Here is a 71,318-nt window from a genome sequence, read left to right as displayed (position 1 = left end):
GAAGCCTAGTCACTCTTTTCCGTATCTTCTTCTTTGTGTTTCTTTTTCTAGCTATGTACTAAACCAGGTGCCATTTATGGCCAACTTATGTGTTTTTTTATAGTTGTACTTTGATCCCCTGCATACAATGAAGCAAACGTCTTGTCGATGTGTATTATTTCTCTTCTGTCGTTCTGCCCCCAAACAAATACCACTTTTTTATGCATGTTCTTGGGTAATCATGGGCCACGTTATGAACATGTTTTATTTCGAAAATGTATAGATTTGGGCTTATAGATAGTCATACATCAGTCCCTTGTGATTTGTGTGCACCACGCCATCCCGAGGACCAAATCCTTCCGCCAGTTGGAGCCGCTGGTGAAACGTCGCTCACTCTCCTTGCTGCATATGTATAGAAGCTATCTGCACCCTGCTCGTGTTATTGTTCGGCCGTGTTCTGGACATCTTCGTGTTGATGTTCCGCACAGGCAAACCTTTTTGACAAACTTCAGCAAACACCTAAGCTGCTGTTGACAGAGAACTGCTTCTCTGGGTTAAGTTACATAGCGGATGGAATTGCTGAAGTAGACTGAGAACAACATTCTAGGCCATGCTTCGTTGGCGTCCGGCGGCATGATTGCGATCTGCTAACTGATTCTGCATCTTATGTGGATTGTTTTAAAGAGGCAACTTATGTGCATTTGGTGTGTACCCTCCAATCAGCCTAGCTAGTGTGGCGGGTTAATTATTTGAAATGTGGAATTACTGCTTACCAACTTACTCCCAAATCTCTGAAGTTGTGCTTGTTGCTGTCGGTTATTGCTGTTGTAGTATTGGTGTGTGTTGTGTTGCCGCACCCCAGCCGTGCTGCTACTGCTGTCCTAACCTCTAACCTTGCTAGGTGTTGTGTTGTGATTGTCTTAGCTTTGCTAGGGGTAGTACGGTTTTCAAACTCGGTTTCCCTCATAAACCGGACCTATCTTTTTATATTGATCAATAAAATGCAGCGTCACCTGTCATTGCGTTAAAGGAAATGCGGTTAAGCAGCAAAATCTCCTTTTCTGATGTAAGCTTACTCCTCTTGGAGGTGCCAAATCTTCTTTCTCGTGCAAGTTTATTAGCTGTATATTTTTTTTTCGATAAAGGATGCTTTATTACTTTAATAAGCAATTACATCCAGCCTCTGCATAACCAGGATGCACACAGCCGTTTTGTTGTCTCAAGTCCAAAAGGATAAATAATAAAAACTAGGCGAGATACATATCGGAACGATGAATCATATAACGCCTAAAGTGTAGGTGGGGCATCTATCCGTAGACTATGCTGCCACCCATGTAGGGAAAAAGTATCCCTCGCCGTAGCCTCCAACCGTGTACAGACCTCCGTAAATAGCTGTCGGTTCTCCACTCGCTGTAGAGGTAACCATGAACGGAGAATACATGTACATCTGTAGATGACCTGCAACAAAGAACAATTTTTGTCATTAAAGATCTTGTCATTTCTACATAGCCAAAGCGCCCAGATAACTGCTAGTGCCCCCACCCTAAGAAGCAACTTAAACCTTGAATCTATACCATGAAGCCAATTGCCAAAGACATTGGCGACACTAGTCGGAGGATATAAGGTAGACGCTACTTGGATGACAGACCATATAGATCTCGCGAACTGGCACTGGAAGAATAAGTGTTTGATTGTTTCGTCCTGATGACAAAAAACACACAGTGTACTTCCATGCCAATTCCGCTTAACAAGATTGTCTTTGGTGAGAATAACCCCACGACGAAGATACCATCCAAAATTTTTAATTTTTAATGGTATCTTCATCTTCCAAATCTTCTTATTGTTGTCAACTGGTAAGTCAGAAAGAAGGATCGCATTGTAGAAAGATTTTACGGAAAAGGTACCATGCATCTACATGAAGGTTCCATCTAAATTCGTCTGGTTCAGGTGATAAATGAATATCTCCGAGCCGTTGAATTAGGGTATTCCATGCCACAAGTCTTTGTCCAAGTAAAACCCGTCTGAACGTCACATTTGGAGGTGAGGTAGCCATTACAGTAGCAATGGTATCACCTTGGCGACGAGCAATCCTATACAGAGCAGAATACTGTTCACTTAAGGGTGCATTGTCTAGCCAAGCATCTTCCCAGAGCCGTATCTGTGCTCCATTCCTGATTGAGAAAGTACCATGGCGAAAGAATACATTTTTTTCGCCATAAGACCAGCCCAGAAGTGAGAATCCCCAGGTTTCCAAACCACTTGGGATAATGTCTTTGAACCGATATACTTTCTCCGAAGAATAGTTTGCCAAGTCCCATCCTCAGTAAGTAGCTTAAACGGCCATTTACCCAGAAGAGCTGAATTCTTGACCTCCAGGTCATGAACTCCAAGCCCTCCTTGATCTTTGGACTACAAACTATACTCCACTTAACCAGTCGATATTTCTTTTTCTCGTTGTCCCCTTGCCAAAAGAATCTGGATCGATAGTAATCGAGTTTATGCAGAATTCCTTTCGGTAGGATGAAGAATGATAACATATACACTACCATATTTGTGAGTACCGAATTAATGAGTACCAATCTTCCTCCCAGGGACAACAATTTACCTTTCCAACTACTAAGGCGTTTTTGTAATCTTTCTTCCACTAATTTCCATTTCGCGATTGTATGTCTCCGATAATGAATCGGAATACCCAAATAACGAATAGGAAATTGGCCTTGCCCGCAACCAAACAACTCTGTATACAGAGCCGTATCGTTTTGGGCATCACCGAAACAGAACAATTCGCTTTTATGGAAATTTATTTTCAATCCTGACAACTGCTCAAAAGCCGCCAAAATTAATTTCAGATTTTGAGCTTTTTCAAGATCATGATCTATAAACAGAATTGTATCGTCGGCATATTGAAGTATAGATAAACCACCATCAACCAGATGTGGAATCACTCCTTCAATCTGGCCATCAGCCTTGGCCCGCTCTATAAGTATAGCCAGCATATCCGCTACAATGTTAAACAACATCGGTGATAACGGATCCCCTTGGCGTAACCCTTTTCGTGTTTGGAAATAGTGGCCGGTGTCATCATTAACCCGGATTGCGACACTACCTTCATACATAAAATCATTTATTAGAGCGCGCCACTCTGGAGAAAAACCTTTCATCCTGAGTGTCTGCTGTAGGAAAGACCACTTAACTTTATCATACGCCTTTTCAAAATCTAGTTTTAAAATAGCCCCATGTAATTTCTTAGAATGCATCTCATGTACCGTCTCATGCAAGACCGCCACTCCATCAAGGATGTTCCTTCCTTGCATAAAGGCTGTCTGTGATGGCTGAACAACATGATCCGCAACCGTATTAAGTCTAATGGTGGCCACTTTCGTGAAAATCTTGAAACTTACATTTAAGAGGCAAATAGGTCTATATTGTTGAATCCTTTCTGCCTCATTAACTTTCGGTAACAAGATTACTTCACCAAAATTTAGACGAAATAATTCTAGTTGTCCAATATGTAGGTCACTGAACAAATCTAGAAGGTCCGATTTAATCGTATCCCAGAAAGTTTGATAAAACTCCGCTGGAAAACCATCAGGACCCGGTGCTTTGTTGCATTCCATTTGGAAAATTGCCTTCTGAACCTCTTCCTCAGTATAAGGTGCGGTTAGTAGACCATTTTCTTCCATAGAAACTTGTAGGATAACGTTGCATAGAAAACAAAAAATTTCCTACCGCGAACACGCAATCCAAGCCAAGATGCAATCTAGAAGACGGTAGCAACGAGGGGATTATCGAGTCTCACCCTTGAAGAGATTCTAAAGCCTACAAGATGAGGCTCTTGTTGCTGCGGTAGACGTTCACTTGCCGCTTGCAAAAGCGCGTAGAAGATCTTGATCACGGCGCCACGAACGGGCAGCACCTCCGTACTCGGTCACACGTTCGGTTGTTGATGAAGACGACGTCCACCTCCCCGTTCCAGCGGGCAGCGGAAGTAGTAGCTCCTCTTGAATCCGACAGCACGACGGCGTGGTGTCGGTGGCGGTGGAGAATCCCGGTGGAGCTTCGCTAAGCGTGCGGGATGTGATGGAGGAGAGAGGGCCGCTAGGGTTTGGGAGAGGGGGGCGCCGGCCACTAGGGGGTGCGGCCACCTTGTGGTCTTGGGGTGGCCGGCCCCCTCCCCTTGGCCCCTCATTATATAGGTGGAAGCCCCAAGTGTTGGACTACAAGTCTTCGAATAAGACCCGAACCAAAAGCCTTCCATGTGATAGGGAAACCTACCCAAGGTGGGAATCCCACTTGGGGTGGGATTCCCCCCTTCCATGTGGGGGGGTGGCCGGCCCCCTTGGTGGAGACCAAGGTGGACTCCACCCTCCTAGGGTTGGCCGGCCATGGGAGGTGGAGTCCCTCCGGGACTCCGCCTTCCTTAGTGGTTTCTTCCGGACTTTTCTAGAACCTTCTAGAACCTTCCGGATCATTTTAAATCTTATAAAATGACTTCCTATATATGAATCTTATTCTCCGGACCATTCCGGGACTCCTCGTGATGTCCGGGATCTCATCCGGGACTCCGAACAAATATTCGAACTCCATTCCATATTCAAGTTCTACCATTTCAACATCCAACTTTAAGTGTGTCACCCTACGGTTCGCGAACTATGCGGACATGGTTGAGTACTCACTCCGACCAATAACCAATAGCGGGATCTGGAGATCCATAATGGCTCCCACATATTCAACGATGACTTTAGTGATCGAATGAACCATTCACATACGATACCAATTCCCTTTGTCACGCGATATTTTACTTGTCCGAGGTTTGATCATCGGTATCACTCTATACCTTGTTCAACCTCGTCTCCTGACAAGTACTCTTTACTCGTACCGTGGTATGTGGTCTCTTATGAACTTATTCATATGCTTGCAAGACATTAGACGACATTCCACCGAGAGGGCCCAGAGTATATCTATCCGTCATCGGGATGGACAAATCCCACTGTTGATCCATATGCCTCAACTCATACTTTCCGGATACTTAATCCCACCTTTATAACCACCCATTTACGCAGTGGCGTTTGGTGTAATCAAAGTACCTTTCCGGTATAAGTGATTTACATGATCTCATGGTCATAAGGACTAGGTAACTATGTATCGAAAGCTTATAGCAAATAACTTAATGACATGATCTTATGCTACGCTTAATTGGGTGTGTCCATTACATCATTCATATAATGATATAACCTTGTTATTAATAACATCCAATGTTCATGATTATGAAACTAATCATCCATTAATCAACAAGCTAGTTAAGAGGCATACTAGGGACTCTTTGTTGTTTACATATCACACATGTATCAATGTTTCGGTTAATACAATTATAGCATGGTATATAAACATTTATCACAAACATAAAGATATATAATAATAGCCACTTTATTATTGCCTCTAGGGCATATCTCCTTCAAAACTTGGGGTATATCGTCCGTTAAGTCCTCATTAAGAGAGAATGTGCTTTCCTCCAGAGGACCAAACGGACCTTTATAATAATTAGTAATGTAAGATTTGAGTTGCTCATGGCCTTCAATCAACCATTCATCTTGAATAAGAGAATGAATACGTTTTTTCCGATGTCCCCAATTGGCTAAGCCATGGAAATATCGCGTATTTGAATCTCCTTCCAATATGAATTGAGCTTTGGAACGTTGATACCATTTGAGTTCCTCCTCGCGAAGAAGACTCGCCATCTGCGCATTTGATTGATTTTTAAGTTCAATCTCTTGCGTAGACAACGATCTAACCTCCGCAACAGCCTCAAGCTCATCAATTACATTTGATAAGCGAGCCTTTTCTTTTTTAAGGATACCGGCCGTATGGGCAGCCCAACCAGAGAGATGTTTGCGCATTGTCCGCATCTTATTATTCCATCTCAAAATTGGAGTGCTGCCCCCGACCGGTCTCTCCCAAACCTTCTTAACCATATCATGAAATCCCTCTCGATGTAGCCAGCCAAGTTCAAATTTGAACGGCCGTTTACAAACAGGACGGGGATTCCCAGTAGTTAGGAGGATGGGAGCATGGTCAGACAGTTTTTCAATACGTTCTAGTGCACGGACTGACACCATAGGGTATTTATTTTCCCATTCGGTATCCATCAACACCCGATCTAGTTTCTCATATGTGGGTTCAGGCAAGTTGTTGGCCCAAGTAAACTGTCGACCGGACATAAACACTTCTCTTAAATCAAGGCTATCAATGACAGCATTGAACAAGAAAGGCCAATGTCCATCGAAACGGCCTTTACTTTTCTCGTGAGGAAATCTCAACAAATTAAAATCGCCTTCGATTAAAATGGATAAGGATTATCTTTTGTAAGATTTACTAACTCACGTAAAAAGTCAGCCTTAAAAGCATTCTGGGCGGCACCATACACAGCAACCAGACTCCACGTGAAACCGTCTGCTTTATTCTGAATGTCGAGCTTAATGTGATACTCTCCATCAGAACTAGCTAAGACAGTCATGGTGTCTATACGGACGCCAAGTAAAATGCCACCGGACCTACCACGAGGCGGGCGAGAAAACCACTGAAAGTTAATCCCGCCTGACAGTCGGTCGAGAAAACTTTGTGTGAAATTTCGCCTACCCGTCCCCGATATAGCAATGAAATCTAAATCATAATCTCTACAACCATCGGAAATGTGGGAATGTTTAGCCAAGTCACCAAGACCTCTGCTATTCCGAAACATGCCATTCATCGAGAAACTATTTTAGATTTAGTATTCTTGCTATATCTACGAGATTTCTTTCCAGCCGACGATCGAGAACCACGTTCAGAAGCTTGTAGATCAGAACTAAGCTCCACGTATTCTAAATCGACTTCTGAAATATTACCAATAATAGCCGAGAGAAGCTGACCATCTAGGATGTCATCCTCTTCCTCATCGTCTACTACTGTTGTTTCATGCCCAGTGGAAACATTCGGAACAACCGTTAGACGGTCAAGCTCCGTCTGTCTCAACACATTGGCCGAAACTGAAATCTCAACAGACCTACTACCCATATTAACTCCTATGCTACTCAAATTTGAAGAAATATGAGTATCTGAAAACGAATTAAACGACTTGGATGGTTGCTTAGTACCTGCCGTGTCGAGGTTCTTCTCAGCCTTACGCCGCATGGCTCTCTGCATGGCGTCCTCATCCGTCGGCCCCGCCCCATCCACCGCAAGAGCGTACCTCCCACTCCTCCTCACCGTCGGTTGAACAACGGGAGGAGGGACCGTGGGTGGCGGCTGCTGCAGGGTGGATACCGGCGATGGAGTAGTCGAGGGCGGTGGAGACCAAGCCGGTGAGGGAGAAGAGGTCATCGATACAGGGGTAGAAGGTGATGTAGCCCCCTGTATCACATCAGCCCCAGGCGAGTCCCCCTTCGCGGGAGAAGAGGGTGTCGAAGAAGAAGCGCCCTTCGTCCCATCAGCCTACCCCTCCGCCCATGGAGGCGGTATCAGAGGCTCAACGGGTGCGTCCGTGGGACACGACGAGACCCTCAAGGTCCGCTGGCCCGCATCCAGATGGCGCGGTAGCGTAGCGTCCTCCACCGCACCGTGCAGCTGCGTATCGACCTGCGAAGTCGGCTGCTGCGACGAAGGTGGCGACAAGGCCGGCTGCTGCATAGCCAGCCGGTGCATCGGCCCCAATGCCAGCATGCCCGTGGTCAGCTGCAGCGACGCTGGGATCACCGCGGCCGACTGCTGCATGTTGTCGATAGGGACGCAGCGAGGCGCCTTCTGCACAGCCATCACGGCCCGACCGAACCAGGCCCATCGACTTTGCGGCCCACTAGAGGAGGCCTCCAGTGCTGCATCCGCCGTTTTGAATCGCGGCTCGAGACCCGCCGCGATCAACGGCCGCACCGCCGGCTCCTCGGCCGTCACCGAAGGCGAAGCTGCCGGCGTCGCCTCCACCACCACACAAGGGCGAGCGGCGGCGGTGAAGATGACTCTGGAACGATACGGGACCTGGTCGATCTCCCGTGATCGTATGCTGTTGTCGATAGGGACGCAGCGAGGCGCCTTCTGCACAGCCATCACGGCCCGACCGAACCAGGCCCATCGACTTTGCGGCCCACTAGAGGAGGCCTCCAGTGCTGCATCCGCCGGTTTGAATCGTGGCTCGAGACCCGCCGCGATCAACGGCCGCACCGCCGGCTCCTCGGCCGTCACCGAAGGCGAAGCTGCCGGCGTCGCCTCCACCACCACGCGACTCAGCGTCGGAGACGCCCCAAGCACCACGGAGGTAGCAGACCCCAACGAAGGATCCACCGGCGCGATCGCCGCCGGCCGACGTGCCGTGACTGCAGCGAGGAAGTCCCCAAAGACAGGCGCCGGCGTGACTCGACGACGCGGAAGCGGGCCTCTCCAGGGCTTCATCCGCGGCATCCGGGAAAGCCGCAGGCCTACCGGCGACGAGGACGCCGCCCTCATCACAGACCTCTTGACCTTCTCCCTAGGCGGCGGCGACGCAGACCTTGCCCGCTCCGACAACCTGCACGACGAAAAACGTACCTCCGGCGACGCAGACCTTGACCATTCCCTGGACTCAGACATCGGGAATCCGATCTTTGTCCAGAAGTCTTCTCTCACCTCCTCTAGGGACAACTCCGGCAACCGCCCGATCTGCTGCACTGCTGGTTCAAACCCTAGCACCGACCACGCCGCCTCCTCCGCCGTCTCCCGCGTCTTCTCGTCAGAATCCTCGTCCTTCGCTAGGCAGCAGAATCTGGATCCAACGGTTGGCTGCGCCGGCGAGGGAGGAGCCGATGCGCCGGCGGCACGCGCAGGATCCGACCGAGCCGCCCCATCACGCGCAGGCCCCATCACGCGCCACAGAACTCCAGTTCTTCGATCCGATCGAATTGCGGGCGTGGGGAGGGGGCGGGTGCGCGTACCTCGGGGCCTCCGGGAGAGAGGAGCGGCGCCACGATCTACCTGTCCGTCGTCGGAGACGGCGGGCGCCGGTCGCGGGGAGAGATCCTGATCGCGGTTGGCTGGACGCGACCCGGAGGCCGCGCGTGTCCGGCTTCGGCGCCTCGGTCGTGGACGCCGTAGGGAACCGCACGGGCCGTTATGAAAATTTGTTTTATCATTCAGCTAATTCTAGTGATCTTGTCATTTGAGAATCTCAGGCTCTTGCAAATGATGATCTCTCTATGTGATGATGATGCAACATCTTAACTATGTCCTGTATCTAATGGCGCATCTGAATAAAATCTGGGCTAGCTTGCTACTATTCTCTAAAATGGTTTGTTCTTCTGACTAAAAAGATGATCTTGCAAATGATGATCTCAGGCTCTTGCAAATGATGATCTCTCTATGTGATGATGATGCAACATCTTAACTATGTCCTGTATCTAATGCCGCATCTGAATAAAATCTGAGCTAGCTTGCTACTATTCTGTAAAATGGTTTGTTCTTCTGACTAAAAAGGTTGTTTACTGTTATAACTTTTCCATTTATGCGCTATTTTTATTTCTCAAAGCAGACTAAGTACCCAGTAATTCATTGGATACTGCTGGGTTGCTACGGTGGCTACTTTCAATATGAATAATCAAATATCAACATTATATCTGCAGTTTTTTTTTTTGGTGGGGGACATTTAGGTTCAATATGAAGCATTTAGGTTCACTTTGCAGTAAACCCTGAGCCTTTTTTGAACCAACTGTGCAGTTACATGCTCAATTACCAATGGATGAACTAGTAGTTGCTCATTAACACTACCACACGCTCAATTACCAATATAATGGTGCATCGTATATATGTATAAAATCTGGGCTAGCTTGCTACTATTCTCTAAAACGGCTTATTCTTCTGACTAAAAAGTTTGTTTACTGTTATAGACTTTCCGTTTTTGTGCTCTTTTAATTTCTCAAAGCAGTGACTAATGTCCCAGTAAATCATTGAATAGTGCTAGTTTGCTAGACTGGCTGCTTTCATTGTGAATTGTCAAATAAGCAAATATCAACATTATGTCTGCATGTTTTTTTTTGTGTGGGGAACATTATATTAACAGCTTGAGCAACAAAATTTGTGTTAAATTTTGTTTTTGCCATTGTGCCAGTTATACTCTGTTTTTGTTCAGCACACCATATCTCTACAGTATAAAATATATTGTCCACATTTTGTGCAATATCACATACTTCTTTTGGAGGCAATGCAAACTTTAAAACATTTGTGTTCACTTTACAGTAAACCCTGAGACTTTTTTAACCTACTGTGCAATTTAATACTCAATTGCCAATTTATGAACTAGTGGTCATTAACATTAAATTCACATCCTGATCAAGCTAAATTAAAATTTCTTAGGCCTGTTTTAATTGATCGAATGTTGCGGATATGTAACCATGAAGTTTAGATCACCACTTGAAGGCTACTAGCTTTGGTTTCCTGTACTACTTGTCAAACTGTGTATGGACCAGCTTTTTCATTCATGCTCATATTACTTACACAGGGAAAGTGACACATCTGGATCATACTCCCTCCCGTCCCTAAAGGCTATTGCCTTAGACATATGTAAAGTCAAACTTAGAACTTCAACTACCAATATCTTTTAAAATATCCTGATTAGATACTTTAAATTCATATGAATTAATTGGTCTCTTACATAAATTCATTGGTTTATATGAGTATGTTTTCATGCTTCTATATGGAGACCTCCAATAGATATCTTCTGAGTTCAAAGGTACTAGGAATAGAAGCATCTATGGTACATAAACACTTCGCTTTTCTGAACATCCATTAATCATCCTACATGTGGGACGTGGTCTTAGTCCGGCGAAACGGTAAAGTGTTGATGCAGGGAAAAGTTTTGAAATTCCACTAAAAAAAGCTATTTATACTTTTTAACCATGCCCATAAACAATACTCCTATGTTTATGTATACAGTTCTGCATTCATTCTAAAGAAAGTATTTGCTGCCGTGAAATTTCCTCCCATGTGCATATGTTCTAAACCAATGGGCAATTGGCCTGCCTAACTAACATCACATAGAGAACATGATGCTGATACTTATTTCGATGGATTAGTTAGTCTCAACCCTGATACTGGTTTCGATGGAAAGGGGTATTTTGTCATTTTCTTTTCGTTTCACTCTTTGGCCTGGTCTCAAGTTAGATTTCTCCTTAGAGCATCCATTTGCTTACAATGGTTGGTTCATCAGCAAGCACAAAGGTAAACTTACTGCTATTTTCTCGTGAACGAGTTCGAGGGATTAGTTTTTCTTAGTTATTACATAGGTTATCTTCAGATTCCATGGAGTGACTAATTCTGCTTCAAGTTTTCACAGTGCTGTTTCATAACCATTTCCTTACAATTTGCTTCATCTACAATGGGTTAGCAAGTTATGCTTCAGTTTACTTTTTCTTGCTCTGGAGCAATTGGTAATTCGTGATTGCAATGAAACAACCTGCTTCACGGTATTTTGCCTAGTGCAGAAGCTCCACTACCTTCAGGTGACAAGATGGGTGATATACATCAAGACTCCAAAAACTGTCCACTCTTATACACCAGGAGGCCTGAATACAAATCTCTATAGGAACTCCTGTGCAAATCATACAATATGTCTTATTATTTATTTTCAGGATTCAGTTCAACATGGTCTGTTATTCTCATACCGAGCTTGCGTCTATTATGTTTTAGTATATGCTAACCAGTGCTTCAGAACTTCAAATCATCACGTGCTAGAGATATCCATGTAATACTTGTACTGTTGAACATGATTAAATACCGGAGGCATCCGTTAAAAAAAAAAAAACGGAGGCATCTTTTTTCTTGCAATGGCGCCCAAAAAGTTCCTGCACTTCAAGTACTTGGACCTTGGATATTTATCACTTTGGATGGCCAAGCTTATTTTTGATAGACTGTAGGGAAGACCCCAACAGTACAAGATAGATTTATCCCACAGCATGGTCTCCTTTGATTTAAAAGATAGGAAAAATATAGAAATAGAAAAGGTATATGATTGGAACGTCATGTCTACATGAATCCTATAGGATGTCTACTTGAATCCTATAGGAAGATGAATGGCTCCTTTGATTCAAAGGATTTGCATAGAAATTATGTAGGATTTGGTTCTTATGGGAAAATTTCCTAACATGTTGTTTGATTCATAGGAACATATTCTATAGGAAAATTTTCTATAGAAATCTTGTAGCTTAATTCCTATAGAAAAAAAAAACATTAGCTCATATCTCATGAAAAAAAATCTTTTGTTACAATCAAACACATTTCATCTTCCTATAAGATTCAAGTAGACATACCATTTTAATCCTATACATTTCCTATTACTATATTTTTGCTATCCTTTAAATCAAAATAGCCCGAAGTGTGTTACTTGTAGCAAAGGAATTTTTTCATGAGGTATGAGTTAATGCTTTTTTTCTATAAAATTTTTCCTATAGTATATGTTCCTATGAATCAAACAACATGTACAAGAAATTTTCTCATAGGAATCAAATTCTACACAATTTCTATGCAAATCCTTTGGATTCAAAGGAGCCCTACTTTCTTTTCTCTGGTTTCTCCTAGGGTGCTTCTCTTGTCTCAGTGATTTTATTCTCTCCTATAAGTCGCTCCCTCAAAGTTATCGATAATGAAACCATTAAATAGACCAATAATCTTTTGGAGATTAGAGGCCTCTACTTTGTTAGTGATTTTTTCTGAGCAATGGTGGGGGAGAGCCGGTCTGAAAATTTGCATTTAGAAAAGAGAGATCTTCACAAGATACAGTATACTGAAAAAAACTAACTGAAATAAAAACACAACAGTAATCTGCTCTGCGTGTGGCATGATTTATTGGTGTAATCTTCTCCTTTTATTATCGTGCATGCATATTAGGAAGGATGGTCTTCTGGCGCGAGATCTCAACGGCATGATCAAAGTTTGCGTCATTGATGAACTCGCGCTGCTCCTACTTCAACCTCTGGAGGCGCTGCGCGTTCAAGGACGCCAGGATTTCCGCCTGCTTCGGGTCAGCGGGGGCCTGCGGCAGCTCGCCCCACTCCTCCGTCGCCTCAGCTTCCGCGTATGCGATGTACGCCTCGTCCCACTCCTCAAACTGTGGGTCGACAGAGTCGTCGGAGCTGTGGTCGACGTCGGCGTCGGGCTGCAACGGCTGCGGCTGTGGTGGTGGAGAGGAGAGGATAGCGCGGCGGCGGTGGTGGAGATGAGAGAGGATAGCACGGCTACGGTGGTGGAGATGAGAGGATAGCGCCGCGCCGGGTGGATGGCGTACGTACTAAGTAGAGGTGCTAACTACCCGCATTTACGATGACATAGGCGTGAGGGGGAGGCAGGTGGACGTCGCGTGGCCAGTCGCCGCCCACGTTGCCGCATCGGTTTCCGCGTGGGGGATCATTTACGCCGACGATCAACCTTCTCGCATCGTTTCCAACGCGAACCGTCGCGTCCTCTCGTTGCCGAGGCGGCCTCACCCGCGAAAACCGACGTGCCAAGAGGCGCCGGCGCAACCGATTCGCTCCCTTCGCGAAGGGGCCAACACGGGGTTGCTGGTATTGAGCTCGAAAAAGCGCCGACGCTTTTTGAGACGTGCCGGTGCGAACCTATTTTCGATGCCGGCCCCTAAAATGCTATCAAGGCCGCCGGTGAAAATGCTCTTATAGATGGGGACAATCAAATATACATTTACTCTTGATATTAACTACTAGGACTATTAATTGTGAACAGAAATTGTTAGGATGTAAAAGGTTTAATTAGTTTCCATGTGTTAGGTGTGTACTACGTGCACGGTACATCGCTCGGTAATTTACACGAGACAGTTTGGATTCTGGTACGTACTCGCTAATTAGGCAAGCGTTGCGTGCTACCTAGTCATTCAGCTAGGTTACCGTGTTCTGTATATGTAAGAGTCCTATTCCGATTTATGTTAGAGAGCTGTACCTCAGACCCTGTATATATACACGCGAAGGGGCGCTTCGGCTTGTAACCAGAGCTTGCAACCCAAAGTTTCGGCGTTGATGCGAGATTGATTACACACGATCGATGAGGACGGCATCGATCTGCTCCCCATGCGCTGTGCGGGGCACGCACACCTTCACGATCACCGGCTACAGCCTTCACAGGGGCCTTGGCGTCGGCAAGTTCCTGAAGTCCCCCTCCTTCGACGTCGGCGGCTACCTCTGGTGCATCTGCTACTTCCCCGACGGGATGGTGCGGAGGAATGGAGATTACGCTTCCGTTTACGTTGGCCTTGCGAACGAGTTGGTTGAGGGGAGTGCGTCGGTCGAGGTCAGGTTGCTCGACCAGGCCAACAAACTGCCACCGTCAGTGGTTCTCTCCAAGAAAAGGAGGTGCTTCAGCCTTGCGTGTGTTGGCCAGTTCTTACAACCATCGGCGTACCTGCAGGACGACAACCTCGTGATCGAGTGCGAAATCACAGTTTTCAAAGAACCTGAGGTGACGCCCACTGCGACCACCATCGACATCCCGGTGCCCCCCTCAGACTTGGCAGAGTATTTCAGAGAGCTCCAAGATAAAGGGGAGGAAGCAGATGTCGTCTTCGAGGTTAACGGCGAGGCTTTCCCTGCGCATAAGATTGTGGTTTCAGCGAGATCGCCGGTCTTCAAAGCGGAGCTCTTTGGGCCGATGAGCGACAGGACAAGGCGGAACATAATCGTTGAAGATATGCAGCCTGCTGTTTTCAAGGCGCTGCTGCACTTCGTCTACACGGATTCGTTGCCTCCCGTGGAAAACCTAGATGCCGACGAGGGTAAAGAAATGGTTAAGCACTTGCTCGTGGCTGCAGATAGATATGCGATGGAAAGGATGAAGTTGATTTGTGAGAGCATCCTTTGCAAAGGTCTTGACGTTGAGAACGTCACTGGTACATTAGCTCTAGCTGACCAACACCACTGCAGCCAACTCAAAGATGCTTGCCTTGAGTTTATCACTTCTCCAGAAAGAATGGATGATGTCATGGCAAGCCAAGGGTATGCTCGCCTCAAAAGATCCTGTCCTGCTGCCGTAATAGATGTCTTCGAGAGGGCCAAAAAGTTCCATATAATTTAGTATGCTCATCCGTAGTTGGCTTGAAATTATGATCTTTTGGAAGAGGGTAGGCTTCTAATTATCTCTGCATTTGATGGACACCTATATGGCCATATTGTCGTCTCTTGTATGTGATGATGACTCATCTCATTTATGAAACTATTCCTAGCTTTGCTTGTATTCTAAAATATGTTCCGAACTTCTCGCTAAACAATTTATTTGCTGTTTAAGTTTCCTGGCGTGTTATTTTTTAATTTCTTAATATAGTTAGTTATTACCCATTCTAACATTATTGAAATTTAAAGTATTGGTATGGCCATATGAATAGTGACTTCTGAAGAAAAGTTAGCTTTTTTAAGATCTGAAGAAACATTAGCTAATAGCAGAATTATGTTGGCAAATTACTGAGCAGCATAACTAGTGTGGTATTTTGAGATTACCATTGTTCCAACTATATTCTGAAGTAGACTAGCACATCATCACACCTTATAAAGTATAGAGCTCTTGTTCATTCTTTGTTACACGGTGGTTTATTATTGGAGGCAGAAGCATTTGGAATCACCGTAGGGAAAGCTGATAAAACATTAGCTTAACTTGAAACTTCACATGCTAAGCTCAAATGAGTATTGAATTCCCACAGTTGACCAAAGGATGCTGGTATTTGTAACCATGAATGCAACTGATCACTTGAAGGTTACTTGCTCGTGGGTAACATGTAGAACTGCACATGCATTAGATCTTTTTGGTCATGGTCAGTCATGTACTTTACAGAATTACAGTAGAATGTTTTTCTAAGAGTCTTATAGTAGAATGTGACAGTTCGATGCTAACTTGCTTCGGAGTCAATGTCAGTGCCTCTAATTTTATAAGAGCTCTTGGTTTATGTATGCTATAGGAATATATGTGACGAGTATGATGAGCTGCTGTGCAAAATAACAACATAAGATGATGATCTGTGAACACAATTAGGACATAATATTTGTGTGAAGCAGAATAGGGGTAGTCAATTTTTTTCGATAAAGAACGCTTTATTACTCAATTTTTTTTAAACAATACACCCGGTCTCTGCATAGCTAGGATACACACAACCATCCATGAAGAGTACCAAACACAGTAAACATAACAAAAGAAAAAGCACGCAACTAAACATCCACTTATGGCACATGAGCCATATTAATCCTCCGACTATGCAGCCATCCGTGTTGGGTAATAAACTCCTTAGCAGTATTCTCCAACCATGTAGATACCTTCAGAGGCCGCGGTCCTCCAATCGCTAAAGCGGCGACCATAAATGGAGCAAAGCCATAAACCGGTAGATGACTTACATAAGAGAAGAATTTTTATCATTAAAAATGTTATCATTCCTACATAGTCAAAGCGACCATATAACTACAATCGCTTCTACTCCAATAAGAATCTCAAACCTAGCTCCCACCCCGTTTAACCAATTGCCAAAAATGTTTGCAATGATTCTTGGGGGTATAAGGTAGAACCTATATGAATGATTGACCATATGGATCTAGGGAACCGGCACTGGAAGAAAAAATGCTTTATTGTCTCCTCTTCGTGACATAAAACACATTTCTTACAACCATGCTAGCTGCATTTTACAAGGTTATCTTTAGTTAGAATAACACCACGACGAAGGTATGATACGTCTCCAACGTATCTATAATTTCTGATGTTCCATGCTTGTTTTATGACAATATCTACATGTTTTGTTTACACTTTATGATGATTTTATGCGTTTTCCGGAACTAACCTATTGACGAGATGCCGAAGTGCCAGTTCCAGTTTTCTGCTATTTTTGGTTTCAGAAAACCTAGTAAGGAAATATTCTCGGAATCGGACGAAATCAATGCCCAGTATCTTATAATTCCACGAAGCTTCCAGAACACCGAAGAGGGGCCAGAGGAGAGGCACAGGGCCACCACACAAGGTGGCGGCGCGGCCCAAGGAGGGGAGCGCCCCCCTGTTGTCTGGCTGCCTCGTCAGCCCTCCGACTCCGACTCTTCGCCTATAAGAAGCTTCCTGACCTAAAAACTTCGGGGGAATAAGCCACGGTACGAGAAACCTTCCAGAGCCGCCGCCATCGCGAAGCCAAGATCTGGGGGACAGAAGTCTCTGTTCCGGCACGCCGCCGGGACGGGGAAGTGCCCCCGGAAGGCATCTCCATCGACACCACCGCTGTGGTGACCCTGCATACCACTGCATGTTGTAGTATGCCAGTCGTTGATATAACATTCACGAAGTACCATTCCACAAATATTACATCCCTCAGAGTAGTACAACAGAACATAGCAGGTCCATAACTCATTCATTTATTATTACAAACATCATACACATATAGTCTCGGAGCTCCTCTTGGGTCCTAAGAGGAATACTCCTGGGTTCGAGGCAAAGCCAACTTAGCTTACAATATAAGAGTCTCCTTAAGTTATACATTTATTTTCTCGAGCAGCTAAATACTAAGAGTTCGGGCTGCTCGGCTACTACTACTACTGGATATTTCTAGGCTTGATCTCCTCCGGAAGCCTCCCCGGTTCCGTAGACAATGAGGTAGTCTACGCCTTCGATACCTCCAGAGAGGTCTAGTTCTTCATAGCCGATGATCTCGGCTCCTTCATTGTTGTCGTAGTCCTCCTCCAGACGATTCAGACAATCTAAGCATGGGATTTAAGAGTGGTATGAGTACGAGCGTACTCAACAAGTTCATTATAGATAAGAGGTGTTTAATGCACTAGCTACGATATTAGACCAGAAAGTCTAATATCAATGCAGGTTTTGATAAACATTTCTTCAAGAGATTGTTTTTATTCCAAAGAGCTATGTCCGTCAGCCTTCACCGGTTTACTAGAACTTCATGGAGCTCCTTTCCGGCCGCGTTCGCAGTTCCTCAACCCGGAACAGGGAGTGACAGGTCACAGTTCTTTACACTCTGCAGAGGTGTGTTGCTTTACCCATAAGAGATCTTAACCTTGGTGCCAACCGGGCAGCTTTCCCGTCCACACTTCCTTCGGTGTGAGGCCCGGTATAAGGTCTAGCCAATCATGTTCCTCCGCTACCTCGAACACCCACCCTTTGTTGCATACTCCGACCCTGGGTCCACGCCGGCCCCATTATTCCCATAGATTTCAGGGTGGACTCCGACCACGACGTCAATGCAGGGCTCTACCATACATTCCTACGCCGGCAGATGCAACCCATCATAGACCTCATTACTGTTGGGACTTCTACGGGTTCCCACCCCTGCATCAAGTCTCGCAAGATCATGAGCACCCGGTAATGAGCATCCGTTGATGAACGAGAGGTGGAAACACTTTTGACTACTCCGTCCCACTCCGGATCTTATGGTTAACACGGGTGTTACGGCACAAGAATCACTGGCGACATTTGTTGTTTAATCCTAGATGGATATAAACCCTTGCAATGGAACCTCCACCATATCAACACAATCCATGGTTCCATTGCCCACCACATAGTCATATTCATAGTTATGAAAGTAGTGGTTTTGGTTTTTATGCAATAGTGATAACCATAGTATTTTGCAAGTAATTTGATAGAAATACTCAAATGACATGAGCAAGTGATGAACTTGCCTGAACACTGCAAAGTTTTGCAGTTGGAAGGTGTGGACTGACCCTTGTCCTCTGTCTCTGAAAAATAGCATCATTGTCCGATAAGGGCAATGGTTAAAGAAGCAATTATGCATGATTCCAGTTTTAGGGTTTGTTCCCCCTTCCGATGTCGTTGTAATTTCATGTGAGAGGTTAATACTAAGAACAACTTGTAGATACTTGATTTAGGGTAAATACAACCTTGAAGTATTGTCAAGGTGTTTTTAAAGTCCAATTGCATTAATGGACTTAATTTTCCTTAATGAAAATAATATGTGTGATTAAATTATTATTTAAATCATCAAATTAAGACTTATTCTTAATTATCTCCAAAAATTCTCTTTGATATTTTATTTGGATAGAGAATTTTATGCTGATTGATTTTCATATTTTAATTATTTTTTTAGTGCTCTTATCAATTTTCTATTGAATTTTAAAGTTACTGGTTTTTAATTGAATTGTGAAAAGTCACAATTGCCCCTGGGTCCACCTGTCAGTGGAGCCCAGTGGGTTGGGTTAGACCGGCTCGGGTCCGACCGACCCGAGCGGTCGCTCACTCGCTCACTCTCTCGCGCCGCTCGACCTAACCCTAACCCTAACGAGCTCTGGCGATTCTCGTCGCCGCCGTCTTCTCCGATTTGTTCCGGCCAGCTCCAGCCGTCGCCGCCGGCGAGATCAGGTAGATCTGATCCGCCGCTCGACGGCGAACACCGTGGTCCGCGCCGATTCGGTCTTCGTCCTAGTTATCGAGCGCCCTCATCTCGCCTGCGATCCTGGCCGTGGCGATTCCTGGCGCTGCGTCGCCCGCCGTCGATCCAGGCGCCGTGGCGGTGCTGGAGCGCCCCCCCCTGCTCGGCGACGCTAGGCCAGGCGCGGCTTGGCGCTGCCGTGGTGGCATGTGCCGCCATGGCACGCCGGTGCTCTGCTCCAGGTACACGCCTCCTCTGATCCCCTCCTCTCTCTCACCCTTGCCTGCTCTTCTTCTTCCTCCTCTGAGTTAGGCTGCGGCTGCTTCTCCTCATGGAGTTGCTTGCCGTGCTGGTGCTCTGCTGCGCCCAGCTCGCTACGTATGCTGCTTTCTTGCTGCTACATTGCTCGTCTTTCTTTGTGCTATTGCTGCCGCCATGGCCTAGCTCTAGTTCATGTGCTTGTACTGATGCTCATGCTCATGCTAGCTTCACTACTGTGCTGTGCTGTGCTTGCCTGCCCAAGGCATGTGCTATGGCTGTGTGATACTTTGCCATAGTTCTGTGCAAGAATTCCTAATCTAATTGGTTGCCATGCTCTCCTTTCTTGCTTAATTCTCTCTCTGTGGTTCTGTTCTTGTTACTAAGCTTGCTAGATATCAAGTGTGTTCATGTATGCTGCTCTAGCTTGGGTTCTGTGTGTATTACTTGCAATTTGGCAAGTTCCAGAGCATTAGTGTGCTGTTCCTTGTGCTCAAATTCAAGAGCATGCTCAATTGAGCATTGCAGTTAGCTTAACTGTATGATTCAGTGATTATGGGTATGTGCTTTATTGGTTTAGCAAGATCCAGTGGTTCATCAAGCCTTTGATGTGCTTCTGGATACAATCATATGATTATTACTATGGTATCTGTTTATTCAGTTAAAGTTTGTGTGTAATTCTTCAGTGGCTGATTTATTTATGATGCTAAGCTTGGCTTGTAGCAATCAGTAACATGAGTTAGCAAGCTCTGATGATTATCTAATCATCATTAGCTTGATGGTTAACTGTTGTGCTTCCTACTGTGGCTAACTGGTGCTTATCTTGGTGTCTGGGTATCACCATGCCTTGTGCTGGTGTAGGCTGTGCCTGATCCAGTGCCTGCTGTTGCTTGGAGTGATCCACTGGATCATTAGAAAGTGTCTGTTTCATGATTTACTTGTTAATATCAATTATCTGTGTTGCCTTTATTGATTGAGTGGATAATTGATGTGAACTGCTGAGCAGTAATGATCATATAGATTGTTGAAGTGAAGCTAGAGGGATGCCAACATCAGTTGGATACCCTAGCTCCCTTTTGAACCCATCTGGGTAATGATAATTGTGCTTGGCTTGGTGGTTTGGTTGTTTTAGGGGTTGAGGTGACCCTAGCAGTAATCTTATGCTGCCCTAGGGTAGCTCCCCTCTTGTTGGCTTGCTGTGGCTCACTAAATGCTTCCTGGGTGATCCATTTATTGGATTGCCAGTAGCCCTTGATGTTGAAATCAAATAGGCAAGAATTTGTCTATGTCTGATGGCTTAGCTGGCTGTAGGTGCTAAGTGTGTAGCTAGGCTAGCTTGTGCTCTCATCTCTTGCTGGATTTCTTCAGTTATGCATTGATTGTCATAGCTGTTGTTCCCTTTAGATGATTTACCAGTGGCCTTACTACTCTTGCTTGCACCATATGGCTTTGTAGCCAGATGATGACACAACTTGGGTATCACACCCTTTTGATTATGTGTGTTTGATGCATATGCTTATATATGAACAAAACCATCTGGTTTGTTCATGATGCTTGGTATACCTCACTCCAGCTCCTAGAATTTGATGTTGGTGTAGAGGTGTTGCTTCTGTGTTGATCTGTTGGTTAATTTGCTTGCCCTGCTCCACCTGGTGAGCTTGATGCTTCTTGGTTATTTGCTGTGGTGGTGGAATTGTGTTGAACAACGATGAGTCGTTCAAGCTGTTCTTGTGTTCTTGGCTGTTCTTGGTAGCTTACCAGTGAGGCTGCTGTCGATGAAATGCTCTAGGGTTTACTGTGGCAAGTTTTATATCCTTCTGGCTTAGCTCTGTTGGTCGACAGCACTATCTGCAGCTTGTGGTGACTCACTCTGGCCTTGTGTGTTGTTACACATGCACACTGCCTTGTGTGCTGCCTGGTTGTGTGTGTGCAAGTCCAGCTTGGGACTTGTGCTGATGGGTTGGATCAGCTCGGCAGCTTGATCATATCCATCCTTTGCAATATTTGCTAACCTGCCAAGTGGCTTTGCCACTTGGCTTAATGATCTGGTTGTTGTGTATGTATGCAGGTATCAAGTGCTGATCAGGATGAACTCAAGATCATCTGGATCAAAGGATTCTTGAAGATCAAAATGTAGTTTAGGTCATTTAAATAACTTGTAATTTTCCTTTTTCTGTTTCTATTTATTCAATTCTTGTAATGTGTTGCAATTCCATAATTCAATTCTGAATATTGTAAAGACAATGTATTATGTGTGTGATTATCAATAAAGCTCAAGTTTTCCTTAATGAGCTTAATGTAATTGTTGTATTATTTATATTCTTGCTTAATGATAATTGTTTGTTAAATTATCTCAAATTTGAATTATGTGATGATCATTTGATGTTTGAATTTGAATTTCAAATTCAAATTTGGTTTGAATTCATTCAAACAACATAACTTGTAATTCAATCAAGCAACATATGATTTCAATGCAATTCCACTTCTCTCTTCTCAAAACCCTAACTTAGATAAGTAGGAACAAGTTCATCGCACTCTCGAAACCCTAACCCTGTAAGGTGTCGAGAGAGAAACCTGTCCCCCTTCGATGCAGTTTTGTTTTAAAAGCGCGAAATTTCCCCGTAATTTACAATGCAATGCACATCCCTTTCTAAAATCTACCCCTCGATCGTCTCTAAACCTGGGACATTACAGACTTTCCTCCTTAAAGAAAACTTCATCCCGAAGTTGCGGTTGTAATACCTGAAAAGTTCGGGGTATGTTTTCCTCAGGTCTTCCTCCTTTTCCCAGGTGGCTTCCCTCTCGGGATGATGCTTCCATTGTATCTTGCAATACTTTATAGCTCGATTCCTGAGTTGTTTCCAGTTTTCTTCAAGAATCTTCGCTAGCTTCTCGATGTATGTCAAATCTGGTTGTAACTCGAGCTCTTCATGTGATACTGGTTCATCTGGGGTCTTCAAACATTTTCTGAGTTGCGACACATGGAATACATTGTGAACCTGAGATAACCTTCCTGGTAGTTCCAATTCGAAGGCTAACCCTCGGTTTTGACTCAAAATCTTGAAAGGTCCGATGTACCTAGGGCTTAGCTTTCCTTTCACTCCAAACCTCTGAAGTCCTTTCATCGGGCTCACCTTAAGGTATACCATGTCTCCAACTCGTGGCTCCCATGTTCTCCTCTTTTGATCGGCATAACTCTTCTGTCGGCTCTGGGCTATCTTGAGCCTATCCTTGATAATGTCAATGATTTGTTGCTTTTCCTTGACATAATCAGGGTTGAACTCTTTGCTTGCTCCGGCTTCATACCAACATATCGGTGATCTACACTTTCTTCCATACAGAGCTTCAAACGGTGCCATCTTGATGCTGCTTTGATAGCTATTATTGTATGAAAACTCTGCTAGTGGTAAGTGCTCCTCCCATGATCCTCCGAAGTCTAGGGCACAAGCCCTAAGCATATCCTCTAAAATCTGGTTGGTTCTCTCGGTTTGTCCACCTGTCTCGGGATGATAAGCGGTACTATAATCTAACTTAGATCCTAACGCTTCGTGTAGTTGCTTCCAAAACGCTAACGTGAACACGGATCCTCGATCCGACATGATCTTCTTGGGCACTCCATGTTTACTCACGATCTCTTTGATGTAAAGATCGATGAGTTTCTCTCCTTTGTCCTGCTGATTTACCGCTAAGAAGTGTGCACTTTTAGTCAACCGGTCCACGATTACCCATATCATGTCCTTCTTTTTATTGGTCATGGGTAGTCCGGTGATGAAATCCATTCCTATCTCCTCCCATTTCCATTCTGGAATAGGTAAAGGTTGTAACTTCCCTGCCGGACTCTGGTGTTCAACCTTCACCCTTTGCCAGGTATGGCATTCGGCCACATATTGTGCGATTTCTCTCTTCATGTTATTCCACCAGAATAGCTCCTTTAGATCCATGTACATCTTTGTACTCCCCGGATGAATGGAGTATGGTGTTTGATGGGCTTCCCGGAGTATTACTTCCTTGATTTCAGCAATATCCGGAACACAAATTCTTTTCTGGAACCATAATGATCCTGATTCTCCGCGGTGAAATTCTGATGGTCTTCCTTCATCTATTCTTCTCATCTCCTCCACGATGAATGGATCGTCCAACTGTCCCATCATTATTTCATTCTTTAGGTTGACATTTAGCTCATCAGCTACTTGTAAAGCCGATAGTCCTTCATGAGCCTCCTTCTCCCAAAGTTGTATTTGGGCTTGACTTATTTCCTTCCTCAACTCCGGTGATATTTCTTGTTCCACTCCTCCGGTGCTCTTCCTACTCAAGGCATTTGCTACAACATTGGCCTTTCCTGGAGTATAATTGATGGTCAAATCATAATCCTTGATTAATTCTAGCCATCTTTTCTGCCTCATATTGAGTTCCTTCTGAGTGAAGAAGTATTTGAGACTCTTATGATCCGTATAGAGCTCACACTTGGCTCCATAGAGAAAATGTCTCCATGTTTTGAGTGCAAATACAACTGCTGCTAATTCTAGATCATGTGTTGGATAATTCACTTCATGAGGTCTGAGTTGCCTCGATCCATAAGATATCACTTTCCGATCTTGCATGAGTACACAACCCAATCCATGCTTGGATGCGTCACAGTACACGGTGTAATCCTTGCCAACTTCAGGAACTGCTAACACCGGTGCCGTGGTGAGTTTCTCCTTCAGAGTTTGAAAACTCTTCTCACACTCCTCTGACCACACGAATGGTGTGTTCTTTCTTAACAGCTTTGTCATTGGTCCTGCTATCTTGGAGAATCCTTCAATAAATCTCCAATAATATCCTGCCATTCCTAGGAATCCTCGGATTTCTTTGACAGTCTTGGGTGCTTCCCATTCTAGAACTGCTGCTACCTTGCTCGGGTTAATAGCTATTCCATCTTTACTAATGACATGACCAAGAAATTCTACTTGATCTAGCCAAAATTCACATTTGCTAAACTTGGCATAGAGTTGATGTTCCCTTAGTGTTTGCAACACTAGCCTCAGATGTTCAGCATGTTCGGCCTTGTTCTTGGAATAGATCAAGATATCATCGATGAATACGATGACAAACTTGTCTAGATATGGCATGAAAATCTTATTCATGAGATTCATGAATATTTCTGGGGCATTAGTTAATCCAAAAGGCACTACAAGGTATTCATGATGTCCATACCTTGAGACAAAGGCAGTTTTCGGAACGTCTTCCTTCTTGATCTTTATCTGGTGATAACCAGATCTTAGATCAATTTTATAAAAGACTCCCGCGCCTCTAACTTGATCGAATAGATCTTGTATTCTTGGAAGTGGATACTTGTTCTTGATTGTGACGTTGTTCAGATTCCTGTAGTCTCCGCACATCCTTCTTCCTCCATCTCTTTTATCCACGAAGATCACAGGTGATCCCCATGGTGAAACACTCTCTTGTATGAATCCTTTCTGTTCCAAGTCATCCAGTTGCTCCTTAAGTTTTTTCAACTCCTTGGGCCCCATCTTATATGGTGCTTTAGCAATCGGAGTTGTTCCTGGAATTAGGTCGATAGTGAATTCTATCTCCCTATCTGGTGGCATACCTGGTAATTCCACAGGAAACACATCCTGGAATTCATTCACTACAGGTATATCCTCTAACTTTACCTCCTTCATGCTGTTCAACTGTAGCTCCACTTCAATCTGTGTATGTTTGTCGCCTTGGTAGATCATTCTACTTCCATCGGGGCTTTTCAAGGATACCGTCTTGTTCACACAGTCGATCAATGCTCCATTAGCTTCTAACCAGTTCATACCAAGAATGACATCAATGTCCTTCATCGGTAAAATGAACAGGTCCGCGTCAAACGCGCACTTATTGATCATGATGACTTGTTTTTGTTTGGTATGGGTTACTACTATCGTTCCCCCCGCGGAAATTATAGTTATGGGTGTATCTAACTTAGTGCAACTAATCCCATGTTTGATGATGAATTGCTGGGAAATGAATGATGTAGTTGCACCAGTATCAAAAAGTACTTTGCCAGGATGAGTGAGGATCTGGAGCGTACCTATCACCGCCTGATCGGAGTTGACCACCTCCTCCAGACTAGTGCAGTTCAGCTTGCCGAAGGGCTTCTTATTCTTCCAGTTCCCTCCATTATTTCCTCCTCGGCTTGCTCCCCCTCCAGATTGACCTCCTTTATTCTTATTCTTAGGGCAATCCCTAAGCATGTGTCCTTCCTCACGACAACCGAAGCAAATGATCCTGGGCTTCTTACAGTCCTTGGAGAAATGCCCCGTACCTCCACAGCTACGGCACACAATCTTATTTGCAGTCTGGAATGCTTGGTTCTTCCTGCTACCGTAGTAGTTGCTGCTGTTGTTGTTGTTGTTGTTGTTGTTGTTGTTGTTGTATCTTGGCTTGAAACTCAAGATGGTGTTGGGCTTGTTACTAACAAACCTCTTAGGCTCAAACTTGGCCTTCTTCCTTTTCTCTTCTTGCAGTTGCTTAAAATCATCTTCAAGAGTGATGGCTGCATCCACCAACTCTTGGAACTCCGTCGCTCTCATCATCCGGAGCTGTACCTTGAACTGGGGACTTAACCCCCTCAAAAACCTCTTCTTTTTCTTGTCCTTGGTGTTGACTTCTTTAACCGCATACTGGGACAGCTTTGAGAATTCCCTGACATAAGTCAGGATGGCCTTGTCCTTCTGCTCGAGACTTTCGAATTCTCGACGCTTCAGTCCAACAATACTTTCAGGGACATTGGATTCCCTGAACTTCCTTGCGAATTCCTCCCAGGTGAATACTTTTCCAGCCGGATAAACGGCTACGATATTATCCCACCATGATGCGGCGGGTCCACACAATAAGTGTGTAGCATAACGGACCTTCTCCTGGTCATTGCAACCAACCGTGTTGAGCTTTCGCTCAGTGTCCATAAGCCAATCTTCCGCGTCCATTGGCTCGGGCGCGTATGCGAAAGATATAGGCTTGGTATTCTGGAAGTATGCTAGAGTGACTCCCGGATTCTCGGGTCTCTCCACCCTGTTCTGTTGCAGCAATTCTTGGAAGAATTTATTCTGCTGCTCCAACGTTACACGTTGTCTTTCCTCCACCAGCTGCATGTACTGGACGAAATTCTGCTGCGTCATGGGTGGTGGTGGTGGTGGAAACTGATTCCTGGCTGCTTCATCAGCCTCTTCCTTTTGCTTTGCTTCGCGCTCCATGCGCTGCGCTTCGGTCTCCTCTCCTAACGCTCCCGACATAACCCCCTAGTTCTGCAACACAAGATGATACTCATAATTACTCCATGCGCAAGTTTTCTGAGCTCAACTTTGTGCACAGAACTAGTCACGCAATGGAAATCAAGAAGCAAATCCAAATCATACAAAACATATACCATGTATATACATACTTAAGTGGTCTTATTACAATACTCAAGTCGATGTGAGTATGCAAACTCACTTATTAAAGTATATGTACAAATTTCTACAAATATTACATACTATAATACACGTGGTACTTGTGTATTATAGCCCCGCCTCCCTTGGTGGACTCTAGTCGATCTTCACTCCCGGTACATCCCAGGCTTCCATCCGGTCGAACGTGTCGTCCTCCTGATAGACCCTGGAACATAAGGTCTCCCCGTCGGCTGGTAGTCAGAATCAGATGATGATCCTAGGGAGAAATCAGTGTTCACAAACTGGTCGTTAAGTGCATCATAGTCCACCCATCGGGTGTACTCCCCTGTAGCTCCACCATAGGTGTTTCCAACATTTGTATCCGACTCAACCTGTGTCGGATACCCTCCATCAACTCCTCCATTACTAGGATAACTCTGGTTCTGGGTCGTGGCGTCTTCATTCAGCTCCCCATCATAATACACTGAAGTACTATGAGTTCCAGAATCAGATCCCCAACGCCAACCCGTGGAGTTTTCTATAGGAGTCACGGAACGCTGATTGTTTCCGGATTCCTCTCCACCCTCATATCCCCCATAGGAACTATCCAGATAGTTCCCAGGTGTAACCGGTGTAGGTTCACGCTCAAGAGGATCAATACTAATGTAGTCACCAGCTGAGTAAACTGGTGTGTGCACCACATTCTCCATAAGTTCTTTCCCCCTAGTCTCCTCCTTGGGTTTAGTAAACTCCTCTAGCATCGTATCAATTGCTCCCGTCAGATGATGGTTCAACTGGAAGAGCAATGATATAAAGTTGCGGCTATTATCCATGTATTTTGCAGCTGCTATTGGTTTGCGTTTTGCATATTTGTAGTGGTTAAGCATGGGATCCTCTTCCTCCTGATTATGAGGAATGTGGGTGAATTCGGAACCCATAAGCTCTTTCGTCTTATGCTCCCGAATATCTGTGATGGCTCTCATAACGGCTATATGGTAGGCTGTGTTGATAGTTCTGGATTCACCTGCTGGCATTACTATGCTCATTCCCAAAGATTCGGGAAGTCGCAGTCCTACCCTACACTTGGCCAATACAGTACCATCGTAGTACATGTATTTCTTTACTTGGATCTGGGGATCACACCCAAATTCAAGTAACATGGCACATAGAATATCTGCAAGTCCTCCTTCATATTCGCTCAGTGTGGAATCCATCACTTTCACGTTTCGTCCGGGACGTGAACTTGCCATGTTGGCTGTAGAAATAGAAAGATTATAAGATTAGTAATAGTGCATCATAATAGAGATAATAAAGAATTATCGCACTAAAAGATATGATTGTTGTATTCTCAACTGAATATACACCATATTTTTAGAGAATTCTTTACTAATCCTATTTGACTCCTAACGTTTGGTCCCATTTACTAGGTTCCAACCTGTCAAAGCTTTTGCTCTGATACCAACTGTGGTGACCCTGCATACCACTGCATGTTGTAGTATGCCAGTCATTGATATAACATTCACGAAGTACCATTCCGCAAATATTACATCCCTCAGAGTAGTACAACAGAACATAGTAGGTCCATAACTCATTCATTTATTATTACAAACATCATACACATATAGTCTCGGAGCTCCTCTTGGGTCCTAAGAGGAATACTCCTGGGTTCGAGGCGAACCCAACTTAGCTTACAATATAAGAGTCTCCTTAAGTTATACATTTATTTTCTCGAGCAGCTAAATACTAAGAGTTTGGGCTGCTCGGCTACTACTACTACTGGATATTTCTAGGCTTGATCTCCTCCGGAAGCCTCCCCGGTTCCGTAGACAATGAGGTAGTCTACGCCTTCGATACCTCCAGAGAGGTCTGGTTCTTCATAGCCGATGATCTCGGCTCCTTCATTGTTGTCGTAGTCCTCCTCCAGACGATTCAGACAATCTAAGCATGGGATTTAAGAGTGGTATGAGTACGAGCGTACTCAACAAGTTCATTATAGATAAGAGGTGTTTAATGCACTAGCTACGATATTATACCAGAAAGTCTAATACCAATGCAGGTTTTGATAAACATTTCTTCAAGAGATTGTTTTTATTCCAAAGAGCTATGTCCGTCAGCCTTCACCGGTTTACTAGAACTTCATGGAGCTCCTTTCCGGCCGCGTTCGCAGTTCCTCATCCCGGAACAGGGAGTGACAGGTCACAGTTCTTTACACTCTGCAGAGGTGTGTTGCTTTACCCATAAGAGATCTTAACCTTGGTGCCAACCGGGCAGCTTTCCCGTCCACACTTCCTTCGGTGTGAGGCCCGGTATAAGGTCTAGCCAATCATGTTCCTCCGCTACCTCGAACACCCACCCTTTGTTGCATACTCCGACCCTGGGTCCACGCCGGCCCCATTATTCCCATAGATTTCAGGGTGGACTCCGACCACGACGTCAATGCAGGGCTCTACCATACATTCCTACGGTGGCAGATGCAATCCATCATAGACCTCATTACCGTTGGGACTTCTACGGGTTCCCACCCCTGCATCAAGTCTCGCAAGATCATGAGCACCCGGTAATGAGCATCCGTTGATGAACGAGAGGTGGAAACACTTTTGACTACTCCGTCCCACTCCGGATCTTATGGTTAACACGGGTGTTACGACACAAGAATCACTGGCGACATTTGTTGTTTAATCCTAGATGGATATAAACCCTTGCAATGGAACCTCCACCATATCAACACAATCCATGGTTCCATTTCCCACCACATAGTCATATTCATAGTTATGAAAGTAGTGGTTTTGGTTTTTATGCAATAGTGATAACCATAGTATTTTGCAAGTAATTTGATAGAAATACTCAAATGACATGAGCAAGTGATGAACTTGCCTGAACACTGCAAAGTTTTGCAGTTGGAAGGTGTGGACTGACCCTTGTCCTCTGTCTCTGAAAAATAGCATCATTGTCCGATAAGGGCAATGGTTAAAGAAGCAATTATGCATGATTCCAGTTTTAGGGTTTGTTCCCCCCTTCCGATGTCGTTGTAATTTCATGTGAGAGGTTAATACTAAGAAAAACTTATAGATACTTGATTTAGGGTAAATACAACCTTGAAGTATTGTCAAGGTGTTTTTAAAGTCCAATTGCATTAATGGACTTAATTTTCCTTAATGAAAATAATATGTGTGATTAAATTATTATTTAAATCATCAAATTAAGACTTATTCTTAATTATCTCCAAAAATTCTCTTTGATATTTTATTTGGATAGAGAATTTTATGCTGATTGATTTTCATATTTTAATTATTTTTTTAGTGCTCTTATCAATTTTCTATTGAATTTTAAAGTTACTGGTTTTTAATTGAATTGTGAAAAGTCACAATTGCCCCTGGGTCCACCTGTCAGTGGAGCCCAGTGGGTTGGGTTAGACCGGCTCGGGTCCGACCGACCCGAGCGGTCGCTCACTCGCTCACTCTCTCGCGCCGCTCGACCTAACCCTAACCCTAACGAGCTCTGGCGATTCTCGTCGCCGCCGTCTTCTCCGATTTGTTCCGGCCAGCTCCGGCCGTCGCCGCCGGCGAGATCAGGTAGATCTGATCCGCCGCTCGATGGCGAACACCGTGGTCCGCGCCGATTCGGTCTTCGTCCTCGTTATCGAGCGCCCTCATCTCGCCTGCGATCCTGGCCGTGGCGATTCCTGGCGCTGCGTCGCCCGCCGTCGATCCAGGCGCTGTGGCGGCGCTGGAGCGCCCCCCCTGCTCGGCGACGCCAGGCCAGGCGCGGCTTGGCGCTGCCGTGGTGGCCTGTGCCGCCGTGCCGCCATGGCACGCCGGTGCTCTGCTCCAGGTACACGCCTCCTCTGATCCCCTCCTCTCTCTCACCCTTGCCTGCTCTTCTTCTTCCTCCTCTGAGTTAGGCCGCGGCTGCTTCTCCTCATGGAGTTGCTTGCCGTGCTGGTGCTCTGCTGCGCCCAGCTCGCTGCGTATGCTGCTTTGCTGCTGCTCTGTTGCTCGTGCTGCTGTGCTATTGCTGCCGCCATGGCCTAGCTCTAGTTCATGTGCTTGTACTGATGCTCATGCTCATGCTAGCTTCACTACTGTGCTGTGCTGTGCTTGCCTGCCCAAGGCATGTGCTATGGCTGTGTGATACTTTGCCATAGTTCTGTGCAAGAATTCCTAATCTAATTGGTTGCCATGCTCTCCTTTCTTGCTTAATTCTCTCTCTGTGGTTCTGTTCTTGTTACTAAGCTTGCTAGATATCAAGTGTGTTCATGTATGCTGCTCTAGCTTGGGTTCTGTGTGTATTACTTGCAATTTGGCAAGTTCCAGAGCATTAGTGTGCTGTTCCTTGTGCTCAAATTCAAGAGCATGCTCAATTAAGCATTGCAGTTAGCTTAACTGTATGATTCAGTGATTATGGGTATGTGCTTTATTGGTTTAGCAAGCTCCAGTGGTTCATCAAGCCTTTGATGTGCTTCTGGATACAATCATATGATTATTACTATGGTATCTGTTTATTCAGTTAAAGTTTGTGTGTAATTCTTCAGTGGCTGATTTATTTATGATGCTAAGCTTGGCTTGTAGCAATCAGTAACATGAGTTAGCAAGCTCTGATGATTATCTAATCATCATTAGCTTGATGGTTAACTGCTGTGCTTCCTACTGTGGCTAACTGGTGCTTATCTTGGTGTCTGGGTATCACCATGCCTTGTGCTGGTGTAGGCTTGTGCCTGATCCAGTGCCTGCTGTTGCTTGCAGTGATCCACTGGATCATTAGCAAGTGTCTGTTTCATGATTTACTTGTTAATATCAATTATCTGTGTTGCCTTTATTGATTGAGTGGATAATTGATGTGAACTGCTGAGCAGTAATGATCATATAGATTGTTGAAGTGAAGCTAGAGGGATGCCAACATCAGTTGGGTACCCTAGCTCCCCTTTGAACCCATCTGGGTAATGATAATTGTGCTTGGCTTGGTGGTTTGGTTGTTTTAGGGGTTGAGGTGACCCTGGCAGTAATCTTATGCTGCCCTAGGGTAGCTCCCCTCTTGTTGGCTTGCTGTGGCTCACTAAATGCTTCCTGGGTGATCCATTTATTGGATTGCCAGTAGCCCTTGATGTTGAAATCAAATAGGCAAGAATTTGTCTATGTCTGATGGCTTAGCTGGCTGTAGGTGCTAAGTGCGTAGCCAGGCTAGCTTGTGCTCTCATCTCTTGCTGGATTTCTTCAGTTATGCATTGATTGTCATAGCTGTTGTTCCCTTTAGATGATTTACCAGTGGCCTTACTGCTCTTTCTTGCACCATATGGCTTAGTAGCCAGATGATGACACAACTTGGGTATCACACCCTTTTGATTATGTGTGTTTGATGCATATGCTTATATATGAACAAAACCATCTGGTTTGTTCATGATGCTTGGTATACCTCACTCCAGCTCCTAGAATTTGATGTTGGTGTAGAGGTGTTGCTTCTGTGTTGATCTGTTGGTTAATTTGCTTGCCCTGCTCCACCTGGTGAGCTTGATGCTTCTTGGTTATTTGCTGTGGTGGTGGAATTGTGTTGAACAGCAGTAGCTGTTCAAGCTGTTCTTGTGTTCTTGGCTGTTCTTGGTAGCTTACCAGTGAGGCTGCTGTCGATGAAATGCTCTAGGGTTTACTGTGGCAAGTTTTATATGCTTCTGGCTTAGCTCTGTTGGTCGACAACACTATCTGCAGCTTGTGGTGACTCACTCTGGCCTTGTGTGTTGTTACACATGCACACTGCCTTGTGTGCTGCCTGGTTGTGTGTGTGTGCAAGTCCAGCTTGGGACTTGTGCTGATGGGTTGGATCAGCTCGGCAGCTTGATCATATCCATCCTTTGCAATATTTGCTAACCTGCCAAGTGGCTTTGCCACTTGGCTTAATGATCTGGTTTTTGTGTATGTGTGCAGGTATCAAGTCCTGATCAGGATGAACTCAAGATCATCTGGATCAAAGGATTCTTGAAGATCAAAATGTAGTTTAGGTCATTTAAATAACTTGTAATTTTCCTTTTTCTGTTTCTATTTATTCAATTCTTGTAATGTGTTGTAATTCCATAATTCAATTCTGAATATTGTAAAGACAATGTATTATGTGTGTGATTATCAATAAAGCTCAAGTTTTCCTTAATGAGCTTAATGTAATTGTTGTATTATTTATATTCTTGCTTAATGATAATTGTTTGTTAAATTATCTCAAATTTGAATTATGTGATGATCATTTGATGTTTGAATTTGAATTTCAAATTCAAATTTGGTTTGAATTCATTCAAACAACATAACTTGTAATTCAATCAAGCAACATATGATTTCAATGCAATTCCACTTCTCTCTTCTCAAAACCCTAACTTAGATAAGTAGGAACAAGTTCATCGCACTCTCGAAACCCTAACCCTGTAAGGTGTCGAGAGAGAAACCTGTCCCCCTTCGATGCAGTTTTGTTTTAAAAGCGCGAAATTTCCCCGTAATTTACAATGCAATGCACATCCCTTTCTAAAATCTACCCCTCGATCGTCTCTAAACCTGGGACATTACAACCGCCATCTTCATCACCGCTGCTGTCTCCCATGAGGAGGGAGTAGTTCTCCCTCGAGGCTAAGGGCTGTACCGGTAGCTATGTGGTTAATCTCTCTCCCATGTACTTCAATACAATGATCTCATGAGCTGCCTTACATGATTGAGATTCATATGAGCTTTGTATCACTATTCATCTATGTGCTACTCTAGTGATGTTATTAAAGTACTCTATTCCTCCTCCATGATGTAATGGTGACAGTGTGTGCATCATGTAGTACTTGGCGTAGTTTTGTAGATTATGAAGTTAACTATTACTATGATAGTATTGATGTGATCTATTCCTCCTTTCATAGCCTGATGGTGACAGTGTGCATGCTATGTTAGTACTCGGTATAATTGCGTTGGTCTATCATGCACTCTAAGGTTATTTAAATATGAACATCGAATGTTATGGAGCTTGTTAACTCCGACATTGAGGTGCTCTTGTAGCCCTACACAATTAATGGTGTTCATCATCCAACAAGAGAGTGTAGAGTGGTTTTATTATGTGATCAATGTTGAGAGTGTCCACTAGTGAAAGTATGATCCCTATGCCTTGTTTCCAAATACTGCAATCATCGCTTATTTACTGTTTTACTGCATCTTTACTTCCTGCAATATTACTACCATCAACTGCACGCCAGTAAGCTATTTTCTGGTGCTGTTACTACTGCTCATATTCATTCATACCACTTGTATTTCACTATCTCTTCGCCGAACTAGTGCACCTATACATCTGACAAGTGTATTAGGTGTGTTGGGGACACAAGAGACTTCTTGTATCGTGATTGCAGGGTTGCTTGAGAGGGATATCTTTGACCTCTTCCTCCCTGAGTTCGATAAACCTTGGGTGATCCACTTAAGGGAAAACTTGCTGCTGTTCTACAAACCTCTGCTCTTGGAGGCCCAACACTGTCTACAGGAATAGAAGCGTGCGTAGACATCAAGCTATTTTCTGGCGCCGTTGCCGGGGAGGAAAGGTAAAAGGCACTCACACTCCGGTCCCACTTAACTAAGTTATTTTCTGGCGCCGTTGTAAGTGCTCGAAGCTATTTCCTTTAGATCCTGCAATTGCATCTTTTTATTTCTTGTTTTTCACTAGTTAGGCATAATGGAAAGCAACAGTGAGCTTTTAAAACTATTTCCTGAGTTAAGACATGGATTGTTTGATGCGAAAATTAAAAAACCTATGGAATCTTATTTGCATGCTAGTAGCAATGATATTAGTATGAACACTTTGAACACCATTGTTGCTAATGATATGGAAAATTCTAATCTTGGGGAAGCTGGTTTTGATGAGCATGATATTTTTAGTCCCCCAAGCATTGAGGAGAAAATTTTCTTTGATGATACTTTGCCTCCTATTTATGATGATTATAATGATAGTAGTCTTTTGGTGCACTTTGTTATGGAGGATAAATTTGATTATGATTACAATATGCCTCCTATATTTGATGATGAGAATAATAATGATAGCTACTTTGTTGAATTTGCTCCCACTACAATTAATAAGAATGACTATGCTTATGTTGGGAGTAGTAATAATTTTATGCATGAGACTCATGATAAGAATGCTTTATGTGATAGTTATATTATTGAGTTTGCTCATGATGCTACTGGATATTATTATGAGAGAGGAAAATATGGTTGTAGAAATTTTCATGTTACTAAAACACCTCTCTATACGCTGAAATTTTTGAAGTTACACTTGTTTTATCTTTCTATGCTTGTTGCATTATGCCTACATAACTTGTTTATTTACAAGATTCCTTTTCATAGGAAGTGGGTTAGACTTAAATGTGTTTTGAATTTGCTTTTTGATGCTCTCTTTTGCTTCAACTACTATTTCTTGCGAGTGCATCATTAAAACTGCTGAGCCCATCTTAATGGCTATAAAGAAAGCACTTCTTGGGAGATAACCCATGTTTTTTTTATTTTGCTACAGTAATTTTGTTTTATATTTATGTCTTAGAAGTTGTTACTACTGTAGCAACCTCTCCTTATCTTATTTTATTGCATTGTTGTGCCAAGTAAAGTCTTTGATATTAGGGTTGATACTAGATTTAGATTACTGCGCAGAAACAGATTTCTGTCTGTCACGAATTTGGGCAGGGTTCTCTGTAGGTAACTCAGAAAAATCTGCCAATTTACGTGCGTGATCCTCAGATATGTACGCGGCTTTCATTCAATTTGAGCATTTTCATTTGAGCAAGTCTGGTGCCTCTAAAAAATTCGTCTTTACGGACTGTTCAGTTTTGACAGATTCTGCCTTTTATTTCGCATTGCCTCTTTTGCTATGTTGGATGGATTTCTTTGTTCCATTGACTTCCAGTAGCTTTGAGCAATGTCCAGAAGTGTTAAGAATGATTATGTCACCTCTGAACATGTGAATTTTTGATTATGCACTAACCCTCTAATGAGTTTGCTTTGAGTTTGGTGTGAAGGAAGTTTTCAAGGGTCAAGAGAGGAGGATGATATATGATCAAGAAGAGTGAAAAGTCTAAGCTTGGGGATGCCCCCGTGGTTCATCCCTGCATATTTCAAGAAGACTCAAGCATCTAAGCTTGGGGATGCCCAAGGCATCCCCTTCTTCATCAACAATTTATCAGGTTTCTTCTATTGAAACTATATTTTTATTCCGTCACATCTTATGTACTTTACTTGGAGCGTCTGTTTGTTTTTATTTTTGTTTTGTTTGAATAAATGCTTGTGTGGGAGATAGACACGCTCCGCTTGTTCATATGAACACTAGTGTTCTTAGCTTTACTTTTAATGTTCATGGCGAAGGTTGGAAACAGAAAATATTGCATGTGGTAGTGGTATAATAAAACACTTGCATAATCTTGTAGATCATTGAGCTTTGATAACTTGATTCCTTGCAAACGTTTTGAGGTATTTCTATGGTAAGGCTTGCTGGATAAATAAGTTAAAATTAGTAGTGGATTGTTGTAGTGGTTTGTTGTCTTTAAGCTTGTGCCGTACTACAAACTCTATTTAAATAGTTGAAGGTGTAGTTGGACTTGATAGCTTTCCATGTTTGAGAGTTCATCGTAATAACTAAGTTGTGCTGAAGGTCGAGGGAGCTAGCGGGGTACTTGTGCCACCGTGAACGGCCCTCCTTGGAGTGAATTTTAATCATGCTCTTAATGATGAACCTGCTAGTTGTTTGCAATAAGCTTGTGAGTTCTTTTTGACTAATGTTAAGCTACGGTTTTTGGCACTTCCACCATCCAAATTTGCTAGCCTCTTCGGTACTGTGCATTGCCTTTTGCTCACATTGAGAATTGTGCATACTTCGCCGGTACATCCAAACCCGTGGGAGGACTTTCTCTTGTTCTCCTACACATAAGCCCATACTTCTCCTCAAAACAGCCACCATACCTACCTACCACAGCATTTCCATAGCTGTTCCGAGATATATTGACATGCAACTTCCATTTTACATTACATGTTGTCATTTATTATTTATATATTGCTTTGCATGATTCTATACAGCTGATGTGAGGTTTACCCATGTTACGCTAGATCATTGCACATCCTGCTACACTGGCAGAGGCATACAGTTTCATACATCATGTTTTATTCATTATGAGTTATTTGTACCAAAAAGTGTGTTGTCATATTAGGATGTTGCCCCTAAAAGTGAAAAGAGCCATGGAGGCCATCAAAAAGAGAAAAAGAAAAAAAAGAAAAAAAAAGAAGAAAGAAAAAGAAAGATAAAAGAAAAAAGAGAATAAAGAAAAAGGGGGCAGCATTACTATCTTTTATCCACACTTGTGCTCATGTTTTAGCACCTGCAGTATTCATAGTCATCATTTGTGCTCATGTTTAGCACCTATACTTCATATGAGAGAGTTTTCATGTTTTACTAGTATAACTATGTGGGGAATTTACACTATAGAACTTGGGTTGTATATTCCAATGATGAGCCTCCTCAAAAGTTCTCTAGGTCTTCATGAGTAACCAAGTTGGATGCACCCCCACTAGTTCCATTGGAGAGCTTTCATACACATATAGCACTATGTGCATCCGTTGCGTGGCAATCACTACTCCTTGCATAGCTCCGATCATAAGACTTCCTCTTATCTAATGATCACTTATAGCTTTGTAAGACTTTCTTCCATTTGGCCTTCCAAACCCCCATTAACGTTCTTCATGCCATAACATCCAGGTGCTAATACCAAATGCTTGCGCTCACCGGTTGAGTAGACTTCGAAACAGTTGATTCATGACGTTCATGTTTATGTTTACTTGACTGAATCCTTCTTATGTTGTGAAAATTTACTTGATGCTTGGAATGAAAGATAGAACTTCTACGCTGAATACTTAACACATCTTTAATGAACTTTGTACGGTTTCATGTCTTTGAAGCAATAGTTCATGGAAACTTCTAGCTTGTTTAACTCTTGCATTATCATCTCTTATACTCCCTCCGTTCCTTTTTAATTGACTCGGATTTAGTACAAATTTGTACTAAATCCGAGTCAATTAAAAAAGAACGGAGGGAGTATCAATATAGACATTTGCTTTGAGTGATTTGATCTCAGTTCATATGCTTTACATCATTATTGCATCAAGATTATGTTGGTAGCATGTCACTTCAGAAATTATCTTTGTTATCGTTTACCTACTCGAGGATGAGTAGGAACTAAGCTTAGGGATGCTGATACGTCTCCAACGTATCTATAATTTCTGATGTTCCATGCTTGTTTTATGACAATATCTACATGTTTTGTTCACACTTTATGATGATTTTATGCGTTTTCCGGAACTAACCTATTGACGAGATGCCGAAGTGCCAGTTCCTGTTTTCTGCTATTTTTGGTTTTAGAAATCCTAGTAAGGAAATATTCTCGGAATTGGACGAAATCAACGCCCAGTATCTTATAATTCCACGAAGCTTCCAGAACACCGAAGAGGGGCCAGAGGAGAGGCACAGGACCACCATACAAGGTGGCGGCGTGGCCCAAGGGGGGGCGCGCCCCCCCTGTTGTCTGGCTGCCTCGTCAGCCCTCCGACTCCGACTCTTCGCCTATAAGAAGCTTCCTGACCTAAAAACTTCGGGGGAATAAGCCACGGTACGAGAAACCTTCCAGAGCCGCCGCCAACGCGAAGCCAAGATCTGGGGGATAGAAGTCTCTGTTCCGGCACGCCGCCGGGACGGGGAAGTGCCCCCGGAAGGCATCTCCATCGACACCACCGCCATCTTCATCACCGCTGCTGTCTCCCATGAGGAGGGAGCAGTTCTCCCTCGAGGCTAAGGGCTGTACCGGTAGCTATGTGGTTAATCTCTCTCTCATGTACTTCAATACAATGATCTCATGAGCTGCCTTACATGATTGAGATTCATATGAGCTTTGTATCACTATTCATCTATGTGCTACTCTAGTGATGTTATTAAAGTACTCTATTCCTCCTCCATGATGTAATGGTGACAGTGTGTGCATCATGTAGTACTTGGCGTAGTTTTGTAGATTATGAAGTTAACTATTACTATGATAGTATTGATGTGATCTATTCCTCCTTTCATAGCCTGATGGTGACAGTGTGCATGCTATGTTAGTACTCGGTATAATTGCGTTGGTCTATCATGCACTCTAAGGTTATTTAAATATGAACATCGAATGTTGTGGAGCTTGTTAACTCCGGCATTGAGGTGCTCTTGTAGCCCTACACAATTAATGGTGTTCATCATCCAACAAGAGAGTGTAGAGTGGTTTTATTATGTGATCAATGTTGAGAGTGTCCACTAGTGAAAGTATGATCCCTATGCCTTGTTTCCAAATACTGCAATCATCGCTTATTTCTTGTTTCTTTGCATCTTTACTTCCTGCAATATTACTACCATCAACTGCACGCCAGCAAGCTATTTTCTGGTGCCGTTACTACTGCTCATATTCATTCATACCACTTGTATTTCACTATCTCTTCGCCGAACTAGTGCACCTATACATCTGACAAGTGTATTAGGTGTGTTGGGGACACAAGAGACTTCTTGTATCGTGATTGCAGGGTTGCTTGAGAGGGATATCTTTGACCTCTTCCTCCCTGAGTTCGATAAACCTTGGGTGATCCACTTAAGGGAAAACTTGCTGCTGTTCTACAAACCTCTGCTCTTGGAGGCCCAACACTGTCTACAGGAATAGAAGCGTGCGTAGACATCAAGGTATCATGCAAAAATCTTAGTTTTTAATGGTATCTTCATCTTCCAAATAAACTTATTATTAAATACCGGCTGAATTTGGTTGTGAGCTTTACTAGCAGTAGGTGATCATGATATGATTACCACTGCTATTTTAATTTGAGAACAAAGAGTAGACAATAGATGCTTTGATTCTATCATGTTATGTCTACGGTTCTGATGGTTTCCATATGGGTGAAACTAGGTGTTCTGCATGTCTTTCTAGATGATCTGGTGCTAGTTTAGCTGAGTTCTCCTATGCTATTTACTGTTAACAACATAACATATTTTGTTGGCTGATATCTTTTCTCTGATTGCTAGTTTGAGTGAGAGTTTTATTTGGTTGAGCCAAATGATGATAAACCATGTTGATGGCTTGTGGTGGTGGTTTGGGTATGTACTGGATGAACTATGGCGATTTTTGATGAAATGCTGGTGGCTTTTGGTTGTCCTCGATGTGGCTGTCGATGCTCGAGTTGGTGTTGTGGTCATTTTCTTTCATAGCAAGGCAGTTGGTTGACAAACCTACCCTGGTGACCACCCCTGTGAATGTGTTGTGCGTGTGCGCTTAGCTACCCTGTGTGTGAGAAGTTTGGATGTGAGGGGCTGACTCACCGTGGATCAGCTCGACCTAATAATGATTATCATCAAGGTGAATTTGATTTGGAATGCCACTTGGCATTTCCATTTGTTTTTATTTTTATTTTTGCAGGTGATCAAGGCAATGGAAAAGAAAATGGATAGGATGAGAAGATAAAAAGAAGCAATGGTAGTAGCTAGGGTATTAGTTAGGTATTCATTTTTGCTAATGCAAAACTTTGTAATTTTACTTTTATTTATGTATTCATTTGTTGTAATATATCCAAAATTTTGTAAAGACAATGTAATGTGTTTGATTATTAATAAAGTTAAAAATTTCCTTATTTGGAAATATTATAACGATTATTCAATGTTTGAGTTTGAATTCTTCTTGGAATCTTGTTTAATATTCAAATTTGAATTCAAATGGTTTGTTTGAACACAAATGAAGGTAGTTATTTGAATTCTAGTGCTACTCCCTAAAGCAGTTCTATTTTGAATTCAAAGTGTTAGTTTGTACTCCCTCCGTCCCACGAAACATGTCGAAGGTTTATCATTTTGACAAACCTTCGACATGTTTCGTGGGATGGAGGGAGTATTTTAAATTAATTTTCCTTTCCTCTCAAACCCTAATCTCAAAGAGGTAATGTTGAAATCTATCGCACTCTCGTCACAGCTAGACCCTTGTTCATAGCGAGAGAGACATTGTTTTCCCTAGGTTTTATGCATTTAGGAGCGAAAAATTTCCCTATTTTGCGATTAAATGCACAATTCTTTTTCTAAACCTACCCCATGTTTGCCCTTAAACCTGAGATGTTATAGCGTGCACCTTTCCTTTGTTGGATGTGTCGTTTTTGGAGAAGCTAGACTTCTAGTAATCTCTTGGTGGTGTTTGTACTGCTATTACAAGAAAATGATCCATATAAATTGAGATGCAGAAACAATGCTTTCCATATAAATTGAGGATTGTTATTGCAAGATTGCCATTCATCAACCGGGCCACATTTCGATCCTCCCGTCCATACTGGGCCACATGGCTCCGGCCGCCGCCACCATCGTCTACCTCGGCGACGACCTCCTGCGGGAGGTCTTCCTCCTCCTCCCCACCCCCGCCGACCTCCTCTGCGCCGCGCTCGCCTGCAAGCCCTTCCTCCGCGCCGTCCGCAGCGCCGCCTTCCTCCGCCTCTTCCGCCGCCGCCACCCCTTCACCTGTCCGCCACTCCTCGGCTGCTTCCTCCACCGCTCCATGAGAGAGCGCATCCGCGAGAACCAGGTACCTCTCCTTCTCCCGGCCTCCCCCGCTACCGCTGCCGTCACGCGCCTCGTCGTCGAGGGCAGTGACTTCGCGCTCTCCTTCCTCCCCACGCGCTGCCGGCCGTACGCCGACCTGTGGAAGGTCCTGGACTGCCGCAACGGCCACCTCCTGCTTCGCAATCGGGTTTCCGGAGAGCTGGCCGTCGCCGACCCCTTGACCCGGCGCTGCGTTTCTCTACCCGCGCCCCCCGCCGAGCGCCCCGTAGGGTACGGCCTCGTCGCCGACGACGGCGACTCCTCGGTGTTCCAGGCGTTCTGCATTTCGCAAGAAGGCGACGACTCCTCCCGCCTGCGCGCCCTCGTCCTCTCCTCCGGCGACCTCCGCTGGGCGGACGTCGCTGGCATCGCGCTCGCGCACCAGTCCGATCTCGCCGACGACGCCCGGGCGATGCAAGCGAACCGATCGCTCTACTGGGGTCTCAAGGGCTGGGAGCGCATGGTGGAGCTCAACACGGCGACCATGGAGCTCTCCGTGCTGGAGCTCCCACCTTTCACGCAGCAGTTCAGCTTCGACGTCATTGAGAAGCATGGAGAGGACGGCGCCGCTCGGCTCTACCTTCTCACCATGCGGGGCTCCTGCGTCGAGGTTTGGGGCGGTTGGGAGGATGGCAGCAGCGGCGGTCTGACATGGACACTTGTGGAGAAGTCTGTGAGGTTCCAAAGGGCGATGGCGGCGATGATTGGTTCAGAGCATTTTTACCGGCAGGGGCTGGATGTCATTGGGGTCGTTGCCGGCGTCCTGTTCTTGCGCAATGGGGATCGTCTGCTCTCCATTGATCTGGAAACTATGAAGCTTTCGATGGTGTCGCATAAAGATCAATGCCCGTTGGCGCTGATTTTCCCTTACACGATAGTGTGGCCGCCTTCGTTCTTGAACCCCAGTGAAGAAAGTGCCTGATAATTAAGATGGTAACCCATGATGCTTTATACTGCAGAACTTTCTTCTTTCACTTCTTGGGTGAAATCTTCTGATAATATGCTGAACACCCTGAATTTGTGCAGAATTGTGAGGCTACACTTCAGTTCATGATGACGAGATTTTTTGACAGAGCTAACGAAAAGAAGAAATTCGATTGTCTATATGAATTCCTGGAGGATGATCGGAGCGCAACTAGTCCAGCTGTGCTTACATGTTTGAGCCTCGTATGACGCAGTTGTTCAGTCTTCAGTTCTTAGTTGGTGTTATGCTCAGTCAATCTGAAAGACCAGAAAGACAAGTGATATGAACTGGTTTTGTATCCGCCCAATTTCCTTTGTTATCTTCAACTCTTTCTCGATGTGTATGGTCACTCTGTTATTCAACTGCATACTCTGCTAAATGTAGCATTTAGCACGCTTTCCTGATTTCTTTACCCCTGTTCATCTATGTCTTAGCATTAGTTACTTAACCTGCAGTTGGTGTGATACAGTTCTGGTTGGCATGAACAATGGGTGCTGTTATTGTGTCAAAGGTTGGTAATAGTTTATCAGTTGATATTAGTGCCATTTTTATCTAACTATCTAAAGAAATTTTGAGGTTCACCACGGATGGAAATTGCAGCCTCAGGTTTTGGGGTTTTTTCTTCAGTTTATCTGGGTGAAAGGTTTTGAAGGGAAATAAACTCCGATTTTACAGAGACAGGGTATCCTTGTCTTTCAGTCATATTGTATATGGACTTGAAGAGGCCGACAACAGTAAGATGTCTGAAAGTCTGATGTTCATATGTACCCACCTATTCTAGTGTTAATAAATCTTGTTGTACAAAAACCCGGCTTCAAAGTTTTGTAGAATCCTCCGTCCGTGCGGTGCGGCGCTCGGTAATGAAGCTGCACATCTAATGGCAAAGGAAGGCTGCGACAATAAATTATGTAGGGTGTGGTTTGATGTAGCACCTGTGTGTGTCGAGAACCAGCTTGTAATGGATTCTCTCACAAATTAATATATTCACAGCGTTTGATCTCAAAAAAAAAAAAAAAATCTGGTTGTCTGCCCATGAATGGACTGGGCTGGCATAATTAATAAATTATGTAGGGTGTGGTTGCAATTCTGTGTATTTTTTTAAATTATGAATCCACCCAATGCAACCATATCTGCATTAGTTGTACTCAACACTTACCCTCATGACGAGGCCCCGAAGGCTTGAAGTTTTGACTGGCACCATGGCACACATCACATGTCATCCATTATTTCCAGTTAAGGATTAGAAGACTAGAGTACTTTGATCTCCAATCTGAATGCAGCAACAAATAATTGCAACTGAAACAAGCCCAAGAACGACCTCCATGGGAAAGAAGCATACATTGTAGTGCAAACACCTAGACTAGGAGTTGAGGAAGATCACATACCTACTCATGCAGAATTGTACTTGTCTACCCAAAACCCAAGTAAGCAGACATACAAAGCCATCAAACAGCTTCACATTGACAGACCGCGCTTGGTACCCTGTAAACAATGTCGTACTGAACTACACCAACGAAAATGATAGGCCATGTCTCTGTTTCTGTTTCTAGCAAAATGGAAATTGCACAGCATGTTAGACATTTATTTCAATGTGAATGCAGCAAGGAACAACGGCCACTGAAACAAGCTGAAGATTGAAGAACAATCCCCAAACGAAAATGAACAGTACAGTTCACAAATCCCAGAGTATAAGATAAACAAGAACATATTCATGAAGACCTTGGTACGCCCGAAACGAAGTCACTCATGAAAAGTCTCTCCCGTCTGTGGAAAGGTCTAAGCAATTCCTGTGCAGCTACTTGAAGCTCATCCATAATTCCAAAACAATTCCCACTGATGCCTTGGGCAAAGTTGCAAAGTTGCAAGTATACATTCCAGTGCAAAGTTGCAACTGGAACAAGCCCAAGAACAACCTCCATGGAAAACAAGTATACATTCCAGTGCAAAGTTGCAAACACCTAGACTAGGAGTTGAAGAAGATCACATACCTACTCATGCAGAATTTTACTTGTCTACACAAAACCCAAGTAAGCAGACCCCAGACATACGAAGCCATCAACAACAAACGGCTTCCCACTCACAGACCGCGCTTGGCTCCCTGCAAACAATGTGGTACTGAGCTACACCAAAGAAAATGATAGGATATATCTGTGTTCGGTTTCTAGCAAAATGGAAATTGCACAGCCTTGAAGACATTGATTTCAATGTGAATGAAGCAAGAAACAACTGGAACTGAAACAAACCGGAGAACAATCTCCAAACAACAATGTAGAGTACAGTTCAGAGTTCACAAAATGCAGAGTAGAAGATAAACAAGATCAGGGACCTGCATGAAGAAGAAAAAACTAGGAAATGGGTAACACACTACACAACTAGAAGGACATCAACTCTGAAGATCATATATGAGCTAAGCTGCGATTCCTGATGATAATATTTCCTCGTAAACTCAAAAAAAGATCACAATGATGATGGTGGTGGTGGTGTCGCTGTTGACAACTTTGTTGCCTCGTTGCCTTGCTGGTGACCTTTTCCAGCAGCCTTATCATCCAAGACATCCTTCAGCCCTTCCTGATATGTCTCCACATAGTTCTTCACCGCACTCGTGTAGGTCGACGCACGGGTCATGTATATGCGACGTAGCGCGGGCTTCAGGGTCTCTGCCCCGCCCCTCGCTGCCACCGCAAGATCCTCAAGCATGGTAGGCTCACTTGTAGTCTTCCCCTCCTCGGTGATGTTGGGGCCGGGTTCCTCTTTTGCCTTGTAATCATTTGGCCTGAGCTCAGGACCGATGTCCCTGACCCATGAAGCCGCATAGAGCCTAGTTGCCTCCTTGAGGATGCACCATTTCTCATTCAGTGAGAGCTTAGGACGCCTCTTGGTGCCCGGAGGGTCTGGCAGAGAAGACGGGAACGCAATCTCTCTGAGATCATACCGCACGTAATCATACAGCTTCCTGCAGACGCCTCTGAACTTCATCCTGACTGGTACTAGGACAGCCTCTTTATGTTGTTTCGACGATGGATTAACCTGCGTCATGGTAAAAGTAAAGTCAGAAGTGCCCTTCATATATTGCTTTCACGATTTTATTCCAAATTCCTAACACAAGGCGGGTTTAAAAAATGCAGGACGAATGTATGAAATGTATTCTTGGATTCAGAATGTACTTGTGAGCACGACAAGTGTGGTAACAAATCATTTATAGAGCTGAACATGCAAGGAGAACAAACTGCAAATACTCGAACCACCCAGAGCGCATATGGTCATCTCAGAAGCATTTAACCAAACACCTTGCCTGCAGACGGAAACTAGAATGCTGCTGCAGATCACGCTGCCTGCCACCTCTCTGTGGCTCGCCGTCGGACTTCAGCCGCTCCGGGAAATAGGGGCGGATACGTGGTATCGTAAGCAGGGGAGGCACGACAACCGGCGGCTGACTGCCCGAGTTCCGTGTCTTCGTTGGGATATTTTGTACAGCCCAGTTGACACCACGGGAGATGAGAAGTGTATCAAACTGATAGGGCGCGATTGGTAGTCTGTGAGCCCCCGGTTCGCATCACCCAGAAGAAATAGGCGTGTTTGGTTGCCTGGAAGTCCCCTGCGTTTTGGTCTAACCGATTCTCAAATCCTCCATGGGATAGACCTGGAGGTACGTTCGAATCGGCAGTTTCCAACGGACCTGTACCGTTATCGTGCGATTCTGCACGCCCTCGTGCAACGATTGCACGCGTGGAGAACCACGGGAGACACCGTGTTGTCGTGGCCCTCGCTCCCCACTTCGAGTCACCGGTTGCCTCCTTCTCTCTCTCCATTCACTTCTCTCACTGACAGTCACTGCCCCGTCGCATCAACCGCCGCCCATGGCTTCCTCGCCTCCTCCGCCTCCTTCCGCTATGGTGCCGATGGATCGTGTCGTCCGGCCGACGGTCACGCGGTCGAATGAGGCACTCCTGCGCATCGTCCGAGTACGAGGCTGGCGGCCTCGATTCGGCGGCGTAGATCGATGCCGCGCGCGTACCCGTGCTGTATTGGTCGTCGCCGTTCGCGAGTACGAGGTTGGCCGGTGTCGCAACTGGCAGCCATCGCCGCTCTTCAAGCCGCCGGGATTCCACCGGCGGACCCCTCGACTCCGGGGTTTTTTGACCCCTGCCCCCTAGGGTTTTCGTCGGCAAGGGAGGCGGCAATGGCGACAGGTGCACGGGGCTCCAGCAGGAAGATGGAGCCCCCGCCGGGGTTCACGTCGACCCCGATGCACCCGCCGATGCCATGGGGCATGCCGCGGACGCCTGCTCCGAATGGCGCGCCGCACTTCGCGCCGCCGCCGTTTAGCCGATCACGTGCTCGTCGGCAGCCGACAGCTCCATCGGCTCCTCGCTTCCCGACCGCGGCTACGACGACGTACCAGACGACAGGTGCTCCTGCTCCGCCTTCACCTCCACCTGGATGTGGGGTGCGATGTCCTCAAGGACATGCCGGCGCCGGTGCGCGGCCTCCTCCTCAGTCAGGACCGCTGTCACACCACCCCATCGTAAGCACTTCAATCCCTCTCTTCCTGATAGATGATAATGTGGATGTGTTCGATGATATTGTAGCAGCTCCGACTGATGTGCATGTAGATAGTATTCATGTCAGTGTGCACTGCATGTGAAGTGATGTCATGGACATGACAATGCCAAGTCCATGATGGAGCTTGAGCCAAACTCAAGCTCCATCATGTCCATGACATGCAACAGAGCTTCACATTGGCAAGCTCCATCATGGACTTGACATTGCCAAGTCCATGCCATTGCTTGACATTGGCAATGCCAAACATGATGGACTTGACATTGGCAAGTCCATGGCAGTGCTTCACATTGGCATGGACTTCATCCTTGTCCGTCTCTGGTGCTCACAATGCAAGTATAGCTAAGTCTTTGCATTCTTATTGCATCTGCAGAACTGAACTTTCCTGGAAACCTTTTCGGACGGGCTTATACTGGACGCAAGGGACATTATCGTGCGGGTGCAGCTTCGTGACCCCAATATAGGGTTCATTGAAGCCCACCGGCAGATCACCGCACCAAGGCTTCACGTCGGCCGTCCTGCAGACCTGGGGCACGTTGCCAGAGTGCGGGTGCCGGCGTTCTTCATGCAGCTGGAGAGTCAGTACCTCATTGCCGTCGCCGTGCGCCCGTGCCGCCCTACTTGGAGCAGCACCTGATTAGCAAGTAAGCTGAAGAACAATGGCCCGCCGGTGAAGGTGTGGTTGTACATGGGCGAGCTGTCGTCAAGGTGCAACTCTAGTGGAGGGCCGAGCGCGTCGACTTCATCAAGGAATGGAGCGAGTTCGCCCGCAGGCTTGCCCTCCGCGTCGACGACACAATCGTCTTCACCTCTATGGACGATGGCTTCAAGATCGACGTCTTCAGGAAGGAGAACAGGAGGTATCGCGCAGACCCTTATGCTGATGCTCATCGTTAAGGTGCACTGCCGTCAGTACTTATGCTGGCCTCTATAGGATGCTGTTAAACGCTGCTTTTGTGCATATGTCTGCTAGAGATGCTCGTACAGGATTTGGCTAATCTCGCCCCTTTTTTTTTTGGCCAAACCCGCATAAATATTGTTATTATACGGATTTGGCTCGTACAGATCTGCTAGAGATGCTCTAATCATGCAAGTGTTGAGGTATGCGTTTGTTTCCGACTGCAAGTTATCGCCGTGTGTTGGCTAGTTCGGCTAGTTTACCGTGTCAAGTTCTGTACGAATCCTATTCCGAGTTGTGTTAGAGCTGCTGCTGCAGACGTGTATATATACACCTGAAGGGCTTCAGCTAGAAACCGAAAGTTTCAGCGTTTGATCGTGTGGGCGAAATAACACAGGATGATGAGGACGGCGTCGACGTGCTACCCAAGCGCTGTGCGGGGCACACACACGTTCAAGATCACCGGCTACAACCTTCACAGGAGCCTCGGCGCCGGCAAGGGCAAGCCCCTGCAGTCCGCCACCTTCGATGTCGGTGGCTACCTCTGGCGCATCAAGTACATCCCCGAGTGGATGTTTGAGGAGGAGGACAGTACAGATCTTGCATTCATTTTGCTTCACCTTGTGACCGATGATGCCGAGGTGAGGGCGTTGGTGGAGTTCAGGTTGCTCGACCCGGCCAACAAGCTGCCACCGTCAGTAGTGCTCTCCAAGAAGAGGTTGTCTGTGTTCAAGCGTGGGCCTGCCCTTGGCACCTTGTTACAACCATCGACGTACCTGCGAGATGACAGCCTTGTGATTGAGTGCGACATCACAGTTCTGAAAGAATCCATGGTGACTGCGGCTACCTTCGACATCTCAGTGCCTCCCTCAGATTTGGCAGAGTATTTCAAAGAGTTGCTCGAGAAGGAGGAGGACGCAGATGTCGTCTTCAAGGTTAAAGATGAGGTTTTCCCCGCGCATAAGATTGTCATTGCAGCAAGATCACCTGTCTTCAAAGCGGAGCTCTTTGGGCCGATGAGCGACATGACAAGGCGGAACATAACAATTGAAGACATGCAGCCTGCTGTTTTCAAGGCGTTGCTGTATTTCATCTACACAGATTCGTTGCCTTCCATGGAAAACCTTGAGGGAGATGATGGTAAAGAAATGGTTAAGCACTTGCTCGTTGCTGCAGATAGGTATGCCATGGAAAGGATGAAGGTGATGTGTGAGAGCAACCTTTGCAAAAGTCTCGATGTTGAGAATGTCACCGGTACATTAGCTCTAGCTGACCAGCATCACTGCAGCGAACTCAAAAATGCTTGCCTTGAATTTATCGCTTCTCCAGGTAGAATGGATGACGTGATGGCAAGCCAAGGGTATGCTCACCTCAAAAGATCTTGTCCTGCTGTGGTAATAGATGTCTTCGAGAGGGCAAAAAAGTCCCGCGGAATTTAGCATGCTCATCCTTTGTTAGCTTGAAGTTGGCTTCTCAGTTATTAGTTCTAGTGATCTTTTGGAGAAGGATGGGCTTTTCTACACTACTTAAAAAGGAGGAACATGTTCCCTATTCTGCCACTACAACCACCCTTTCGTCGTCTGGTTTCGTTGGACTCGTTCGCCGCGCGCTGGCGCACATGGGCCAAAGCCCAATGAAATCCACCTGCTCCTTTTGCTCGCTCAGCCGTCTATGCTTGGTCCCCGAGCGAACCCAAACCCTATCTCCCCCATGATTCCTATCTCCACTGCGCCCTGGATCCCCAACACCACCACATCCCCTCTCTGTGCCCCTTCACCGTCGCCGCCCCTGCCAGGGATGGAGCTGGACGGGACGGCCGCGATGGCAGGCCACTGCATGTTCCTCCAACATTCCTTCTTCCTCCATTTTTCCCTCGCGATCCAGGCCGTGCGCATCTCTCTTCTTCTTGATCTATTCTTCTGCTAAACACCATCATACCACTCACAAATTTGTCGACGGGGATGTTCCAGTAGTGGGTTGGACTTGTTCTCTAAATCCAGGTGCCGCCTCCCTTCCTCTGCAGATAGTTTCAAATGCAACCTCCACCTCTTCAATTCCTCAACAGCGGATCGAGCGGTGGACGGCAGAGGTGCCGCACCTCGCCAGATCCGGCAACCCAAGTTGACGTTGGCAAGTAAAGGAGGGGGCCTAAGGACGAATGGACCTTAGGACGAGCAGGGCCGCCTCATCTTGCCGTCTTCTTCAACTCCCGCGGCCGGCCGGCCTCGTGCCAGTTTCGTGTGGGCGCATGCCTTCTTATAGCGAACAACCATATGGCGGAACGAGTACAGAAAAGTGCATAGCCCCTCCAAGGAATACGACAATAGTGCGTTTGATTGCCGGATTGATGCTCCTGTTTGAAGATTGCTTTATGAGTACGACAATAGTACAGAATAGTGTATTGACAAAAAATATCTGGAAATCTTATACAGTAAGTTTCCTTTGGTCTGCAATTAGTAGTATGAAGATTGCTTGCTTTGTTTGATTGCCTGATTGATGCTCCTGTTTGTCATTTTTGGTTTTATTTTTAGAACCATTTGTATCACTTAATTATTCTTTGTTTCCTACCTCGTTGTACTCATAAAGCTTGCTGCTATCGTACTTAGGATTGTCATGAACCTTATGCAGTAGTGATTGTCTAATGTCCTTGTAGGTGAGAAGATAGATAGTGAAGTTAGAGGATGAGAACTCCAGATCTTATACCGTTTTGACTAAACAGGAGAGCAGTAAGTACACATATTAACTGGTGCATAAATTCTAGATAAATTCGTTCGTACGCGTAAGAAAAAAATCTTTTCTGAACATTAGTTCTTTTTCTCCTTTATTCATTAGATGGAGAAATGATACTACCTGATATTTTTGTTTCTATGTAACCAATGTTACTTTTCAAAATATTAGACTGTTTGAAACTTGGTCTCTTCTTTCACGAGGAAATGCATTCATCAGATGGGATCAAACTTTTCTTATCAAAATTAATCATCATGTCCTGATGCTCATTTTGTTGATTGTTGTAGATGGAAGTTACATAGTAATATGCTCATTTACACTGTACTGATTAAAAGATGTAGAAATAACTTGTGTTTTATCAAACATACTTCAATATTAACATGGGCATATTTCGCTAACTTGTGTTTTATAGAAATAACTAGCTTAGTATATCGCGTGGGCATATTTCCGTATTTGATCTTGCTCAATTGTATGATTTCAGAAATGTTAATGTTCACGCTGCACATAGTATTGACTCTACAAGACTTTTAAAATTATGCCTAGAAGATCTGTTGTTTTCTTGCAAACATATTTAATCTTTTTGCCACGAGGAGATGTGGTGCTGCCAATGCTGTCAGTCACCAAGTTCAGGGTGACGGAGTTGGTGCGAAGAGACCTGCGGTAGAAGCACGACCGTGCAAACCAGATCCGCACGGAGATTTCCGAGACATACACGCAGACACTTCTCAAGGTAACCTCAGATTTATTGCCATGAAAGTTCTTGTCTTACTGGTCTGTTCTTCTACTGAAGAAGTTATTGGTTATGGTTTTTGAATGTGCAGTTTCGGCAGGCAAGAGTGCGAAAAACAATCTACCAGCACATGTTCCTGAGAAAGTTCTTGCTGGAGTACCTGCTCGATTGTTCGGAGATATTGTCAGAGCACTAGGCCCTTGAGGTCCCTATGGAGCAACGTCAAGGACCTGATGGAGTCGGACAAGAACTTGAGGGTAGCGGACTTAATCATACTTTGTCTTTAAATTAAGGAATAATTATATTTAGTATTTAATATATTTTCTGCAGGTCAACTTTGTTGTGGGGAGTTCGTTTTTAGCTATGCTACAGCGTGCTATAATTCACTTGGATAAATGTGCATTCATAATATGTAACTGAATTTGGATAAAGATACCCTGTAACTAATTCTTTCCCATGGTTTAGACAAAGATATCCTGACGGGTGGAAATTGGAACTGTAAGTGGTGGCAGAGGTAAGGGCAAATAATATTGCCGACCAACAAAAACTAATCCACATGAGAATCATGAGTACTCGATCAGAAAATGCAATATTTGTTTGTACTAACGTTTATTCTCGCCATGTACACAATCAATGTGCATCAGATGGCATCTGAAAAGTCAGGAAAACACTGATACCGATAGAGAAGTTCAGAAATGGCAAATGATAAGGAATCTGAATGGAAGGTCGCGTTAGTGAGATATGAAGGACTATGTTGACTGTTTAGTATATGATGTCATTGGCATTGCAGCTTCTTTGTGCCACTGGGTTCTTGGTTATACTGTCTTATATGGAATCGCTGCTCTAAAAGCTTAACATGTCTTATTGAGGGCTTATATTTTGGCATCCAATATGTTTATAAAAATGTATTAATTTCTTTAATATGCTGACAAATGTAAACTGCAATGATACAATGTTGAAAACTGGTACTCAATTTAATTTGAAGAAGCGTTGAGGACTTGTACCAAATATTAATATAGAGATTTCATCTTATGATTACCAAGAATTGGAAGAACTAAACATAAGTTTCAAAGTTCTAATTTTACGCAGTATGAACTTACCTAAGTTGCTTGGGTTCGCTCCAACCTGCTCGAGCGGGGCGTTCTAGGAGCTCACTTCCATTCATCGGCGAGACTGCCAGAAGGAGGAGGCCAGCGTTATGTAGGGGTGTAGCCATTGAACGCATCGTGGCCATGCTTGTGGACTTGGTGGAGACAACATGTGCTACAGCTTCTGGTGTCAAGTGTTGTGCCACTAGCCTATATCTAGCCTCCGACATCCAGAATCGATGACAAGTGGTGGAGAAGAACAATGCGTGCCACTAGGGCGAGGTAATCAGGGCCTCGAGGTACCAGCGGCAACTGCGGGGAGATGGCGCTCGTAGAGGCGATCGACTGAGAGGTAAGGGAGTGTACAACCGGATTGCTGATGGTGGGGATTTTTACAGGGAAAGGGCGCATATAGAGGCAAGCGGTGGAGGGCCAGGAGAGTGGGTGGCCCGATCGAGATGGTCGGTACTGTGTGGCAAGCGGTAGAGAGGCAGGGGAGTGGAAGTCCCGATAACCGACGGTGGGGACTATTGCTTGGATATGGTGCTCGTATATGCAATCGGCAAAGAGGAAGGAGAGTGGGTGGCCCGATCGTTGACGGTGTGGACTGAGAAGGCAGGGGAATGATGCTTGGCCAGTGAGACATAGAGGAAAGTACATAGTGGGGAGGCTGGTGATTTTAGCCATGTCTCGATTCAGGTGTGAGTTGTTTTTCTTTTTTCTTTCTCGTGCTGCCATCGATTAAAGGAAATATTCTTGTTAAACTTTAGAAAGAAAGTTATGTTACGAGTATACTAAGACTTTGAACATCCTCGTGACTATTTTAGAATTAGGGTCAACAAAACATTTCTTATTATTGATTATGCTTACGTATTGAAATTGTTCATAATTATCTTCTCCAAAGATGGATAAAATGATGGGTAGTTCCTAGACTGAACAAGAGAGAATGAGACACATGATAGAGTGAAAAAGGTTAAAAACAGATAGAAATAGAGCATGCTGGTCTTTGGACGATTATATGAGAGAGAGAGGGAATGTGTAGGGTATTTAAAAATCAACTATCTTCATGTCTTGTTTTCCCGTGGCAACGCACGGGCATTTTAACTATATATATATATATATAATAATAAAGGGAGAATCGTTTCCGTGGTTTCGTCCGTCTGGTCCGTCGCAAGAGATTTTCGTACGTCCTATCTGTCCGACCTATACACGATTTCTTCCGTCTTCTGGTCTGGTTGTTCGTCCAAAAGAAACCAGGTGTCTCACATATGCACGGCACGACTCCTTCCAGTCTGGTTCTCTGTCCGTATACGAGAGAAAGGGAAAGGCTAGAGTCCTGGTTTGAGCTTCTGCATCTATATAAGTCAAGACACAGCGAAGCCCACGCGGTCACGATCAAGGTCCATGTGCTGGAGCGAACAAGGCGTGGGTGAAGGGCATCGCCGGGTGTTTGTTTTTCGTTGGCGGCGCTTGCTTCCTATGGTATTCTGCCGCCCCTGAATCGCTGACATTGGAGAACGTGATCAGGGCTTAGGACGGCTAGGTCGTCGACGAGATGGCGATCCAGCGCCGAGCTTGACGAGCGCTCCGTTTCACGATCGTCCGCAACACTGAAGACTACGGCATGCACGACCAGCGCGGCGACACCTACCGGTCCGTGTTCAAGAAATCTACACAATAGCTGCTCTAACCCACGACCATCAATCGAATAACCAGCGCTAGCTTGTGAAGGGAGTCACGGCGGGCGCCGACGTGCCGTCAGGTTAGTTCGGTGCACGGCACCGTCACAATGCTGTCGCTACCTGTACTGACGACCGATGTGATGTTCCGGTGTGTACCCATGCTGGGAACGGTGTCCTGCAACATCATGCTATCAGGATACGAAGACGGAGGGTTGAGCGTGAAGGCGCTGCAGTTTTTCTACGATATGGCTTTGATGAGGATTGTTGTTGATCGATATGACACTGTTGCTCTCCTCGATTGCCGCTGAGTCCGAACTGAAGAACCAGCCTCCTAAGATAGTCCTGATGTGGGGTTTGGTCTAGCGAGACATAGGCGCTCCGGAGTTTGTGCTGGCTACTTAAGATAGATGGTGAGCTCAGTCACACACATTGTTGCGTGGATGAGGCAACAAAACCTGGAGATGGGACATGGTTATTAGCCATGACCGAATATATCACGGGAGTTCCATATATTCGAGTAGGAGAGTTTATGACTGAATTAAGGCCGGAGCAAAGTCCATCTCAACCAATCATTCTATAAGCTGGAGAGCATTAATAAAAATAAGAAGATATGTACAGAGATATGTTCCAGGTTTGATTCTCTGCGAAGTTCTTTGATTATATTCATTTGAGAAAGGTCAGGCCAAGACGTTTGATTCTCTCACACAGTTCATTGATTATTTTCATTTAGAAAGGTGAGGCCAAGGCGTGTTGGATGAGTGGAGTGCTCCTGGAGGAAAAAAGTACTAAAAGCGCAGCTTGCTTTTGGATTGATGGTCGGTTCAAACACACTGTCCTAGCTAGAAGTAGTGCCTCTTTTGGCTCGAGTGGTCTTGAGCAAGTTCAGAGAGTTTCTGTGTATATTAGCGAGTACATTGCTGAATTCAGTTGAAGAGACTCAAGTTTTTGGATATCAGATCTGATGTGCATTGCCTGAAGGTAAATTTTGATGCCTCTGTGCTGAACCACAGAGTATAGTGGTGTACATCATGGATAGTGTTATCTTGCAAACTGGTCAATCCATGCATCCGCAAAGCTTCATATCTCTTACGAGAGAGCACGTGCTAGACTCACATTTAAATTCGTTGGTTCAGATTAGACTGGGTTTTAAATTTTATTTTAGAACCAAATTTATATTACAGTTTCCATGAGAGAGTTTGCTTGATCCATGAGATGGGCGGCTAACATTGGTGCTTTCTTCATTTCACTTTCATGTTAACTTCATAATGTTTTAACAACGTGTCTCCCGTTGCAACGCACGGGCAATTTTCCTAGTTTTTTAATAAGATGAGACCCGTCTTGCTATGTCTAGTATGTTATGAGGACTCATATTATTTATGAAACATTAGCAAACATCAAAATTATGATAGAAAGTTATTGATCACCATAATTAGTGCAGTATTTTGAGGTTACCATCGTTCCAACTATACTTTGAAGTAGATTAGCACATCGCATCGTATACAGCAAGCCTAATCCATAGGTTTAGTGTCTGATACTATCAGTTGTTCCTAGAAGCAGGTTAGCAAATTGACCAATTCGACATGTGCCTCCAAAGTGTATGCACTTAATTTAATTTTCCTGAGCTGCTGGCCTTGCAAATATTTAGGTTAACGATTAGGCTTGCTATTAGTTACTCGCACCTACTTAGTTGTTTGGTTTAAACTCGATACAATTGAACCAGTCTTTCTTGCTACTACATGGAGGCATTGTTTTGAGAGCGGGGACTATCTTCAGGGTGAAAACATAAGATCTTTGATCGGGCGACGACGGTGTTAGAGCACCGTTTCCTTCTTGGAGACGTCGTTTTTGGATAGTCTGTTTTTCAGGTGTTGTTTTGGCAGTGGATGTATTGCTGTTGTTAAGCCCGAGATACTGTAGCGGGGTTTTTCTTTCTTAGTTTTCTTTTCGTTTTTTGGTTGTGTGCATCCGTAGTGCCATTAGGGTGGTGCGTTGTTGCAGAGGCTGGGTGTAATTGGTATCTTTTGATATTAATATATTCCCTTTATCGAAAACATAGTTGTTTGGTTTAAATAATTAACTAGAGATGATTTTTCAGGATAATTTCCTGCGCATTTAAATTTGAATGAACCTAAAAACATATAAGGTTAACGATTGTGGTAAAAACTTACAATTCATTTATGTAGTCCAATGCATGCCAGAGCTACAGACAGTAACGGGACTACATATGCAGCCACCTAATCCGAAAACAGATATTTAACTTGCCGTGATGTCTATGCTAGGTAAGAAAAGAAGATTCCCGAACTTATTGTCTATCAAATATCAGGAACAAAAATGTATTAATGGACAGTTTAATAAAAATAATTAAAAATACACTAGGTTTATGTTCATGCATGAGTGAAGTAGCGAATAGAGAAGTAGTGTTGCATTACCCAGGTCTAAAGGCAGACATGTCATTGAGTGAATTATGATTGTTCTATACCCCTTAAAAAAGTTGTCTTTGTCCTTAACAGAAAGAACTATGTTCTCTAGGTCTGTTTAGCGGCATAATGTTTGACAGAAATCAGGTTTCTTTGCCCTTTATGTATATGCAGAAATGTCAATGCACAATACCGTATCATCGCGAAAAAGAGTACCACTTCAAATAAAATATAACAAACAAAACAAGAGAATGATGCTTCCAAATGAAGAAGAAAAAGTGTGACATAACAAACATAAGAGTAATATTTACTTAATTAATAGCAATGTATAACAAGTTGCATGCTAAAGTATTGCTTGAAATAACTTGAAAGAAAAGGAGTTCCAAATATAAATAAAGTATTTTCTCAAATTTTCCCCACAGGAGGAGCTGACAAAGTGACTAAAGTAATCCCTTCGGCTAACTAAAACAGCACGCAACAGATAGGAAGACCAAACTGAAGTAGAGGAGGTAAGACATATCCAAGCCAATTTCAGGAAACAAGAATATTTGGCATATTCCCAACAACTGATTTTGATGAAGTATTGCCGTGTTGATCAAATGGTTGACTGAAAATAAATTTGCAGGAGGCGTTACTATACTTTTAATTTTGAATGGCAACAAACATCAGGTTACAGCTTATGTTAAAATTCTTCTAAGGTTTGCAAATTGCAATGCATGCCAGCATACAGGTAGCGACAATGCTACATACACACCATCTCTTTGTAGTACATAAATAATAGAAATACTGAACTTGCTCTGAATTTAAAGGTACAGAATCAACATAAATTGATCAAATCATCAATTACTATAAATAAGAGAAGAAGTCAGTATGGACACTTAGAATACTAGGTAATGGACGTGATTCTGCAAGTTATAATATGGTCAATCAGAATTCAGGTAGAAAAATATGTTCATGGACTGCTTAATCATAACAAACAATAACAGAAAGACCAACAGGGGTGCATGAGAGGTAATAACGAATTGTGAAGTTGTGTGATGCCCCAAATATCATGGAGTGAATTATGCAGTTTTCCACCCCTAACAGAATTGTCTTCTCTAACACATTTCAGCTAAATACGGATTCAGTGAAAACCAAGCTGATATGTTTACCCTCGCTGTATATGCAGCAATATATAATGGTCAATCCACAACATTACATCCATCACGGCCAGAGTAGTCATTCAAATAAGAAAAGAGAGTAGTCCTTCCAAATACAGAAAAAATAGAGCAAGGTAACTATTTAACATGAATGGATCACAAGTTGCATACTAAAGACACTTGCTTGAAAATTAAAATAAATGGAAATAGAAGTAGTTCCAAATACTGATATCATATTATCTCAAATTTACCCCACATGAAGAGCTTACAAAGTGACCTTACAAGATCTCTATGGCTAACCAGCATTGTTCAAAGCCACAAAATAGCACAAATCCAAACACAAACAGGTAGGAAGACCAAACTGAAGTAAACATAATAGAGCTAGGAGCATAGGACATTTCCAAGCCAGTTCCACAGATCAGGAAGATCAGCCACATGCCCAACAACTGATTTTGATCAAGTACTGCTGCGCTCAGTCCATGAAGCTGCAGTGGCTGTTAGTGACCCTCGGCCAACCATTCTGCAAAACAGGGAACATAGAGTGCACCATCCACGAATTCAGTTCTAGATGTGCTTATAGCACTGACTTTCTGATTATCCATATCGTATGACAGTGTCATGTTCTCGCTGTCGGTAAGGAAAACCATATTGCAATCTGGGTGAATCGCAAATAGCGTATAGGAGTGATCATCTTCATCAAGCTGCCTCCCGAATATTTCTGAAACGTTAGCAGTGTGCTTTAGGGTCCACTTCCCAGTAGCATAGTCCTGAAGAACCCATACACAGAGTTTGCAATCATTATCATTATCTATCTGCCACGCATACAAGCACCCCTGAGACTGCCCAATCGAAGTATAGTTATGCTTATCTGGCCTGTCGTCTGGCATATCAAATTCCCCCCAAACCTTTCCCTCCATGTCCACTGTGACTATTGTACCATAATGGGTACCAAAATGCATAGTGCCATTCAGTAAAGCACACTCTGGTTTACCAATCAGAACATTTTTGTAGCCCCACTCATTCTCCACGGAAGTCCATCGCCGAGTGTCAGAGGAGAAGATGGCCACTTGTGCAAACTCGCCGAAAGAATTGCTCAGAGGGGCAAACACAGCAAAGCGGGACGGATTGGCCGCGTCGAAAGCCAAGAAGAAGTCATCTATATCATCGTAAATCACAGGAACACCATCCACTGGGTCCGGTAACACGATGAGAGTTAGCACACTCCACTGCCCAGTCGCAGGATTGCACACAGCATATCCGTATTTCTTCTTGTTTCGCCCTTTATAGGATTCCCAGTATTTGCAGAGGAGAAGGCCCCCGCAGCTTTGTTCGACCTCGACGCGTTCGTACTTCCCGCCCAGGAAAGGGAGAGAAGGGTCAACCATTGGTGCGCCTTTCCCGGACAGATTGCGGAAGCTGAGGCCGCATTTGCTCTTGTTGAAGAAGAACCCGGATAGGGTCTGCGGGCACCTCTTGCGGAGTTTGGGGTCGGAGCAGAGGGCAAGCCACGGCTTGGACACGCATTTGAAGCGGCAGAGCGACCTGTAGGGCACCCGAGACAGGATGTCGACGAGCGGCCCCTCGGGAAGGCTCCCCAATGGCTGCTGCTCCTGCTCGTCCTCCTGCTTCTGCTTCTTCTTCATCTGCAGAACCGGAGAAACGGTTCGTTTCAGTTCACCTTTGTTGGATTCCAGATCGGAGGAAGGAAGACGAGGGGAACAAACCTCGAGCGAAACGTCGGTGGCGGAGAACGGCGGCGGCGGCGGTGGATGGGGCGGGGCGTCCTCGGCGCGGCCAAGGCGGCCGGTCGCCGGCGGATGGCCCGGCACCGTGCAGCCATTGTCGCCTCCTCCTCCTCCTGGCGGCATCGCTTCCTCGGGCTCCCGGATCAGTGCGTCGTGGCCCTTGTTCGACCTTCGCCGCCGCTGCTGCCCCCGAAAGTCTAGGGTTTTTTACTTCTAGGAGAATGGAGCGGCGGCTTTAGCTGTCTAGATTCCCGATGGAAGTGGAATGGACGCCTCCTCGAATTTGTGTAGAAGATAAGGAAAATAAGCGCAATTCTGTCAATTACTTCCGTAGAAACAAATGTTTTCCTCCACAAACAAATGGAGTACGTAAGTATTTTTAGATTTTATTATCCTTAGTCAATATTTTATTAAAAGTTTAACCAACTTCATTAGAAAAAATAACAATACTTAAATGTATAACATCAAATCGAAATCACTATATCCATCTTCGAGTAGCATGTAAGTAGGATGCTGATTAGTGGGCACCCATTGGACCAGTAGGTTTCGACACAGTATTGCAACCGCACGAATGACCATGTCGGAATGGCTGCGTGCCAGAGTTGAAGGATAACGATACTCCTTTTGCTCCGACGTTATCTTGTGGCGACATAGGGATGACAACCGATGGAGAAGAAAAAGAAGCAACTACAAAGCTTTCAAATATTTAAAGGTGTGTGGTGCTAAAAGACTTTGTCCATTTTTCAATTTTACTAGCTCCCTAAGAGAATTAAGAGATATTGAGATGCATGTTAGGACATTTACTAGGTCCAATAATCAGAAAATCCAATCTTTAAGAAGTTGAATTTTAGTAAACTTGAGTAGGGAAGCTTTTTTCCCTTTCAGTTTTTATTGAAGTTTTATCTAGGGGTATCTCTGACCATTCTTCATTGGTGGTAAACTTCCTACTCGATATAGTCAAAAGAAAGTGTATATGCTTGTCAATTTGGAATTTGTTGTTTTTTTAGAGTTGATCCAAACAAATGTGTAATGTTTGGATTTTGGAAAAGTTTCTACCATGGAAAATCATTTTTTTACAAATGGCAACAGAGAGCTAGAGGGATGAGAAGAGGAATTAAAGGATGGACCATAACTATGCATATTCGTTAGAAAAGTAAAAGAAGATTATCGTAAGATATCGGCAATATATATTAATAGAGGTAGTGAGTATTCTGGTCTAACTTCAAAGAAAAACATTTACAAAATGAATATTTGTAAGAAAAGTGGAGTCATATTTTGAAAGAACCATAAATTAAGTTGTTTTATAGATCTAAATAAATTCATCTTTTGCAAGGAATTTTTATATTTTATTATTTATGGCCAACTCTAGTACAAGAAGGAGAAGAAACAAAGTCTCTAACCTGATCTGATTCAAGGGGATCATGATATCTTCAATTAGGCCACTAATTTTATAAAAATATTTTTGGGCCGATAGAAAATAGAGTTCACTCACCTTAGAATGTTCCTTGGGATTAGTGTTGGTTGATCATAATAGATTAAATGTAGGGAGATTATTTAGCATGGGGGAAAATGTTTTCAACATACAAAGCACATGGGCCTAATCAACACTACTCCCACTCTCAAATTTTATTAAGCGTGTGCATACCCCTAGGTCGCAAATTTATTAGGCGTGCACGCATCCCTAGGTCGCAAATTTGATCAAGTTAGCATTAGTTATATGTTATAAAAATTATATCATTAGAAAGTTTAGATGTTCTATTTTCTAATGATATAATTTTTGCATTATATAATTTAAATTATATAGGTCGAATTGGCGTCCTAGGGAAACGGAGAAGACTAGTAATATGAGACGAAGGGAGTACTGGGATTTGTCGTGTCAGGACCACTAGTATTAATTTAATGAGTTCTATAATGAAAAAATAGACTTGTCTAGAATATATTTTTTTGGCTTTATTTACCTTTTTCCATAAATGTCGACAATATTAAGAATATATATACTATACATATATATGCCTCTTAAATTAGTTGTTTAAGAATTTTACTGAAATCATCAATAATATGTTACTTATGGTGTCTAATGGAGTTGGGATATGTTTCCGTAGCTACCAAAGTTTACCTAACAAACTTTACTGCATTGATTTATGCTTGGATAGTTACTAACTTATTGGCACGTGATACGTTCAAAATGTATTATTTTTTTCCAATCACTTTGCTCGTAGAATTTTTTCCGGAATCTCCCCGAAACTTGGAATAAAACTATCGGAACTAATGTTGTTTAGCAAAATCTTCTCTATATCTTTTTCGCGCAGGAAACGAACGAAATAAATTCGAACAAAAATACAAGGGATTTTTTTTCTACAAAACAAGTTCAGGGTTTTAGGGTCAGATTGATCGCTCTCCTCTCTCTCTCTCTCTCTCTCTCTCTCTCTCTCTCTCTCTGTCTGTCTGTCTCTCCACATCGGAGAGGGGGAATTGGAGGCCATCATCATCACCATCATCACCTCGTGCAGCTACGTCACCATGTATTTTTCTCCCATCACAATGTGTGAATATTTTATTATAGGCCTATGAGGTGGACGATAATTGAATGAGATTGTTCATGTAATAATGCATAGCAGCTGAATTTATCGATGATGTTCTTGAGAATGCTTATGTATGGATTTTATTCCATGTGTGTTATGTGTAATAATTGTTACTAGGGGTCGATTAACATTATATTGGTACTCAACGTTTATTGCGTTATCATATAAATGATTTTGGTATTGATCTGCACAATATGATACATGTTATTATGTGAAACATATGAATCACAAATGATGAATAACATGGGGACAACAAGGGAATCATAAAAAAATTGAGGATTATGTGTGTTCATGAAGTATTAATTCTTTGATCCAGATGTCTGTAAAATGCCATCATTATTTACCCAAAGTTCCTTAAGTGGCATCGGTAAACCGGGAGGATAGGACAAAAAGATGTTGTGCAAGTTCTTTGTTAGCATGTACAACTATATTAGGAACACACACCTACATACATGCAAGTTAGATCCAATTTCTGCTATCATTATGTTGTTATTATATGCAGGATCTTATCCATGCAACATCGTTGTATCACCTGATGCCTACATTAATTATGCTTATAAACGTTTCGGTGAAAACTAGAAATCTGTTGATGTTGTGTTTTATTTTGCTTCTTTTACAGCTGTTGAACTTCACAAACTTTTCTCTCAAGAATATTGATAGGCGTAGTTGAGAGTGATGTCTCAATTGCTAAAATCTTATTGGTATTCTTGTGCTCTCATCGTGTCGAACTACAAATTAAGCTTAACATTTCCCAACTAAGATTCAATGATGCCCCACAGTTGTGAGCATCAGTAGGCAATGTTCTACTATAAACATTAGTTCAGTTTTGTAGACAATTTTAAACAACTTGTTGGCGAATAAAAGATCAAAAAAAAATTAGAATGACAATCTTGGGTAAAAACCAAACACGTCCTTATTTCCCCAGTTCAAGCTCAATTCGTTAAGGGGGGAAATATTCTTGATAAAGTTTTACCTTCACATGAAACTTTGCATACTTTTTTAACAGAATAAGAAAGTAATGTGATTTTTAAACATGGTTTCAGAAAGGCATATGCCAAAATAAAATGGATTTTGTTGGTTGATGTTCTAAAAATGAAAGGATTTCTAGTTAATGGTAAATTAGCTATTATGATTGATGATAAAAGTGGTTCCAACATTAATACTAAGAAAGGGCTGAGATGTGGAGGTCGCTTTCTCCCATTCATTTTAATACATTTGTGCATGCCCTAGCTGTATAGGTAGACATATATCAAGATCATAGTTCAATTAAACATTTAGTGTCATCTTGATTATCTGATGCAGCATACCGATGATACAAATTGTTTTTTGAAGATTGCTTGAAGGTTAAACAATTGCATGAAATAAACTGTGGTAATGTCAATTTTAATGAAAATTAAGTTTTCTAGAATGTTTTGCTAGAGTTAAGGACAATATTGTACTCCCTCCGTCCCAAAATGTAAGGCGTCTAAGGATTGGTCAAAAGTCAAACCTTACAAACTTTGACCAAATATTTAGAAAAAAATATTTACATCTACAATATAAAATTGACATATTAAGAAAATACACTTTAGGGTGAATCTATTGATAATGATTTAGTATTGTAAATATTTATATTTTTGTGTATAAACTTGGTCAAACTTTAAAAACATTGACTTTTAACTAATCCTTAGACGTCTTATATTTTGGGACGGAGGGAGTATGATACATGTCCAATTTCACTTGTCGGGAAGGTCTACTCCATTGAAATATTTAGGGCCTTATATATGTCATATATTAGAAGTTGAGGAATATTGACCAAAAAGGTTTATAAGCTAAAGTGGAGAAAAACTGTGGATTTGAAAAGGAAGATTTTTAGTTATGGTAGTAGATATTTTTTGCTTAGATCTTGTCTAAATAATGTTCCTTATGTATGATATCTTTTTATGGGCTGCCAAAATGACTTAGTAAGAGGATGTATTTCTTGAGATTATTTTGGCATGAGGATCAAGATGCAAAGTATTATCACCAAGTAAGTTTGATCAAGTATTCAAATATATCGAAAATAAATGCCAACATTTACAATGGAAAATGCATATTGGCAAGGGGATACTCAACCGAGTAGGTCCATCGGAGCGAGTTTCTATGAAGCACCAAGGTGTCATGTGGGCTGCATACTCAATCGGCTCCCTGGTGGACTCACTCGTAAGGATTCAAGTCGATCTGGAGGCCCAGTCGATATGCAGAAGATCAACGCGTAGAATACGTTAAGGATCCAACGGTGGTTAGTCGACTTAGGTTCACCCTCATGATGTAAACTCTAGGTCAAGTCGCCCTTGGCTAGAAGTAGCAACCCTAGAACACATTCATCCACCTTTAGCCTCCATCTCCGCCTCCGGCGAGTTGTAAATAGATCTATCAATATAATCAAGCAGTAGTAGGTCTTTACCTCCGCCGCGAGGGGCCGAACCTGGGTACATTGTTGTGTGTGCCAATCTCGTCAAGGACATCCAATGTCGCCATCACTCTCCACCTCATCTAACCTACCCATGTAGCATCGGTCTCAACAATCTGTCAACAGATGTTATATGAAAGTATGTGTTATGATGGTCATGATAATATCGATTTGATACCATAGATCAATGTTGATAACAAAGTTTGACCTTGACCAAAACGTATATATGTAGTGTATTGAGGAATAGAGCGCACATCTCTCATAAAAGACTGATTCGGACCTGCCCATCTAGTGGCATTACATACTAGTGGAGCAGGGAGTATTGATTATCCTAAAAGGAGGGCTGCTTATAGTGGGGAGTAACTTAGATTAGTAACATATGCTATGTTACTAGTCTAGGTTACTACCTTTATAGTGGGTAGTAACTTATATGTGGTGTCATGCATTGTGTCATTTATTATGTTGTAGACTCATTTTGCCTTGGGGTGTGTGATGTTATGGTAACATAGCTAGTTACCACCTCACTCTCTTTCTTCATTTATTCGCATGCCATGTCACCAAAATACTTTGAGATGTGTGATGTTACTAGCTATGTTACTCCCACTATGAGACTAGTCATAGTGGGGAGTAACATAGAGTAGTAACATGCACATGTTAGGCTGGCCATAGTGGTAAGTATAATATTGTAGTATCATGCATATAATACTAGTGTATGGTACTATCTCTATAGTGGTTGGTATCATGAAGTAGTATCATAGTTATGTTATATTTATTACTTTTTAGAATCTCAATGCAAATGTGTGCACAAGATTTGTTTAACATTAACTTTTCTCGTGATATGCGCTATGATACAGTATCCACCTATGTTACTCTAATCTCCTCTCTCCTCCTTAATTAGCTGCCACATCAGCATTTTTGTGGGACCAATGTGTATGATACTAGCACTATGGCCAGCCTTACTACTCTATGCTACTACCTTCATAGTGGAGAGTAACACATGTTTGGTGTCATGCAAACTAATATTTATTATGTTGTAGACTCATGTTGTCTTGAAAAGTGTGACGTTATGGTAACATAGCTAGTTACAACCTCACTCTTTTTCATCATTTATTATTATGCCATGTCACCAAAATATCTTGAAATATGTGATGTTACTAACTATGTTACTCCCACTATGAGTAATCTGAGCAGTCTTACAGATGCGTGTTTAACAAGATGGCTTAAGATTGTTGATAGCTACTACATTGAATAGTCCTGCTCGATCAGTTGCCATTCCGCTCGGTTATTACCGTTGTAATACTTAGCCACACCATCAAATCCAAACACATCGTTTTAGACCGCACACAACTACACAGGTGTCCCCCAAACAAGCCGTTAATTAGTCATATTCCTGTATCGGACACATCGATCGGTCATAAGGTTTCGTGCTCATCTACAGAAAAGAAATAAGCTAGCTCATCTCGCAGTTCCGAACCATATAATAGATGTACACAAGACAGCAATGTTCGCCTATATAAACCAGTCAAATCAGACGCCATAAGCACCCACGAGCAAGTTTACACTAGTAGAAAATCTCTCATCAGTACCGGTTCCAGAGGGGCTTTAGTACCGGTTGAGCAACCGGTATTAATTATCCGGCACTAAAGGCCCCCCCCTTCGTACCGGTTGCTTACGAACCGGTATAAAAGGCCCTCCACGTGGGCCACCAGGAGAGCTCAGGGCCAAGGAGCTTTGGTACCGGTTGGTAATACGAACCGGTACCAAAGGTTCCCACCCGCGGCAGGGAATTTGCCCAAATCTCTGCCGCGGCAGAGAATTAGTTTTTTAGGGTTTTTGGAGGGGTTTAGGGATATCGGTTTGTTTCATATCGCGTCGATGCACCAGAAACGCGTTTGGGTTTAGGTAGTACATGAAGATCAAGATGATGCATAGCAAGTTGGTGCATATAATATAACACACATGTTATTGCATAAGATCGCAAATTAAGTAGCACTATGCATGAAGATCGATCTTCATACATAGTGGTACTCTCCGAGGCGTACTCTATATATGTCTATTACATGTAGCATAGTGGTACTCTTCGAGTCAACTATATATGTAACATGTACATCTTCATTCATAGTGGTACTCTGCGAGTGGTGGTATGACGTCCCGAAGGAAAAATCCCGCCAATTCCTCGCCTATTGCTATGAAGCGGTCATCGATTGAGAGCTTGTTCCGCTTTCTTGCCAACTATAAAAGAATAAGATACAAATGAATACATGAAACAACTATTACTGAAAATCAGCACAACTTATGATAACAAAACAAATTTGTGAAGATTGTTTTTGTACCTCTTTATTTCTTTCATTATTCGTTCTCTCGTTGACAATTCTGCGGATGTACTCGCAAACGAAGAATCCACAGAGATCGGTCCCCGGAGGTTGTTGCGGGCATTTCTTTACAAGAATATAATTCAATCAAACAATAGTCAAGTATGATAATTAAAATGTGTGTGGACCTAGGTAGTACTATTTACTTTCGCACGCCATCGCAGCTTCGGTGTCCATTCACGGGACGTATCTTCCTTGATGAAAGTTTGCCATACGCTGCTCGACAAAAGAAAATGCATAAAAGAGTCATCAATTAGTTCAAAGCAGGAAATTAACGAAGCATACCGATAAGAATTAAAATTACCTTCTGAGCATTAAAAAACAAGACACGTATAGATCCTTTTTTTTGCTTAGTGAGTCCAAGACTTCAACTTCTCCAATTTCCAAATTGATGACGAGAATAATAAAGTGAAACCTACGCACATTTCAATATGTAGTGTCATATATATAAGTCATTAGTTAAAATTTTGACATACGGTGAGCAAAATATAATGTGTTATAAGACAGTAAGACTCACTCGAAGTTGTAAGGCCAAAGTATTAGCTTTTTGTCACGTTGTCGCTTCAAAAACCTTAGCAAAGTCTGCGGTGTATCCTTGTTATAGAGGGGATTCTCTATGGTTTTAACATGCATTGTGTGCGGGTCAATGAACCCAATGTCTGTGATATCGTCCCTTTTGCATTCGAGCATCTTCGATCTGCATAATATAGCGCACAAAAGATTATAATCTGCAGACAATGAACGACTTCTCAAATTAAATAAATAAATCACTTACAGACAATAGCAACTGATGATTGATTTGTCGAGGGCCCGGAGATTGTATAACTGAAAGAGTTCGGCGAAGTCAACGTTCACACAGTACTCCTGGAAGTAGTGCTCTTCCCTAACTCGCACCATGATAGTCTCGATCCCTTCCTTTGAGGCCTTAAGGTACCACGAATGCAAGTTACGCATACATGTTGGTACCTTCCTGAGATTCTTGACCAAATCTTTCCCTTGAACAAACTGATATGCTCGTTCAGCTAAGGCGTAATCAGTTGCGTCTTGTCGAGAACTTTGAACGGTCTTCCCGTCAAACACCTTGAGAGGGGCGACCGATTGAACGGGTTGTTGTCCGAGCTGGTAGACACTGTGTATCCCTTTTATCTCCCTGATACCCGATTGAACGGGTTTTGTCGCCTCGATCATCTTGTCATACGACCTTTCAATAGAACGCGCATAGTCAGATGGCGGCGATGGTACAGGGTCATATAGATTGTCAACGGTACGCACAACTTTCACCGGATCTAGTGTCTTCTCGAAAGGTATCTCTGGCACTTTCGGTGCAAACCATTTCTTCAACTCGGCCTGAACGGCCTCCGCGTTTTCCTCTGGAGTTTTTTCCCAAGGTAACTTCTCGCATGGCGGCAGTTGTTTCTCCTTTCTAGCTTTCTTCCTAGGCGGCGTACCGTTCCGCTTAACGGACGCTGTCTTACGTCGCGGAGGATCTCGAGATGGTGGACTCACGCTGGGGTCCCTCTCAGGTAGGTGTGGACTTGGCTGCTCACCAGGACTGCCACCAGGAGGAGTCGATGGCATTTGCTGCTCATGTGTAGGAGTCGGTGGCCTTTGCAAAAGGACGACGTACTTCTTCGGCCATAGGGCGAAACCGTGCTTGACATCGGCCAGTGTCCTCTCATCTTCACCTCTAGGAATATCAAGCTCCACTTTTTCAAAACCCGAAACAACTTCATCCACCCCGACACGAACACAACCAGGTGGAATGGGCATATGATGGTGCATTGCTCCATCTTCACTTGGGTACACATAGCCGACCGCCACCTTAACAGACGCGGTCCTGATTAACATATGTAGCTCGCAATCTGTCTTCTCCGTGACATAATCCACGGGGTAGCTTCCTCCACATCCGTCAAGATGCGAGGAACCGACACTGCTTCTTCGCTGAGATGGGGCAGCATCGGCTTGTGGATCCTGTAGAAACAGCGGCTGATCAGGTGCCCTCTGATTTCTCTCAAGAGCCTCCACCCTAGTTAACAATTCCGTTACAATGTCGGCGTCCTTCTTCTTCTTTCGCGAACGGCTTCTATAAGTGTCAGCGCTGTCCGGCCACGCTTCCTTCATGGTGAGACCTGGGCGAGCTCGTACCCGTCCAACATGTTCAGGGTTCCCCAGAGCGAGTGTCAGCTCGTCATTCTCTCGATCGGGAATGTACTCTCCCTTTCTGACCTTTTCAATTGCATCTACAAGCTTCGGTACAATTGCCTCAATTTTTTCCTTCCATTTTCCCTTCGCAACGATCAGCCCTGTCTTTGGGTCCAACCCTGCCCCATGAGCGAACAACCAGAACTTGGACCGTTCGGGCCAGTCCCATGTCTGTGGAGTGATTCCATGATCAATCAGTTTATTCTCAAACGCTGTCCACTTCGGAATGGCACTCTTGTAGCCACCTGACCCCAAATGATGCGGAAGTTTCTTCTTTGCAGCATTTTCGGTATTTTTCTTCGATCGGGACACAAAAGTAGACGATTTCTTATAATCCTTAAATGCGGCCCAGTGATCTTTTATCTTCACTAGATTATCATCGAATACTGGATCTTCATTCTTATATTTGTCCCATAAATTTTTCTTGAAGGTCTGGAATTGTATGGCCATCTTCTTCAATGTCCATTCCTTGACTTTATTCTTCTGGCCTTCCGTCATGTTTTCCGGTAGGCTGAACTTTGTCAGTAGCGTGTCCCAAAGAAATTTTTTCATCGTGTCGTTGACATAACTAGCACCACTCTCCGGGTTCTTCGGCTTAAGCCACTCTTGAATGCTGATCGGTACATGGTCCCTAACAATAACTCCGGATTGACTTGTAAATTTGCGGCAAAACTCCTTGGGCTGCACTGGTTCACCATTATCCTTGAATGCCGTGAGGGCTAACCTGCCCTCGCCCTTTAGCACCCGCGTCGGGCCTCGTTTTGATCTAACAGACTTGCTCGATGATCCAGAAGGCTAAAAGAAAAAATTATTCGTTAATAAGTGCAATACAAATAAATGAATGCATCTAGGGATGAACATATAGACTAATTGAAACATAGATATACACCTCGCCGGAGTTTGTGATGGACACTTCGTTGTCTCTTCTAATTTGTTCAGACTCAAGTCCCTCGCCGAAATCATTCAGAAAGTCTTGGAAATCGTTGTCATCTCCATCGTCGGGTTCCGGACCACGGGCACTCTCATAGATCAATTTCTGCACCGCTTCTTCCCCCTCCTCATCTCGGACGAAGGTGCCGTCCTCCATACCTCAATGTCACTACAAAATTAAGAAAGCAATTGTATTTCATTCATCATGTAATGATCATATAACACATTGCTAGATGGATAACAATTGAAATGAAGAAAGCAAAAAACCCTAACCCTAATACTTGGTGCTCCTATTTCTTGACCCAAACTCTATGTCGCGGCGGCACCGCCACGGACTCGGCACCGCTATGGACCCTAACCCTAACACTCGGCGCTATTCTCCTCTCGCTCTTCTCTCTTTTTCTCGACCCTAACCCTAACACTTGGAGCTCCTCCTCTCGCGAGCTCACAGACGGCGACAACAACGGAGAAAAAAAGAGAGAACGACCTAGTAAATCAGTATTCCCCTCCCTCTGTCTCTCACGCTGACGACGTGCGCGCCCTGCACGAGAGCGGCAGCAAAGACCCCGCTCGGCCCTACACGGCGACGCCGAAGAGCATGCTGGTATGTCGACACGTCGCTACGGGCACCAAACTACGCATAGGGCCGTCCAGCGCGTCCGGACTGTCCATGTCGGTCGAGCACCGTAAAAGAGACGGTGGTTAACGACACGGGAACGAGCACAGCTCACTGCCGCGCCCGTGTCGCGGCGGTCCGGCCACCGCCCCTGTCCTTCACACGTCGGGGATGCTGGTCAGCAAGTTAATTAGAGCTCCAGCCGCCGGCAGGTAGAGCAGGCCACCGGGGATGCTGCCGTTGAGGTAGTTCTGTCCGAGCCGGACGCGCCCAGCCCCGCCGGCACGCCCAGCTCCGGCGGGATGCGCCCGTGTCGCGGCGGCACCGGCCGGCTGCGGCTTGGCGACCGGCTGCTGCTGCTGGTCGTAGAGGTGAAGGGGCGGGGTGGCCTGGCCGGCGCCTACCCTCCGCACGGCAGCGCGGCATTTCGTCGAACACGCCGCAGGCGTGCGTGAGGGGAGGCCGGCAGCGAGCTCACCGCGGCAGTCATCGCGCGTGCGCGGGCTCCTCCCGGCGAGCGCGGCGGCTAGGGAGGCGAGGTGAGGGAGGCGAGGTGAGGGAGGCGAGGCGAGGGAGGGAGAGGGAGGTCCTCACCTCGGTTGCCGGCGCGGGAAAGGGTGGAGCGGCGGGCGTC

The 71,318-nt window shown here is 44.1% G+C and overlaps 6 protein-coding genes and 1 long non-coding RNA gene across 7 annotated transcripts in view; 5 read left to right on the top strand and 2 right to left on the bottom strand.

The window, feature by feature from the left end:
* The window catches only part of LOC139838128 (uncharacterized), a 1,380-nt gene extending 1,303 nt beyond the window's left edge, over positions 1–77 (top strand). The window contains exon 1 of the mRNA XM_071827495.1: positions 1–77. This exon is cut by the window's left edge and continues 1,303 nt beyond it. Coding sequence (XP_071683596.1) covers positions 1–62 — 62 coding nt within the window. The 3' untranslated portion in view covers positions 63–77.
* Positions 78–14,025: 13,948 nt separating this feature from the next.
* LOC127335208 (BTB/POZ and MATH domain-containing protein 2-like) lies at positions 14,026–15,051 on the top strand. Its single transcript, XM_051361848.1, has one exon. The coding sequence runs from the start codon at positions 14,026–14,028 to the stop codon at positions 15,049–15,051; it is 1,026 nt and encodes a 341-aa protein (XP_051217808.1).
* A 26,238-nt stretch (positions 15,052–41,289) lies between these two features.
* Positions 41,290–43,099, top strand: LOC127347830 (uncharacterized). The gene is made up of 2 exons (XM_051373981.2): positions 41,290–42,534; positions 42,628–43,099. The coding sequence occupies exon 1, from the start codon at positions 41,345–41,347 to the stop codon at positions 42,521–42,523; it is 1,179 nt and encodes a 392-aa protein (XP_051229941.1). The 5' UTR covers positions 41,290–41,344; the 3' UTR covers positions 42,524–42,534; positions 42,628–43,099.
* Positions 43,100–44,764: 1,665 nt separating this feature from the next.
* Positions 44,765–48,016, bottom strand: LOC127347820 (uncharacterized). Its single transcript, XM_071821425.1, has 6 exons — positions 47,784–48,016; positions 47,519–47,742; positions 47,304–47,443; positions 46,965–47,163; positions 45,858–46,114; positions 44,765–45,592 (listed from the first exon to the last, which is right to left on the bottom strand). Exons 1-6 carry the CDS (start codon positions 48,014–48,016, stop codon positions 45,023–45,025), a joined length of 1,623 nt encoding a protein of 540 aa, XP_071677526.1. The 3' UTR covers positions 44,765–45,022.
* Positions 48,017–48,424: 408 nt separating this feature from the next.
* Positions 48,425–49,534, top strand: LOC127347805 (BTB/POZ and MATH domain-containing protein 2-like). Its single transcript, XM_051373956.1, has one exon. The coding sequence runs from the start codon at positions 48,425–48,427 to the stop codon at positions 49,460–49,462; it is 1,038 nt and encodes a 345-aa protein (XP_051229916.1). The 3' UTR covers positions 49,463–49,534.
* Positions 49,535–49,697: 163 nt separating this feature from the next.
* LOC127347811 (uncharacterized) lies at positions 49,698–51,970 on the top strand. Its single transcript, XR_007879650.2, has 3 exons — positions 49,698–51,480; positions 51,572–51,737; positions 51,811–51,970. It is a non-coding gene; the product is annotated as an uncharacterized lncRNA (long non-coding RNA).
* Positions 51,971–57,976: 6,006 nt separating this feature from the next.
* LOC127347796 (F-box protein At5g49610) lies at positions 57,977–59,819 on the bottom strand. Its single transcript, XM_051373949.2, has 2 exons — positions 59,531–59,819; positions 57,977–59,449 (listed from the first exon to the last, which is right to left on the bottom strand). The coding sequence occupies exons 1-2, from the start codon at positions 59,672–59,674 to the stop codon at positions 58,304–58,306; spliced, it is 1,290 nt and encodes a 429-aa protein (XP_051229909.1). The 5' UTR covers positions 59,675–59,819; the 3' UTR covers positions 57,977–58,303.
* Positions 59,820–71,318: the final 11,499 nt, after the last annotated feature.

This window comes from Lolium perenne, chromosome 1, assembly GCF_019359855.2.
Source record: "Lolium perenne isolate Kyuss_39 chromosome 1, Kyuss_2.0, whole genome shotgun sequence".
Classification (NCBI taxonomy): domain Eukaryota; kingdom Viridiplantae; phylum Streptophyta; class Magnoliopsida; order Poales; family Poaceae; genus Lolium; species Lolium perenne.
Note: the sequence above shows the minus strand (reverse complement) of the source record. Positions and strands in the feature narration are given on the sequence as shown.

What these genes read in the sequence shown, in the direction of transcription:
- LOC127347830 (XM_051373981.2), top strand. Translation starts at nt 41,345, where the DNA reads ATGGCTCCGGCCGCCGCCACCATCGTCTACCTCGGCGACGACCTCCTG.
- LOC127347820 (XM_071821425.1), bottom strand. Translation starts at nt 48,016, where the DNA reads ATGAGCATCAGCATAAGGGTCTGCGCGATACCTCCTGTTCTCCTTCCT. An exon ending in ACCTTCACCGGCGGGCCATT is followed by an intron (nt 47,743 to 47,783) that starts GTTCTTCAGCTT and finishes TGCTCCAAGTAG; the next exon opens with GGCGGCACGGGCGCACGGCG. An exon ending in GTATAAGCCCGTCCGAAAAG is followed by an intron (nt 47,444 to 47,518) that starts GTTTCCAGGAAA and finishes TGTGAGCACCAG; the next exon opens with AGACGGACAAGGATGAAGTC.
- LOC127335208 (XM_051361848.1), top strand. Translation starts at nt 14,026, where the DNA reads ATGAGGACGGCATCGATCTGCTCCCCATGCGCTGTGCGGGGCACGCAC.
- LOC127347805 (XM_051373956.1), top strand. Translation starts at nt 48,425, where the DNA reads ATGAGGACGGCGTCGACGTGCTACCCAAGCGCTGTGCGGGGCACACAC.
- LOC127347796 (XM_051373949.2), bottom strand. Translation starts at nt 59,674, where the DNA reads ATGCCGCCAGGAGGAGGAGGAGGCGACAATGGCTGCACGGTGCCGGGC. An exon ending in CCACCGACGTTTCGCTCGAG is followed by an intron (nt 59,450 to 59,530) that starts GTTTGTTCCCCT and finishes CCGGTTCTGCAG; the next exon opens with ATGAAGAAGAAGCAGAAGCA.